The sequence below is a fragment of the Saccoglossus kowalevskii genome, chromosome 2, assembly GCF_978046115.1.
Source record: "Saccoglossus kowalevskii chromosome 2, keSacKowa6.1, whole genome shotgun sequence".
Taxonomy (NCBI): domain Eukaryota; kingdom Metazoa; phylum Hemichordata; class Enteropneusta; family Harrimaniidae; genus Saccoglossus; species Saccoglossus kowalevskii.
Window position 1 is genome coordinate 37,650,336 of NC_140642.1, and position 72,089 is coordinate 37,722,424.

Below are 72,089 nucleotides of genomic sequence, written 5' to 3' on the forward strand. Positions count from 1 at the left end.
TTGGAAAAGTCTTATACATTAGCAGATTATACCACTATGAAACCGTGAAATGATAAACAAACTGATTACAAAGTAGTGAAAAGTAGTTGTAAAGTTAGCAAAATTACATGAAAATGTGACCTATGTTGTTATATTATCGAAACCCATAGTTAAATGTTAGGAAAAGTGAATTAATATGTCGTAAATGGCCGTTTACTTACGTACTGACTTTCGAAGCATAGATAGGTCAGAGGTCAACTTACGAAAGACACACGTGAAACGAATGGCAATTCGAAACACTTCCAAGGCACAAATGGCCGCCAATTCGAATAAAATTCAAATGATCCCAGTAGTCGAGTGATCATGTGATGGACATGTCACAAAAGTTAAGATCAATAGGGCGTGCCTCGTATTTGCATGGGAGACTACTTGAGCTAACAAGCTTGTTAAATACATTTTTTTTGGTTACGAAACAAACATGGAAAAGACATGAAGTATTTTTTTGTATTTTTATTATTGAAATGTAACACCTTTATAGCAGAAAGTCGTGCTGGTTATTTTGATAATTTAAGTTTATAGAATGTTTAAAAATTTGCACGTATTTTCAATGCACAACTCCCTCTTGCGGTCGGCTATAGTGGATGTCAGCTATTAAAACTGCGTACAAAGCTGTAGAAAGAGAATGCAAAGTTGGTAGAATAGCGTGTATGTATGAACTAATTTGTTGTCATATCTAAAAGTTAAGATCAATAGGGCGTGCCTCGTAAATGCATGGGAGACTACTTGAGCTAACAAGCCTGCTAAATACATTTTTTTTTGGTTCCGAAACAAACATGGAAAAGTCATGAAGTATTTTTTTGTATTTTTATTATTGATATGTAACACCTGTATAGCAGAAAGTCGTGCTGGTTATTTTGATAATTTAAGTTTATAGAATGTTTAAAAATTTGCATGTATTTTCAATGCACAACTCCCTCTTGTGGTCTGCTATAGTGGATGTCAGCTATAAAAATTGCGTACAAAGCTGTACAAAGTGAATGCAAAGTTGGTAGAATGGCGAGCCTCGTAATTGCATGGGAGACTACTTGAGCTAACAAGCTGGTGAAATACAATTTGTTGGTTCCGAAACAAACATGGAAAAGACATAAAGTATTTTTTTGTATTTTTATTATTGAAATGTAACACCTTTTTAGCAGAAAGTCGTGCTGGTTATTTTGATAATTTAAGTTTATAGAATGTTTAAAAAATTGCACGTATTTTCAATGCACAACTTCCTCTTGCGGTCGGCTATGGTGCATGTCAGCTATTAAAATTGCGTACACAGCTGTACAAAGTGAGTGCAAAGTTGGTAGAGTAGCGTGTATGTTTGAACTAAGTTGTTGTCATATCTAACCGTAAAATTATAAAGTACGGAAAGTGAATAAAATGCAAGTGAACGTCTCGTATATTAGAATAGTGCCCTATGAACTTACCGTAGCATGTTCTAAAACATCCTAAAACGATAGGAAAAGCATTAGAAAAGTAGGTGGTTTTGCTAATACATTTTACCTAAGTCATTGAAATATCGACAACACGGTTAAAAATATAGAAAAAATGAGCAAAGGTGTTGGAAAAGTCTTATACATTAGCCGATTATACCACTATGAAACCGTGAAATGATAAACAAACTGATTACAAAGTAGTGAAAAGTAGTTGTAAAGTTAGCAAAATTACATGAAAATGTGACCTATGTTGTTATATTATCGAAACCCATAGTTAAATGTTAGGAAAAGTGAATTAATATGTCGTAAATGGCCGTTTACTTACGTACTGACTTTCGAAGCATAGATAGGTCAGAGGTCAACTTACGAAAGACACACGTGAAACGAATGGCAATTCGAAACACTTCCAAGGCACAAATGGCCGCCAATTCGAATAAAATTCAAATGATCCCAGTAGTCGAGTGATCATGTGATGGACATGTCACAAAAGTTAAGATCAATAGGGCGTGCCTCGTATTTGCATGGGAGACTACTTGAGCTAACAAGCTTGTTAAATACATTTTTTTTGGTTACGAAACAAACATGGAAAGACATGAAGTATTTTTTTGTATTTTTATTATTGAAATGTAACACCTTTATAGCAGAAAGTCGTGCTGGTTATTTTGATAATTTAAGTTTATAGAATGTTTAAAAATTTGCACGTATTTTCAATGCACAACTCCCTCTTGCGGTCGGCTATAGTGGATGTCAGCTATAAAAATTGCGTACAAAGCTGTAGAAAGAGAATGCAAAGTTGGTAGAATAGCGTGTATGTATGAACTAAGTTGTTGTCATATCTAAAAGTTAAGATCAATAGGGCGTGCCTCGTAAATGCATGGGAGACTACTTGAGCTAACAAGCCTGTTAAATACATTTTTTTTTGGTTCCGAAACAAACATGGAAAAGTCATGAAGTATTTTTTTGTATTTTTATTATTGATATGTAACACCTGTATAGCAGAAAGTCGTGCTGGTTATTTTGATAATTTAAGTTTATAGAATGTTTAAAAATTTGCACGTATTTTCAATGCACAACTCCCTCTTGTGGTCTGCTATAGTGGATGTCAGCTATAAAAATTGCGTACAAAGCTGTACAAAGTGAATGTAAAGTTGGTAGAATGGCGAGCCTCGTAATTGCATGGGAGACTACTTGAGCTAAAAAGCTGGTGAAATACAATTTGTTGGTTCCGAAACAAACATGGAAAAGACATAAAGTATTTTTTTGTATTTTTATTATTGAAATGTAACACCTTTTTAGCAGAAAGTCGTGCTGGTTATTTTGATAATTTAAGTTTATAGAATGTTTAAAAAATTGCACGTATTTTCAATGCACAACTTCCTCTTGCGGTCGGCTATGGTGCATGTCAGCTATTAAAATTGCGTACAAAGCTGTACAAAGTGAGTGCAAAGTTGGTAGAGTAGCGTGTATGTTTGAACTAAGTTGTTGTCATATCTAACCGTAAAATTATAAAGTACGGAAAGTGAATAAAATGCAAGTGAACGTCTCGTATAGTAGAATAGTGCCCTATGAACTTACCGTAGCATGTTCTAAAACATCCTAAAACGATAGGAAAAGCATTAGAAAAGTAGGTGGTCTTGCTAATACATTTTACCTAAGTCATTGTAATATCGACAACACGGTTAAAAATATAGAAAAAATGAGCAAAGGTGTTGGAAAAGTCTTATACTTTAGCAGATTATACCACTATGAAACCGTGAAATGATAAACAAACTGATTACAAAGTAGTGAAAAGTAGTTGTAAAGTTAGCAAAATTACATGAAAATGTGACCTATGTTGTTATATTATCGAAACCCATAGTTAAATGTTAGGAAAAGTGAATTAATATGTCGTAAATGGCCGTTTACTTACGTACTGACTTTCGAAGCATAGATAGGTCAGAGGTCAACTTACGAAAGACACACGTGAAACGAATGGCAATTCGAAACACTTCCAAGGCACAAATGGCCGCCAATTCGAATAAAATTCAAATGATCCCAGTAGTCGAGTGATCATGTGATGGACATGTCACAAAAGTTAAGATCAATAGGGCGTGCCTCGTATTTGCATGGGAGACTACTTGAGCTAACAAGCTTGTTAAATACATTTTTTTTGGTTACGAAACAAACATGGAAAAGACATGAAGTATTTTTTTGTATTTTTATTATTGAAATGTAACACCTTTATAGCAGAAAGTCGTGCTGGTTATTTTGATAATTTAAGTTTATAGAATGTTTAAAAATTTGCACGTATTTTCAATGCACAACTCCCTCTTGCGGTCGGCTATAGTGGATGTCAGCTATTAAAACTGCGTACAAAGCTGTAGAAAGAGAATGCAAAGTTGGTAGAATAGCGTGTATGTATGAACTAATTTGTTGTCATATCTAAAAGTTAAGATCAATAGGGCGTGCCTCGTAAATGCATGGGAGACTACTTGAGCTAACAAGCCTGTTAAATACATTTTTTTTTGGTTCCGAAACAAACATGGAAAAGTCATGAAGTATTTTTTTGTATTTTTATTATTGATATGTAACACCTGTATAGCAGAAAGTCGTGCTGGTTATTTTGATAATTTAAGTTTATAGAATGTTTAAAAATTTGCATGTATTTTCAATGCACAACTCCCTCTTGTGGTCTGCTATAGTGGATGTCAGCTATAAAAATTGCGTACAAAGCTGTACAAAGTGAATGCAAAGTTGGTAGAATGGCGAGCCTCGTAATTGCATGGGAGACTACTTGAGCTAACAAGCTGGTGAAATACAATTTGTTGGTTCCGAAACAAACATGGAAAAGACATAAAGTATTTTTTTGTATTTTTATTATTGAAATGTAACACCTTTTTAGCAGAAAGTCGTGCTGGTTATTTTGATAATTTAAGTTTATAGAATGTTTAAAAAATTGCACGTATTTTCAATGCACAACTTCCTCTTGCGGTCGGCTATGGTGCATGTCAGCTATTAAAATTGCGTACACAGCTGTACAAAGTGAGTGCAAAGTTGGTAGAGTAGCGTGTATGTTTGAACTAAGTTGTTGTCATATCTAACCGTAAAATTATAAAGTACGGAAAGTGAATAAAATGCAAGTGAACGTCTCGTATATTAGAATAGTGCCCTATGAACTTACCGTAGCATGTTCTAAAACATCCTAAAACGATAGGAAAAGCATTAGAAAAGTAGGTGGTTTTGCTAATATATTTTACCTAAGTCATTGAAATATCGACAACACGGTTAAAAATATAGAAAAAATGAGCAAAGGTGTTGGAAAAGTCTTATACATTAGCCGATTATACCACTATGAAACCGTGAAATGATAAACAAACTGATTACAAAGTAGTGAAAAGTAGTTGTAAAGTTAGCAAAATTACATGGAAATGTGACCTATGTTGTTATATTATCGACACCCATAGTTAAATGTTAGGAAAAGTGAATTAATATGTCGTAAATGGCCGTTTACTAACGTACTGACTTTCGAAGCATAAATAGGTCAGAGGTCAACTTACGAAAGACACACGTGAAACGAATGGCAATTCGAAACACTTCCAAAGATTAAATGGCCGCCAATTCGAATAAAATTCAAATGATCCCAGTAGTCGAGTGATCATGTGATGGACATGTCACAAAAGTTAAGATCAATAGGGCGTGCCTCGTAATTGCATGGGAGACTACTTGAGCTAACAAGCTTGTTAAATACATTTTATTTTGGTTCCGAAACAAACATGGAAAAGACATAAAGTATTTTTTGTATTTTTATTATTGAAATGTAACACCTTTAAGCAGAAAGTCGTGCTGGTTATTTTGATAATTTAAGTTTATAGAATGTTTACAAATTTGCACGTATTTTGAATGCACAACTCCCTCTTGCGGTCGGCTATAGTGGATGTCAGCTATTGAAATTGCGTACAAAGCTGTACAAAGTGAGTGCAAAGTTGGTAGAATAGCGTGTATGTTTGAACTAAGTTGTTGTCATATCTAACCGTAAAATTATAAAGTACGGAAAGTGAATAAAATGCAAGTGAACGTCTCGTATATTAGAATAGTGCCCCATGAACTTACAGTAGCATGTTCTAAAACATCCTAAAACGATAGGAAAAGCATTAGAAAAGTATGATATATTGAAGATAATATTTGGTAATCGCAAGTACTTGCTTCTATGCTATCGATAAAGAGCCATTGCTCGAAACGTCTAGCTATTTTTAATAGTTATTTAGGACTACGATTACCAAATATTATCTTCAATATATCATACTTATCAGTCCGAGCAGCGTTTATTTATTTATAAACTACTATTAGAAAAGTAGGTGGGTTTGCTAATACATTTTACCTAAGTCATTGTAATATCGACCCCACAGTTAAAAATATAGAAAAAATGAGCAAATGTGTTGGAAAAGCCTCTTATATTAGCACATTATACTACTATGAATCCGCGAAATGATAAACAAACTGATTACAAAGTAGTGGAAAGTGGTTGTAAAGTTAGCAAAATTACATGGAAACGTGACCTATGTTGTTATATTATTTAGACCCATAGTTAAATATTAGGAAAAGTGAATTAATATGTCGTAAATGGCCGTTTACTAACGTACTGACTTTCGAAGCATGGATAGGTCATAGGTCAACTTACGAGAGCCACACGTGATACGAATGACAATTCGAAACACTTCCACAGATTAAATGGCCGCCAATTCGAAAAAATTCAAATGATCCCAGTAGTCGACAGATCATGTGATGGGCCTGTTACAAAAGTTAAGATCTATCGGGCGTGGCTAGTAATTGCATGGGAGACTACTTGAGCTAACAAGCTGGTGAAATACATTTTTTTGGTTCCGAAACAAACATGGAAAAGACATAACGCATTTTTTTGTATTTTTATTATTGAAATATAACACCTTTATAGTAGAAAGTCGTGCTGGTTATTTTGACAATTTAAGTTTATAGAATGTTTAAAAATTTCCACGTATTTTTAATGCACAACTCCCTCTTGCGGTCGGCTATAGTGGATGTCGGCTATAAAAATTGCGTACAAAGCTGTACAAAGTGAGTGCAAAGTTGGTAGAATAGCGTGTATGTTTGAACTAAGTTGTTGTCATATCTAACCGTAAAATTATAAAGTACGGAAAGTGAATAAAATGCAAGTGAACGTCTCGTATATTAGAATAGTGCCCTATGAGCTTACCGTACCATGTTCTAAAACATCCTAAAACGATAGGAAAAGCATTAGAAAGGTAGGTGGTTTTGCTAATACATTTTACCTAAGTCATTGTAATATCGACCCCACAGTTAAAAATATAGAAAAAATGAGCAAATGTGTTGGAAAAGCCTCATATATTATTAGATTATACCACTATGAATCCGTGAAATGATAAACAAACTGATTACAAAGTAGTGGAAAGTAGTTGTAAAGTTAGCAAAATTACATTGAAATGTGACCTATGTTGTTATATTATCGACACCCATAGTTAAGTGTTAGGAAAAGTGAATTAATATGTCGTAAATGGCCGTTTACTGACGTACTGACTTTCGAAGCATAGATAGGTCAGAGGTCAACTTACGAGAGACACACGTGAAACGAATGACAATTCGAAACACTTCCAAAGATTAAATGGCCGCCAATTCGAAAAAAATCAAATGATCCCAGTAGTCGAGTGATCATGTGATTGGCCTGTCACAAAAGTTAAGACCTATCGGGCGTGGCTAGTAATTGTATGAGAGACTACTTGAGCTAACAAGCTTGTTAAATACATTTATTTTTGGTTCCGAAACAAACATGGAAAAGACATAAAGTATTTTTTGTATTTTTATTATTAAAATGTAACACCTTTATAGCAGAAAGTTGTGCTGGTTATTTTGATAATTTAAGTTTATAGAATGTTTACAAATTTGCACGTATTTTCAATGCACAACTCCCTCTTGCGGTCGGCTATAGTGGATGTCAGCTATTAAAATTGCGTACAAAGCTGTACAAAGTGAGTGCAAAGTTGGTAGAATAGCGTGTATGTTTGAACTAATTTGTTGTCATATCCAACCGTAAAATTATAAAGTACGGAAAGTGAATAAAATGCAAGTGAACGTCTCGTATATTAGAATAGTGCCTTATGAGCTTACCGTAGCATCTTCTAAAACATCCTAAAACGATAGGAAAAGCGTTAGAAAATTAGGTGGGTTTGCTAATACATTTTACCTAAGTCATTGTAATATCGAGAACACGGTTAAAAATATAATAAAATGGGCAAATGTGTTGGAAAGTCTCATACATTAGCAGATTATACCACTATGAAACCGTGAAATGATAAACAAACTGATTACAAAGTAGTGAAAAGTAGTTGTAAGGTTAGCAAAATTACATGGAAATGTTACCAATGTTGTTATATTATTGAGACCCATAGTTAAATATTAGGAAAAGTGAATTAATATGTCGTAAATGGTCGTTTACTAACGTACTGACTTTCGAAGCATGTATAGGTCATAGGTCAACTTACGAAAGACACACGTGATACGAATGACAATTCGAAACACTTTCAAACATTAAATGGCCGCCAATTCGAATAAAATTCAAATGATCTCAGTAGTCGAGTGATCATGTGATGGACCTGTCACTAAAGTTAAGATCAATAGGGCGTGCCTCGTAATTGCATGGGAGACTACTTGAGCTAACAAGCTTGTTAAATACAATTTTTTTTGGTTCCGAAACAAACATGGAAAAGACATAAAGTATTTTTTTGTATTGTTATTATTGAAATGTAACACCTTTATAGCAGAAAGTTGTGCTGGTTATTTTGATAATTTAAGTTTATAGAATGTTTAAAAATTTGAACGTATTTTCAATGCACAACTCCCTCTTGCGGTCGGCTATAGTGGATGTCAGCTATTAAAATTGCGAACAAAGCTGTACAAAGTGAGTGCAAAGTTGGTAGAATAGCGTGTATGTTTGAACTAAGTTGTTGTCATATCTAACCGTAACATTATAAAGTACGGAAAGTGAATAAAATGCAAGTGAACTTCTCGTATATTAGAATAGTGCCCTATGAGCTGACCGTAGCATGTTCTAAAACATCCAAAAACGAAAGGAAAAGCATTAGAAAAGTAGGTGGGTTTGCTAATACATTTTACCTAAGTCATTGTAATATCGACAACACGGTTAAAAATATAGTAGAATGGGCAAATGTGCTGGAAAAGTCTTATACATTAGCAAATTATTATACCACTATGAAACCGTGAAATGATAAACAAACTGATTACAAAGTAGTGGAAAGTAGTTGTAAATTTAGCAAAATTACATTGAAATGTGACCTATGTTGTTATATTATTGAGACCCATAGTTAAATATTAGGAAAAGTGAATTAATATGTCGTCAATGGCTGTTTACTAACGTACTGACTTTCGAAGCATGGACAGGTCACAGATCAACTTACGAAAGACACACGTGAAACGAATGACAATTCGAAACACTTTCAAACATTAAATGGCCGCCCATTCGAATAAAATTCAAATGATCCCAGTAGTCGCGTGATCATGTGATGGACCGGTCACAAAAGTTAAGATCAATAGGTCGTGCCTCGTAATTGCATGGGAGACCACTTGAGCTAACAAGCTTGTTAAATACATTTTTTTTGGCTCCGAAACAAACATGGAAAAGACATAAAGTAGTTTTTTGCATTTTTATTATTGAAATGTAACACCTTTAAGCAGAAAGTCGTGCTGGTTATTTTGATAATTTAAGTTTATAGAATGTTTAAAAATTTGCACGTATTTTCAATGCACAACTCCCTCTTGCGGTCGGCTATAGTGGATGTCAGATAATAAAATTGCGTACAAAGCTGTACAAAGTGAGTGCAAAGTTGGTAGAATAGCGTGTATGTTTGAACTAAGTTGTTGTCATATCTAACCGTAAAATTATAAAGTACGGAAAGTGAATAAAATGCAAGTGTACGTCTCGTATATTAGAATAGTGCCCTATGAGCTTACCGTAGCATGTTCTAAAACATCCTAAACGATAGGAAATGCATTAGAAAAGTAGGTGGGTTTGCTAATACATTTTACCTAAGTCATTGTAATATCGACAACACGGTTAAAAATATAGTAAAATGGGCAAATGTGTTGGAAAAGTCTTATACATTAGCAGATTATACCACTATGAAACCGTGAAAAGATAAACAAACTGATTACAAAGTAGTGAAAAGTAGTTGTAAAGTTAGCAAAATTACATGGAAATGTGACCTATTTTGTTATATTATTGAGACCCATAGTTAAATGTTAGGAAAAGTGAAGTAATATGTCGTAAATGGCCGTTTACTAACGTACTCGAATTTCGAAGCATGGATAGGTCACAGGTCAACTTACGAAAGACACACGTGAAACGAATGACAATTCGAAACACTTCCAAAGATTAAATGTCCGCCAATTCGAATACTATTCAAATGATCCCAGTAGTCGAGTGATCATGTGATGGGCCTGTTACAAAAGTTAAGATCTATCGGGCGTGGCTAGTAATTGCACGGGAGACTACTTGAGCTAACAAGCTGGTGAAATACATTTTTTTGGGTTCGGAAACAAACATGGAAAAGACATAAATCATTTTTTTGTATTTTTATTATTGAAATTTGATACCTTTATAGCAGAAAGTCGTGCTGGTTATTTTGATAATTTAAGTTTATAGAATGTTTAAAAATTTGCACGTAGTTTCAAGGCACAACTCCCTCTTGCGGTCGGCTACAGTGGATGTCAGCTATTAAAATTGCGTACAAAGATGTACAAAGTGAGTGCAAAGTTGGTAGAATAGCGTGTATGTTTAAACTAAGTTGTTGTCATATCTAACCGTAAAATTATAAAGTACGAAAAGTGAATAAAATGCAAGTGAACGTCTCGTATATTAGAATAGTGCCCTATGAGCTTACCGTAGCATGTTCTAAAACATCCTAAAACGATAGGAAATGCATTAGAAAAGTAGGTGGTTTTGCTAATACATTTTACCTAAGTCATTGTAATATCGACAACACGGTTAAAAATAGAGAAAAAATGAGCAAAGGTGTTGGAAACGTCTTATACATTAGCAGATTATACCACTATGAAACCGTGAAATGATAAACAAACTGATTACAAAGTAGTGAAAAGTAGTTGTAAAGTTAGCAAAATTACATGGAAATGTGACCTATGTTGTTATATTATCGACACCCATAGTTAAATGTTAGGAAAAGTGAATTAATATGTCGTAAATGGCCGTTTACTAACGTAGTGACTTTCGAAGCATGGATAGGTCATAGGTCAACTTACGAAAGACACACGTGAAACGAATGATAATTCGAAACACTTTCAAACATTAAATGGCCGCCAATTCGAATAGAGATCAAATGATCCCAGTAGTCGTGTGATCATGTGATGGACCTGTCACAAAAGTTAAGATCAATAGGGCGTGCCTCGTAATTGCATGGGAGACTACTTGAGCTAACAAGCTTGTTAAATACATTTTTTTTTGGTTCCGAAACAAACATGGAAAAGACATAAAGGATTTTTTTGTATTTTTATTATTGAAATGTAACACCTTTATAGCAGAAAGTCGTGCTGGTTATTTTGATAATTTAAGTTTATATAATGTTTTAAAATTTGCACGTATTTTCAATACACAACTCCCTCTTGCGGTCGGCTATAGTGGATGTCAGCTATTACAATTGCGTACAAAGCTGTACAAAATGAGTGCAAAGTTTGTAGAAAAGCGTGTATGTTTGAACTAAGTTGTTGTCATATCTAACCGCGAAATTATAAAGTACGAAAAGCGAATAAAATGCAAGCGAAAGTCTTGTATATTAGAATAGTGCCCTATGAGCTTACCGTAACATGTTCTAAAACATCCCCAAGAGATAGGAAAAGCATTAGAAAAGTAGGTGGGTTTGCTAATACATTTTACCTAAGTCATTGTAATATCGAACCCACAGTTAAAAATATAGAAAAAATGAGCAAATGTGTTGGAAAAGCCTCATTAATTAGCAGATTATACCACTATGAATCCGTGAAATGATAAACAAACTGCTTACAAAGTAGTGAAAAGTAGTTGTAAAGTTAGCAAAATTACATGGAAATGTGACATATGTTGTTATATTATTGAGACCCATAGTTAAATGTTAGGAAACGTGAATTAGTATGTCGTAAATGGCCGTTTACTAACGTACTGACTTTCGAAGCATGGATAGGTCATAGGTCAACTTACGAAAGACACACGTGAAACGAATGACAATTCGAAACACTTTCAAACATTAAATGGCCGCCAATTCGAATAGAGATCAAATGATCCCAGTAGTCGTGTGATCATGTGTTGGACCTGTCACAAAAGTTAAGATCAATAGGGCGTGCCTCGTAATTGCATGGGAGACCACTTGAGCTAACACGCTTGTTAAGTACATTTTTTTTGGTTCCGAAACAAACATGGAAAAGACATAAAGTATTTTTTTGTATTGTTATTATTGAAATGTAACACCTTTATAGCAGAAAGTCGTGCTGGTTATTTTGATAATTTAAGTTTATAGAATGTTTAAAAATTTGAACGTATTTTCAATGCACAACTCCCTCTTGCGGTCGGCTATAGTGGATGTCAGCTATTAAAATTGCGTACAAAGCTGTACAAAGTGAGTGCAAAATTGGTAGAATAGCGTGTATGTTTGAACTAAGTTGTTGTCATATCTAACTGTAAAATTATAAAGTACGTAAAGTGAATAAAATGCAAGTGAACGTCTCGTATATTAGAATAGTGCCCTATTAATTTACCGTAGCATGTTCTAAAACATCCTAAAACGATAGGAAAAGCATTGGAAAAGTAGGTGGGTTTGCTAATACATTTTACCCAAGTCATTGTAATATCGACCCCACAGTTAAACATATAGAAAAAATGAGCAAATGTGTTGGAAAAGCCTCATATATTAGCAGATTATACCACTATGAAACCATGAAATGATAAACAAACTGATTACAAAGTAGTGAAAAGTAGTTGTAAAGTTAGCAAAATTACATGGAAATGTGACCTATGTTGTTATATTATTGAAACCCATAGTTAAATGTTAGGAAAAGTGAATTAATATGTCGTAAATGGCCGTCTACTAACGAACTGACTTTCGAAGCATGTATATGTCATAGGTCAACTTACGAAAGACACACGTGAAACGAATGACAATTCGAAACACTTTCAAACATTAAATGGCCTCCAATTCGAATAAAATTCAAATGATCCCAGTAGTCGCGTGATCATGTGATGGACCTGTCACAAAAGTTAAGATCAATAGGGCGTGCCTCGTAATTGGATGGGAGACCACTTGAGCTAACAATCTTGTTAAATACATTTTTTTTTTGGTTCCGAAACAAACATGGAAAAGACATAAATTATTTTTTTGCATTTTTATTATTGAAATGTAACACCTTTAAGCAGAAAGTCGTGCTGGTTATTTTGATAATTTAAGTTTATAGAATATTTAAAAAATTGCACGTATTTTCAATGCACAACTCCCTCTTGCGGTCGGCTATAGTGGATGTCAGCTATTAAAATTGCGTACAAAGCTGTACAAAGTGATTGCAAAGTTGGTAGAATAGCGTGTATGTTTGAACTATGTTGTTGTCATATCTAACCGTAAAATTATAAAGTACGGAAAGTGAATAAAATGCAAGTGAACGTCTCGTATATTAGAATAGTGCCCTATGAGCTTACCGCAGCATGTTCTAAAACATCCTAAAACGATAGGAAAAGCATTAGAAAAGTAGGTGGGTTTGCTAATACATTTTACCTAAGTCATTGTAATATCGACAACACGGTTAAAAATATAGTAAAATGGGCAAATGTGTTGGAAAAGTCTTATACATTAGCAGATTATACCACTATGAAACCGTGAAATGATAAACAAACTGATTACAAAGTAGTGAAAAGTAGTTGTAAAGTTAGCAAAATTACATGGAAATGTGATCTATGTTGTTATATTATTGAGACCCACAGTTAAATGTTAGGAAAAGTGAAGTAATATGTCGTAAATGGCTGTTTACTAACGTACTGATTTTCGAAGCATGGATAGGTCATAGGTCAACTTACGAAAGACACACGTGATACGAATTACAACTCGAAACACTTTCAAACATTAAATGGCAGCCAATTCGAATAAAATTTAAATGATCCCAGTAGTCGAGTGATCATGTGATGGACCTGTCACAAAAGTTAAGATCAATATGGCGTGCCTCGTAATTGCATGGGAGACTACTTGAGCTAACAAGCTTGTTAAATACATTTTTTTTTGGGTTCCGTAACAAACATGGAAAAGACATAAAGTATTTTTTTGTATTTTTATTTTTGAAATGTAACACCTTTATAGCAGAAAGTCGTGCTGGTTATTTTGATAAATTAAGTTTATAGAATGTTTAAAAATTTGCACGTATTTTCAATGCACAACTCCCTCTTGCTGTCGGCTATAGTGGATGTCAGCTATTAAAATTGCGTACAAAGCTGTACAAAGTGAGTGCAAAATTGGTAGAATAGCGTGTATGTTTGAACTAAGTTGTTGTCATATCTAACCGTAAACTTATGAAGTATGGAAAGTGAATAAAATGCAAGTGAACGTCTCGTATATTACAATAGCGCCATATGAGCTTACCGTAGCATGTTCTAAAACATCCTAAAACGATAGGAAAAGCATTAGAAAATTAGGTGGGTTTGCTAATACATTTTACCTAAGTAATTGTAATATCGACCCCACAGTTAAAAATATAGTAAAATGGGTAAATGTGTTGAAAAAGTCTTATACATTAGCAGATTATACCACTATGAAACCGTGAAATGATAAACAAACTGATTACAAAGTAGTGAAAAGTAGTTGTAAAGTTAGCAAAATTACATGGAAATGTGACCTATGTTGTTATATTATTGAGACCCATAGTTAAATGTTAGGAAAAGTGAATTAATATGTCGAAAATGGCCGTCTACTAACGAACAGACTTTCGAAGCATGGATAGGTTATAGGTCAACTTACGAAAGACACACGTGATACGAATGACAATTCGAAACACTTTCAAACATTAAATGGCCGCAATTCGAATAAAATTCAAATGAGCCCAGTAGTCGAGTAATCATGTGATGGACCTGTCACAAAAGTTAAGATCAATAGGGCGTGCATCGTAATTGCATGGGAGACCACTTGAGCTAACAAGCATGTTAAGTGCATTTTTTTTTGGTTCCGAAACAAACATGGAAAAGACATAGAGTACTTTTTTGTATTTTATTTTTGAAATGCAACACCTTTATAGCAGAAAGTCGTGCTGGTTATTTTGATAATTTAAGTTTATAGAATGTTTATAAATTTGCACGTATTTTCAATGCACAATTCCCTCTTGCGGTCGGCTATAGTGGATGTCAGCTATTAAAATTGCGTACAAAGCTGTACAAAGTGAGTGCAAAGTTGGTAAAATAGCGTGTATGTTTGAACTAAGTTGTTGTCATATCTAACCGTAAAATTATAAAGTACGGAAAGTGAATAAAATGCAAGTGAACGTCTCGTATATTAGAATAGTGCCCTATGAGCTTACCGTAGCATGTTCTAAAACACCTAAAACGATAGGAAAAGCGTTAGAAAAGTAGGTGGGTTTGCTAATACATTTTACGTAAGTCATTGTAATATCGACCCCACAGTTAAAAATATAGAAAAAATGAGCCAATGTGCTGGAAAAGCCTAATATATTAGCAGATTATACCACTATGAATCCGTGAAATGACAAACAAACTGATTACAAAGTAGTGAAAAGTGGTTGCAAAGTTAGCAAAATTACATGGAAATGTGACCTATGTTGTTATATTATCGACACCCATAGTTAAATGTTAGGAAAAGTAAATTAATATGTCGTAAATGGCCGTTTACTAACGTACTGACTTTTGAAGCATGGATAGGTCATAGGTCAACTTACGAAAGACACACGTGAACCGAATGACAATTCGAAACACTTTCAAATATTAAATGACCGCCAATTCAAATAGAAATCAAATGATCCCAGTAGTCGTGTGATCATGTGATGGACCTGTCACAAAAGTTAAGATCAATAGGTCGTGCCTCGTAATTGCATGGGAGACTACTTGAGCTAACAAGCTTGTTAAATATATTTATTTTTGGTTCCGAAACAAACATGGAAAAGACATAAAGTATATTTTCGTATTTTTGTTATTGAAATGTAACACCTTTAAGCAGAAAGTCGACGTGCTGGTTATTTTGATAATTTAAGTTTATAGAATGTTTAAAAATGTGCACGTATTTTCAATGCACAACTCCCTCTTGCGGTCGGCTATAGTGGATGTCAGCTATTAAAATTGCGTACAAAGCTGGACAAAGTGAGTGCAAAGTTGGTAGAATAGCGTGTATGTTTGAACTAAGTTGTTGTCATGTCTAATCGTAAAATTATAAAGTACGGAAAGTGAATATAATGCAAGTGAACGTCTAGTATATTAGAATAGTGCCCTATGAGCTTACCGTAGCATGTTCTAAAACATCCTAAAACGATAGGAAAAGCATTAGAAAAGTAGGTGGGTTTGCTAATACATTTTACCTAAGTCATTGTAATATCGACAAAACGGTTAAAATATAGTAAAATGGGCAAATGTGTTGGAAAAGTCTTATACATTAGCAGATTATACCACTATGAAACCGTGAAATGATAAACAAATTGATTACAAAGTAGTGAAAAGTAGTTGTAAAGTTAGCAAAATTACATGGAAATGTGACCAATGTTGTTATATTATTGAGACCCATAGTTAAATGTTAGGAAAAGTGAATTAATATGTCGTAAATGGCCGTTTACTAACGTACTGACTTTCGAAGCATGGATAGGTCATAGGTCAACTTACGAAAGACACACGTGAAACGAATGACAATTCGAAACACTTTCAAACATTAAATGGCCGCCAATTCGAATAAAATTCAAATGATCTCAGTAGTCGTGTGATCATGTGTTTAACCTGTCACAAAAGTTAAGATCAATAGGGCGTTCCTCGTAATTGCATGGGAGACTACTTGAGCTAACAAGCTTGTTAATTACATTTATTTTTGGTTCCGAAACAAACATGGAAAAGACATAAAGTATTTTTTTGTATTTTTGTTATTGAAATGTAACACCTTTAAGCAGAAAGTCGACGTGCTGGTTATTTTGATAATTTAAGTTTATAGAATGTTTAAAAATTTGCACGTATTTTCAATGCACAACTCCCTCTTGCGTTCGGCTATAGTGGATGTCAGCTATTAAAATTGCGTACAAAGCTGTACAAAGTGAGTGCAAAGTTGGTAGAATAGCGTGTATGTTTGAACTAAGTTGTTGTCATGTCTAACCGTAAAATTATAAAGTACGGAAAGTGAATATAATGCAAGTGAACGTCTCGTATTTTAGAATAGTGCCCTATGAGCTTACCGTAGCATGTTCTAAAACATCCTAAAACGATAGGAAAAGCATTAGAAAAGTAGGTGGGTTTGCTAATACATTTTACCTAAGTCATTGTAATATCGACAACACGGTTAAAAATATAGTAAAATGGGCAAATGTGTTGGAAAAGTCTTATACATTAGCAGATTATACCACTATGAAACCGTGAAATGATAAACAAACTGATTACAAAGTAGTGAAAAGTAGTTGTAAAGTTAGCAAAATTACATGTAAATGTGACGAATGTTGTTACATTATTGAGACCCATAGTTAAATGTTAGGAAAAGTGAATTAATATGTCGTAAATGGCCGTTTACTAACGTACTGACTTTCGAAGCATGGATAGGTCATAGGTCAACTTACGAAAGACACACGTGAAACGAATGACAATTCGAAACACTTTCAAACATTAAATGGCCGCCAATTCGAATAAAATTCAAATGATCCCAGTAGTCGAGTGATCATGTGATGGACCTGTCACAAAAGTTAAGATCAATAGGGCGTTCCTCGTAATTGCATGGGAGACTACTTGAGCTAACAAGCTTGTTAATTACATTTTTGTTTGGTTCCGAAACAAACATGGAAAAGACATAAAGTATTTTTTCGTATTTTTATTTTTGAAATGTAACACCTTTTTAGCAGAAAGTCGTGCTGGTTATTTTAGTAATTTAAGTTTATAGAATGTTTAAAAATTTGCAAGTATTTTCAATGCGCAACTCCCTCTTGCGGTCGGCTATAGTGGATGCCAGCTATAAAAAATGCGTACAAAGCTGTACAAAGTGAGTGCAAAGTTGGTAGAATAGCGTGTATGTTTGAACTAAGTTGTTGTCATATCTAATCGTAAAATTATAAAGTACGGAAAGTGAACAAAATGCAAGTGAACGTTTCGTATATTAGAATAGTGCCCTATGAGCTTACCATAGCATGTTCTAAAACATCCTAAAACGATAAGAAAAGCGTTAGAAAAGTAGGTGGGTTTGCTAATACATTTTACGTAAGTCATTGTAATATCGACCCCACAGTTAAAAATATAGAAAAAATGAGCAAATGTGCTGGAAAAGCCTCATATATTAGCAGATTATACCATTACGAATCCGTGAAATAACAAACAAACTGATTACAAAGTAGTGAAAAGTGGTTGCAAAGTTAGCAAAATTACATGGAAATGTGACCTATGTTGTTATATTATCGACACCCATAGTTAAATGTTAGGAAAAGTGAATTAATATGTCGTAAATGGCCGTTTACTAACGTACTGACTTTTGAAGCATGGATAGGTCATAGGTCAACTTACGAAAGACACACGTGAAACGAATGACAATTCGAAACACTTTCAAATATTAAATGACCGCCAATTCAAATAGAAATCAAATGATCCCAGTAGTCGTGTGATCATGTGATGGACCTGTCACAAAAGTTAAGATCAATAGGTCGTGCCTCGTAATTGCATGGGAGACTACTTGATCTAACAATCTTGTTAAATACCTTATTTTTGGTTCCGAAACAAACATGGAAAAGACATAAAGTATTTTTTTGTATTATTATTATTGAAATGTAACACCTTTAAGCAGAAAGTCGTGCTGGTTATTTTGATAATTTAAGTTTATAGAATGTTTAAAAATTTGCACGTAATTTCAATGCACAACTCCCTCTTGCGGTCGGCTATAGTGGGTGTCAGCTATTAAATGTGCGTACAAAGCTGTACAAAGTGAGTGCAAAGTTTGTAGAATAGCGTGTATGTTTTAACTAAGTTGTTATCATATCTAACCGTAAAATTATAAAGTACGGAAAGTGAATAAAATGCAAGTGAACGTCTCGTATATTAGAATAGTGCCCTATGAGCTTACCGTAGCATGTTCTAAAACATCCTAAAACGATAGGAAAAGCATTAGAAAAGTAGGTGGGTTTGCTCATACATTTTACCTATGTCATTGTAATATCGACAACACAGTTAAAAATATAGAAAAATGAGCAAAGGTGTTGGAAAAGTCTTATACATTAGCAGATTATACCACTATGAAACCGTGAAATGATAAACAAACTGCTTACAAAGTAGTGAAAAGTAGTTGTAAAGTTAGCAAAATTACATGGAAATGTGACCTATGTTGTTATATTATTGATACCCATAGTTAAATGTTAGGAAAAGTGAATTAATATATCGTAAATGGCCGTTTACTAACGTACTGACTTTCGAAGCATGGATAGGTCATAGGTCAACTTACGAAAGACACACGTGATACGAATGACAATTCGAAACACTTTCAAACATTAAATGGCCGCCAATTCGAATAAAATTCAAATGATCCCAGTAGTCGAGTGATCATGTGATGGACATGTCACAAAAGTTAAGATCAATAGGGCGTGCCTCGTAATTGCATGGGAGACTACTTGAGCTAACAAGGTTGTTAAATACATTTTTTGGGGGTTCCGAAACAAACATGGAAAAGACATAAAGTATTTGTTTGTATTTTTATTATTGAAATGTAACACCTTTATAGCAGAAAGTCGTGCTGGTTATTTTGATAATTTAAGTTTACAGAATGTTTAAAAATTTGCACGTATTTTCAATGCACAACTCCCTTTTGCGGTCGGCTATCGTGGATGTCAGCTATTAAAATTGCGTACAAAGCTGTACAAAGTGAGTGCAAAGTTGGTAGAATAGCGTGTATGTTTGAACTAAGTTGTTGTCATATCTAACCGTAAAATTATAAAGTACGGACAGTGAATAAAATGCAAGTGAACGTCTCGTATATTAGAATAGTGCCCTATGAGCTTACCGTAGCATGTTCTAAAACATCCTAAAACGATAGGAAAAGCGTTAGAAAATTAGGTGGGTTTGCTAATACATTTTACCTAAGTCATTGTAATATCGACCCCACAGTTAAAAATATAGAAAAAATGAGCAAATGTGTTGGAAAAGTCTCATATATTACCAGATTATACCACAATGAATCCGTGAAATGATAAACAAACTGATTACAAAGTAGTGAAAAGTGGTTGCAAAGTTAGCAAAATTACATGGAAATGTGACCTATGTTGTTATATTATCGACACCCATAGTTAAATGTTAGGAACAGTGAATTAATATATCGTAAATGGCCGTTTACTAACGTACTGACTTTCGAAGCATGGATAGGTCATAGGTCAACTTACGAAAGACACACGTGATACGAATGACAATTCGAAACACTTTCAAACATTAAATGGCCGCCAATTCGAATAAAATTCAAATGATCCCAGTAGTCGAGTGATAATGTGATGGACCTGTCACAAAAGTTAAGATCAATAGGGCGTGCCTCGTAATTGCATGTGAGACTACTTGAGCTAACAAGCTTGTTAAATACATTTTTTTTGGTTCCGAAACAAACATGGAATACATAATGTATTTTTTGTATTTTTATTATTGAAATGCAACACATTTAAGCAGAAAGTCGTGCTGGTTATTTTGATAATTTAAGTTTATAGAATGTTTAAAAATTTGCACGTATTTTCAATGCACAACTCCCTCTTGTGGTCGGCTATAGTGGATGTCAGCTATTAAAATTGCGTACAAAGCTGTACAAAGTGAGTGCAAAGTTGGTAGAATAGCGTGTATGTTTGAACTAAGTTGTTGTCATATCTAACCGTAAAATTATAAAGTACGGAATGTGAATAAAATGCAAGTGAACGTCTCGTATATTAGAATAGTGCCCTATGAGCTTACCGTAGCATGTTCTAAAACATCCTAAAACGATAGGAAAGGCATTAGAAAAGTAGGTGGGTTTGCTAATACATTTTACCTATGTTATTGTAATATCGACAACACGGTTAAACATATAGTAAAATGGGCAAATGTGTTGGAAAAGTCTTATACATTAGCAGATTATACCACTATGAAACCGTGAAATGATAAACAAACTGATTACAAAGTAGTGAAAAGTAGTTGTAAAGTTAGCAAAATTACATGGAAATGTGACCTATGTTGTTATATTATCGACACCCATAGTTAAATGTTAGGAAAAGTGAATTATTATGTCGTAAATGGCCGTTTACTAACGTTCTAACTTTCGAAGCATAGATAGGTCAGAGGTCAACTTACGAAAGACACACGTGAAACGAATGACAATTCGAAACACTTCCAAAGATTAAATGGCCGCCAATTGGAATAAAATTCAAATGATCCCAGTAGTCGAGTGATCATGTGATGGACATGTCACAAAAGTTAAGATCAATAGGGCGTGCCTCGTAATTGCATGGGAGACTACTTGAGCTATCAAGCTTGTTAAATACATTTTTTTTGGTTCCGAAACAAACATGGAAAAGACATAAAGTATTTTTTTGTATTTTTATTATCGTAATGTAACACCTTTATAGCAGAAAGTCGTGCTGGTTATTTTGATAATTTAAGTTTATAGAATGTTTAAAAATTTGCACGTATTTTCAATGCACAACTCCCTCTTGCGGTCGGCTATAGTGGATGTCAGCTATAAAAATTGCGTACAAAGCTGTACAAAGTGAGTGCAAAGTTGGTAGAAAAGCGTGTATGTTTGAACTAAGTTGTTGTCATATCTAACCGTAAAATTATAAAGTACGGAAAGTGAATAAAATGCAAGTGAACGTCTCGTATATTGGAATAGTGCCCTATGAGCTTACCGTAGCATGTTCTAAAACATCCTAAAACGATAGGAAAAGCATTAGAAAAGTAGGTGGGTTTGCTAATACATTTTACCTAAGTCACTGTAATATCGACCCCACAGTTAAAAATATAGAAAAAATGAGCAAATGTGTTGGAAAAGCCTCATATATTAGCAGATTATACCACTATGAATCCGTGAAATGATAAACAAACTGATTACAAAGTAGTGAAAAGTGGTTGTAAAGTTAGCAAAATTACGTGGAAATGTTACCTATTTTGTTATATTATTGAGACCCATAGTTAAATATTAGGAAAAGTGAATTAATATGTCGTAAATGGCCGTTTACTAACGTACTGACTTTCGAAGCATGGATAGGTCATAGGTCAACTTACGAAAGACACACGTGAAACGAATGACAATTCGAAACACTTTCAAACACTAAATGGCCGCCAATTCGATTATAATTCAAATGATCCAGTAGTCACGTGATCATGTGATGGACCTGTCACAACAGTTAAGATCAATAGGGCGTGCCTCGTAATTGCATGTGAGACCACTTGAGCTAACAAGCTTGTTAAATACATTTTTTTTGGTTCCGAAACAAACATGGAAAAGACATAAATTATTTTTTTGCATTTTTATTATTGAAATGTAACACCTTTAAGCAGAAAGTCGTGCTGGTTATTTTGATAATTTAAGTTTATAGAATGTTTAAAAAATTGCACGTATTTTCAATGCACAACTCTCTCTTGCGGTCGGCTATAGTGGATGTCAGCTATTAAAATTGCGTACAAAGCTGTACAAAGTGAGTGCAAAGTTGGTAGAATAGCGTCTATGTTTGAACTATGTTGTTGTCATATCTAACCGTAAAATTATAAAGTACGGAAAGTGAATAAAATGCAAGTGAACGTCTCGAATATTAGAGTAGCGCCATATTAGCTTACCGTAGCATGTTCTAAAACATCCTAAAACGATAGGAAAAGCATTAGAAAATTAGGTGGGTTTGCTAATACATTTTACCTAAGTCATTGTAATATCGACCCCACAGTTAAAAATATAGTAAAATGGGCAAATGTGTTGAAAAAGTCTTATACATTAGCAGATTATATCACTATGAAACCGTGAAATGATAAACAAACTGATTACAAAGTAGTGAAAAGTGGTTGTAAAGTTAGCAAAATTACATGGAAATGTGACCTATGTTGTTATATTATCGACACCCATAGTTAAATGTTAGGAAAAGTGAATTAATATGTCGTAAATGGCCGTTTACTAACGTTCTAACTTTCGAAGCATAGATAGGTCAGAGGTCAACTTACGAAAGACACACGTGAAACGAATGACAATTCGAAACACTTCCTAAGATTAAATGGCCGCCAATTCAAATAAAATTCAAATGATCCCAGTAGTCGAGTGATCATGTGATGGACATGTCACAAAAGTTAAGATCAATAGGGCATGCCTCGTAATTGCATGGGAGACCACTTGAACTAACAAGCTCGTTAAATACATTTTTTTTTTGGTTCCGAAACAAACATGGAAAAGACATAAAGTATTTTTTTGTATTTTTATTAATGAAATGTAACACCTCTATAGCAGAAATTCGTGCTGGTTATTTTGATAATTTAAGTTTATAGAATGTTTATAAATTTGCACGTATTTTCAATGCACAACTCCCTCTTGCGGTCGGCTATAGTGGATGTCAGCTATTAAAATTGCGTACAAAGCTGTACAAAGTGTGTGCAAAGTTGGTAGAATAGCGTGTATGTTTGAACTAAGTTGTTGTCATGTCTAACCGTAAAATTACAAAGTACGGAAAGTGAATATAATGCAAGTGAACGTCTCGTATATTAGAATAGTGCCCTATGAGCTTACCGTAGCATGTTCTAAACATCCTAAAACGATAGGAAAAGCATTAGAAAAGTAGGTGGGTTTGTTAATACATTTTACCTAAGTCATTGTAATATCGACAACACGGTTAAAAATATAGTAAAATGGGCAAATGTGTTGGAAAAGTCTTATACATTAGCAGATTATACCACTATGAAACCGTGAAATGAGAAACAAACTGATTACAAAGTAGTGAAAAGTAGTTGTAAAGTTATCAAAATTACATGGAAATGTGACCTATGTTGTTATATTATTGAGACCCATAGTTAAATGTTAGGAAAAGTGAATTAATATGTCGTAAATGGCAGTTTACTGACGTACTGACATTCGAAGCATGGATATGTCATAGGTCAACTTACGAAAGACGCACGTGAAATGAATGACAATTCGAAACACTTTCAAACATTAAATGGCCGCCAATTCGAATAAAATTCAAATGATCCCAGTAGTCGAGTGATCATGTGATGGACCTGTCACAAATGTTAAGATCAATAGGGCGTGCCTCGTAATTGCATGGGAGACTACTTGAGCTATCAAGCTTGTTAATTTCATTTTTGTTTGGTTCCGAAACAAACATGGAAAAGACATAAAGTATTTTCTTGTATTTTTATTTTTGAAATGTAACACCTTTTTAGCAGAAAGTCGTGCTGGTTATTGTGATAATTTAAGTTTATAGAATGTTTAAAAATTTGCACGTATTTTCAATGCACAACTCCCTCTTGTGGTCAGCTATAGTGGATGTCAGCTATTAAAATTGCGTACAAAGCTGTACAAAGTGAGTGCAAAGTTGGTAGAATAGCGTGTATGTTTGAACTAAGCTGTTGTCATATCTAACCGTAAAATTATAAAGTACGGAATGTTCTGGTGTCAAACTGCGTCTATTATACTCATACTAGTGTCAACCATGCTCAAATAATCATCTCTCCAGTTCGTCGGTTTAGGTCAGATTTATTTAAAACACGGTGAATTCTATATCATAAAAGCAATACAGACGCTGTGAAAGTAACTGTGAAACTATTTGTAACCATGAGGTAACGATCTCACTTCATGAATGACTTTAGAAATATCACACATTTCCAGTAACACAATGTAACAAACAGGTCTTAAATAAACTTTCAAAAGATTGTAAACTTACATCGTTGGGTCTCTAAAGCAGTATTTCGGTTGAAATGTTCGGTAGACGCTGCGTAGAAATGTGCTCGTAGCTTTTCATCATGGCTGCCTATTATAAACAAGCGTTTTAGCGCGATTCGAACATGACCTGTGATGGCAAACTCTACATGCGTAGGTGGTGCTATTAGCGGCCTTTCTGTTTTGACGAATCACGAAATAAAGATAACAATTGAAATTCTAAATAAACTTGTGTACAGCACACTCCCCGTCTAAAATGCACGGTAGAGCGTGATTTTACTAACTAACATATTTACTAACTACTAACAAGTCTTAAATGTCCATCTTGTTGTTTCTCTGAATTAAAACAAGTTCACTAATCGGCCTTTGGTAAACACGTCTGGTGTTATCACGACAGACCATCACATCGGCTTTCCTCACTAGATTGTCGTCACTGGGGTACACCTTGATTATGCGAGCTAGTGGCCAGTCATTTCGACAGTGCTCTTTGTCACGTAGCAGAATAATGTCACCTTCCTTGATGTTTGGGGTTGTTTCATTCCATTTGCGCCTTGTTTGACGGATCTGTAGAAATTCTTTCCACCATCGAATTCAAAACTGATCGGCTAGATATTGTGTACGTCGCCACTGCTTTCTACTGTAGAGGTCTTGTTGTACAAAATATCCTGGGGGTGGGGGCAGCGAGTGTGGTTTCATGATCAGGATCATATCTGGACTAAGTGCTTGTGGATCATTGGCGTCAGACGGTAAGGTGGTTATAGGCATTGCATTGACCACAGCACATACTTCCGCCATGAGGGTCGTGAGAGTGTCATGTGTGAACTGTGGTCTTCCAAGCTGTACGTGCATGGATTATAGAATACGTCTCACTGTGCCGATCTGCCGCTCCCAGATGCCTCCAAAATGTGAAGCATGGGGTGGGTTCAGAAACCATTCACATTTGTGGTATGTAAGGAACTTCTGTATCTGCTTCTGGTTAAGTTCCTTGATGGCGGCTTTGAGCTCATTCTTTGCACCTATGAAATTCGTGCCTTGATCACAACGCAGCCTCTTAACAGGACCACGGATGGCCATGAAACGACGAAGAGCGTTTATGAATGCAGAAGTGTCCATTGAATCAATTATTTCTATGTGTATTGCTGTCGTGTATAGACAGACAAAGTTAACTGCCCATCGTTTAACTCCTGATGCTCCGCCTCTGGTCCTCCTAGATACTATGTTCCACGGACCAAAGACGTCCATACCGACGTTAGTGAAAGGTGGGGTGTTAGCCATTCTGTCTGCAGGTAGGTCTGCCATTACTTCAGTCAATGGTTTTGCTCGTAATCTTCTACATGTTGTGCATTTATGTAATATGCTGCGTACTAGGTTGTGCAAACCAAGTATCCAGTAGCCTTTGGCTCTTACTGCAGCCAGTGTGAGATGTCGGCCTTGGTGTTGTGTTTCTTGGTGCACATGTTCTACGATGAGTTGTGAGATGTGATTGTTCTTCGGCAGTACTATTGGATGGCAACTGGATAGTTCGAGATCTGCTCTGCGAATTCTTCCACCAAAACGGAGTAGTTGATCATCTATAAATGTATTCAGTCGATAGAGAGGGCTATCTTTTCTCAACTCATTACCACCAGTGTCTGTTGGCGATAATTTTTTGAGTTCCTTGGGAGAAACGTCTTTTTGTACTGTGCAAAATATATGATTCTCTGCACGTTCCAGGATCTTGGGTGTAAGTCCTTCATTGGTAACTTCTTTACATTTAGTCTTGTAGGTCTCTATCTTTAGTATGAGGTTTGCTACAGCTCGTCTGAGGGAGGTCCATGATGAGAACCTTAGAAACCTTTTAGAGCCTAGGTGGCCAGACGGGTTATCTGGGCTTGGTTTGCGTTTTTTGATGTCTGTTGCAAACACGCAAGATTTGTTGCGCACTTCAGGATCTTCATCACTGATGTCATAAGTCTGTTGACCGTTGTTTGTTTCAGGTATGTGATCTGGCTGCCAGAGAAGTTGTGGGCCTTTGAGCCACATGGTGTTACTAAGTTGATGGGCTGGAACTGAGCGTGTCGCTAGGTCAGCCGGGTTCTGGCTTGTGGGTATATGACACCACTGGTCTGGTGAGGACAAGTTGTGGATTTTCTAGATGCGGTTAGCCACATATACATGGAATCGCTTAGCTTCATTATTCAGGTATCCCAGGACTATTGTACTGTCTGTGTAGTAGACTGTACAGTCTGTGGGACTTCTGATTTCTGCTTTGATCTTGCTTTCTAACTGAGTGGCCAGTACAGCTGCACACAGTTCTAGACGAGGTATCGATACTGCGTTGGTTGGGTTCACTTTTGCCTTTCCTAGGAGGAATGCTATGTTTACCTCATCTTTATCATTTATCTGTCTCAAGTATGCAACTGCTCCAATAGCTACATCACTGGCATCACAAAAGATGTGATATTCCCTTCTCTTTACTGGTCCAAATGCAGGAGGGGTGTAACAGCGAGGTATATGAACATTCTCAAGGTGAACCAGACTGTCTCGGCAGCATTTCCACCGTGGTAGGTATTCTTCTGGTAGTGGGTCATCCCATCCTACATGCGTGTCTTCCTTTACTTTCGAAGTTTCTGCTATTAGACCACGTAAAATCCGCTTACCCTCTATTGTGACTGGAGCCAAGATGCCTAAGGGATCGTAAATGGAGTTCACAATAGCTAGAACTCCCCGCCGTGAAAATGGCTTCTCTTGTAAGTTTAATTTATACGTGAAAGTGTCTGAGTGTAGGGACCACTGGATACCTAAGGATCTCTGTGTGGGTAGTGTGTCTTGGTTAAGATCCAGGCATTGCATATATTTGGCGTGTATATCACTGGGTACAGAGTTCATGACTTCTTTGTTGTTAGAGACAATTTTGTGGAAGTTTATATTCCTAGTAGACAACATCTCTCGTGTTCTCCTGATGAGACTGACAGCTGCTTCTGCATCTGGCTGGGAGGTAAGTCCGTCATCTACATAGAAGTCTGAATATACAAATTCTCGAACATCTTCTCCACATGTTGTATAATTCTCTTCTGCTATCATTCTTAGACCGTATGTTGCGATGGCTTGTGACGAAACATTCCCAAACAGATGAACATTCATCCGGTACTGAATCACAGGTTTCTCTGGGTTATTTTCTTGGAACCAAAAGAAGTGTAGATAGTTACTGTGTTCCTCATTCACATGGAAACTATGAAACATCTGTTCTATATCACCCATAACTGCTATAGAGTGACATCTAAACCTCAGCAAGACACCAATGAGACTGTTCATCTGGTCTGGCCCTTGAAGCAATGCATCGTTCAGGGAAGTTCCATTACACCTTGCACTGGAGTCAAACACTACTCTGATCTGTGCTTTCCTTGGGTGGTAAACCCCAAAGTGAGGTAAATACCAAGCGTTGTCAGAAGCTAATTCTGAATCAGGAACAGGACTGGCGTGTTGACGTTCTATTACCTTCTCCATGAATTGTAGGTATTGTTCCATCATCTCTGGTTTTCGTTCTAGCTGCTTCAAAAAATTTTTGAAGCGACTCATTGTTGTCTGGTAGTTGTTTGGTAGTCGGCTTGGGTCGTATCTAAATGGTAGGGGTAGTTCTAAATTTCCCTTCCTGTTGATGTGGGTACCATTTTGCATGATGTGCAAGAAGCGCTTGTCTTCTATAGAGTGGGCTTTCTTCTCATCATCTGGTGTTTCTCGAAATACATCTTCTCCACTGGTTGTGTCAGGTGCTATATTTTCACTGATACGAATGTGATTGTCACATTTAAGTGGGTTCTGTATAGTTGTCCAGCCTACTGGGTTATGGTTGTTGAGACTTATTTTTGTGCGACGAACAGATGCTCTAACTGTACCTCTAACTGTTTCAAAGCACAGGTCGCCAGATACTGTCCACCCTAGGTCGGTACGTTGAGCCCAAGGTGCACTGACTGGTCCATTCCTGGTTTCTCTAATTTTTAGGGGCTCCGGGCAGTTTCTCCCTATCAGGAGATGTATCCCAATGTCATCCTGTATCTCTGGGATTTTGTCTGCTATTGGTCTGAGATGAGTAAATGATCTGCATATTTCAGGTGTTGGTATTTCGTTCTTGTCGCAGGGTATACTGTTGTTCTCTAGTACAACTGGGAGGGTGAATTTCTTCTTACCATCAGTAGCCTCGATGATAATGTGATTTCCTCGCCTACCTCTTCTATTTTCCCCTTGGCTGCTGCATGTGGTGAGTTCGTATTCCAGTTCTGGACCTTGTATTTTTAGTGCATCGAACAGGTATGTGTCTCCCATGCAGGCATTGGACTGGTCATCCAAGACAACATACGTTTCTATGATGTTCACTGGATTGTGTTGCATGTAGACTTTTGCAGGGACTATCTTACCACATCAGCGTGCACCTGGACACTTGTTGAGCTTAGTACACTTTGATGTGACCTCCTGACTTGTTTCATTCTTTGGTGTTTCTGTTTTCTGTTCTTTTGGTCTGGTTGTCACACCAGGTGTGGTGTGTAGACATGAGACATGTTTAGTACTGTTGCAGACTGAGCACTTCACATCAGTGTCGCAGTCTCTGGCCAGGTGTTTGCGTGTGCATTTGAAGCACAGCCCTTTATTCTTACAAAGTTCTATTCTGTCTGCTATTGGAAGCTTTGTAAATGCCTTACATTCTGTCAGGTCATGCTTAGATGTCTCATGGTAATCACACTGCTTCTCGGTGTCCAGCATTTTCGTAGCACGGACTCTAGCACTGCTTTTGGCTTGTTGGTTCGATCTAGCCTTGTCAGATGTAGCGATTGAGTTAGCAAACCTCGATATATCTGGGTCATTCTGTGTCCTAGCTGTATTTCTAAGAAATTCTGCAAAAAACAGAATGGTGGGAATTTCCCATTGCTTTGCTTGTAACAGGATACCTTCTCTCTCCATTTGTTCAGGATGAATGCTGGTAGTTTTTCAACTATGGGATTCAGAACATGTGGTGTGTTCAATGTGCTGAGATCAGCAAGTTCTTCCATGTGTGCCAGTGTGTCGGTACACAGATCAGCCAACTCTAGGAGCTTCTGGTTGTCATCTGGACGGAATTGGGGAAATGAAATCAGCTTCTTTATGATAACAGCTGTGATCACTGCTGGGCTTCCAAACCTGTTTTATAATTCTTTCCATGCCTCCTGGTAGGCAGTTTCGACATTCTTTACGAACTGCAGTCTAAATCTGTCAACTAAGATCTTAGGTTCTCCTTTGGTGTATTTACTGAGAAAAGGCAATTTATCAGTTGTTGGCACACACACTGTCTGGACCATAGATTCAAAGGTTCTGCGCCATGGCAGAAACATGATAGGATCACCACCATATACTTCAGGTTCTTGAACTGGTAGGCGTTGACGAGCCAATATTTTGATGTATTCACTGTGAAGATGTGAGGATTCTGCATTTTCGCCTGCTGGTCTGACTTGCTGTTGTAATGTGTTATTCTGTACCATAATTGCATCCCCTGGCTGTTTTGTAGTTTGGAGTGGGGAAATTGTATCATACCCAGTAAGTGTAGTTGGTGGTGGAGGTCTTGGTTGTTCTGGGAAATAGGGTGAAGCTTGTGGTTTGAGGTTATGTTCGTTACGCGTACGAAAACGTAAGGCGTGATCATTAGACGTTTCCTGAGGTAATGTGAACATCTGTTGTGTTGCAATTTCTTCCACTACTTTCTGAACTGCTTCTGCACTTGCCTGTGTGACTGCTGCCTTTTTCTTTGCTTCTAGTATTTTCAAATTGGCTTTGAAACTGGCTTCCATTGCTGCTTGCTCTGCTTGCTGTTTGGCTATGGTTATTTCATACTCAGCCTCTTCTGCTGCTGCCGCTGCATCGGCAATTGCTTGTGCGTGGGCAGTGCTTAACCTTGACGATGCCCTTGACGTGACTGAACCCGATACTGAGAGTGCGTGTTGTGGTTCAGGTTTAATTCTTGGAGTTCTCTGCCTTGCCAGTAAGTCTGTTATTTCCATTTCAACAAGTTGTTTATTTCTACGGAAACGTGATTCTGTATAAGCTGTGTCATTGCGCGTTTCTTCTGAATGGTCTTGGTCATAAAGATTCATCACATCTACGTATGTACATTCATACTGGTGGGTAAAGGTACCTAGTTCATTCGTAATTAACGTGGGCTCACTTCGTGTGGTTGGAATACTCAACATGAGCTTATTTATTCGGTTCCAGATTGCTAACATGCTTTTTTCTGCATCACTGATGGCATTTGCTAGTGCTTTAGCTTTCTTTGGCGTTGAGGGCGCACCTCATCTTCGTGTTCACTGACAGATTCATCTTTCTGCTCATTTTTGTTATGTTGTTCATCATACTGTTCAGAATACACTGGAGTTTTATTGTCACCATATTGTGTCATATCTATTCCATCAAGTTGGATTTTACTATTTTCTGCCATTTCTATTCATAGGAGTTCATTAACAATGTTCTATGGTTAATAACGGTATACACAAGTGACATCTGAGTTTACCACTAACCTGCCTGATAATGTATGTATGGTATTACATACAGATTGTTTCTGTTCACACTGGTGTACTTATACAGTACAAATGTTCAGCCTAGCGTAGCATGTAGAGGTCACGCTAAACATCAGTATCCGTTGTGTTTACTGCCGCTGTATACTGAAGACATCAATAGATTTACTGCAGTATGGATTCCGATAATTCACTGTTCTGGGGTCAAACTGCGTCTATTATACCCATACTAGTGTCAACCATGCTCAAATACTCATCCCTCCAGTGCGTCGGTTTAGGTCAGATTTATTTAAAACACAGTGAATTCTATAACATAAAAGCAATACAGACGCTGTGAAAGTAACTATTTGTAACCATGAGGTAACGATCTCACTTCATGAATGACTTTAGAAATATCACACATTTCCAGTAACACAATGTAACAAATAGGTCTTAAATAAACGTTCAAAAGATTGTAGACTTACATCGTTGGGTCTCTAAAGCACTATTTCGGTTGAAATGTTCGGTAGACACTGCGTAGAAATGTGCTCGTAACTTTTCATCATGGCTGCCTATTATAAACAAGCGTTTTAGCGCGATTCGAACATGACCTGTGATGGCAAACTCTACATGCGTAGGTGGTGCTATTATCGGCCTTTCTGTTTTGACGAATCACGAAATAAAGATAACAATTGAAATTCTAAATAAACTTGTGTACAGCACACTCCCCGTCCAAAATGCTCGGTAGAGCGTGATTTTACTAACTAACATATTTACTAACTACTAACAAGTCTTAAATGTCCATCTTGTTGTTTCTCTGAATTAAAACAAGTTCACTAATCGGCCTTTGGTAAACACGTCTGGTGTTATCACGACAGACCATCACATCGGCTTTCCTCACTAGATTGTCGTCACTGGGGTACACCTTGATTATGCGAGCTAGTGGCCAGTCATTTCGACAGTACTCTTTGTCACGTAGCAGAATAATGTAACCTTCCTTGATGTTTGGGGTTGTTTCACTCCATTTGCGCCTTGTTTGACGGATCTGTAGAAATTCTTTCCGCCATCGAATCCAAAACTGATCGGCTAGATATTGTGTACGTCGCCACTGCTTTCTGCTGTAGAGGTCTTGTTGTACAAAATATCTTTGGGTGTGGGGGCAGCGAGTGTGGTTTCATGGTCAGAATCATATCTGGACTAAGTGCTTGTGGATCATTGGCGTCAGACGGTATGGTGGTTAAAGGCTTTGCATTGACCACAGCACATACTTCCGCCATGAGGGTCGTGAGAGTGTCATGTGTGAACTGTGGTCTTCCAAGCTGTACGTGCATGGATTCTAGAATACGTCTCACTGTGCCGATCTGCCGCTCCCAGATGCCTCCAAAATGTGAAGCATGGGGTGGGTTCAGAATCCATTCACATTTGTGGTATGTAAGGAACTTCTGTATCTGCTTCTGGTTAAGTTCCTTGATGGCGGCATTGAGCTCATTCTTTGCACACGGAAAGTGAATAAAATGCAAGTGAACGTCTCGTATATTAGAATAGTGACCTATGAGCTTACCGTAGCATGTTCTAAAACATCCTAAAACGATAGGAAAAGCATTAGAAAAGTAGGTGGGTTTGCTAATACATTTTACCTAAGTCATTGTAATATCGACCCCACAGTTAAAAATATAGAAAAAATGAGCAAATGTGTTGGAAAAGCCTCATTAATTAGCAGATTATACCACTATGAAACCGTGAAATGATAAACAAACTGCTTACAAAGTAGTGAAAAGTAGTTGTAAAGTTAGCAAAATTACATGGAAATGTGACCTATGTTGTTATATTATTGAGCGCATAGTTAAATGTTAGGAAACGTGTATTAATATGTCGTAAATGGCCGTTTATTAACGTAGTGCCTTTCGAAGCATGGAAAGGTCATAGGTCAACTTACGAAAGACACACGTGAAACGAATGACAATTCGAAACACTTTCAAACATTAAATGGCCGCCAATTCGAATAGAGATCAAATGATCCCAGTAGTCGTGTGATCATGTGATGGAACTGTCACAAAAGTTAAGATCAATAGGGCGTGTCTCGTAATTGCATGGGAGACTACTTGAGCTAACAAGCTTGTTAAATACATTTTTTTTGGTTCCGAAACAAACATGGAAAAGACATAAAGTATTTTTTTGTATTTTTATTATTGAAATGTAACATCTTTATAGCAGAAAGTCGTGCTGGTTATTTTGATAATTTAAGTTTATAGAATGTTTAAAAATTTGCACGTATTTTCAATGCGCAACTCCCTCTTGCGGTCGGCTATAGTGGATGTCAGCTATTAAAATTGCGTACAAAGCTGTACAAAGTTAGTGCAAAGTTTGTAGAATAGCGTGTATGTTTGAACTAAGTTGTTGTCATATTTAACCGCGAAATTATAAAGTACGAAAAGCGAATAAAATGCAAGTGAAAGTCTTGTATAATAGAATAGTGCCCTATGAGCCTACCGTAACATGTTCTAAAACATCCTCAAGAGATAGGAAAAGCATTAGAAAAGTAGGTGGTTTTGCTAATACATTTTACCTAAGTCATTGTAATATCGACAACACGGTTAAAAATAGAGAAAAAATGAGCAAAGGTGTTGGAAAAGTCTTATACATTAGCAGATTATACCACTATGAAACCGTGAAATGATAAACAAACTGAATACAAAGTAGAGAAAAGTAGTTGTAAAGTTAGCAAAATTACATGGAAATGTGACCTATGTTGTTATATTATCGACACCCATAGTTAAATGTAAGGAAAAGTGAATTAATATGTCGTAAATGGCCGTTTACTAACATACTGACTTTCGAAGGATAGATAGGTCAGAGGTCAACTTACGAAAGACTCACGTGAAACGAATGACATTTCGAAACACTTCCAAAGATTAAATGTCCGCCAATTCGAATAAAATTCAAATGATCCCAGTAGTCAAGTGATCATGTGATGGGCCTGTCACAAAATTTAAGATCTATCGGGCGTGGCTAGTAATTGCACGGGAGACTACTTGAGCTAACAAGCTGGTGAAATACATTTTTTTTTGGTTCTGAAACAAACATGGAAAAGACATAAATCATTTTTTTGTATTTTTATTATTGAAATTTAACACCTTTATAGTAGAAAGTCGTGCTGGTTATTTTCATAATTTAAGTTTATATAATAGTAACAGTAACACAATGTAACAAACAGGTCTTAAATAAACATTCAAAAGATTGTAGACTTACATCGTTGGGTCTCTAAAGCAGTATTTCGGTTGAAATGTTCGGTAGACGTTGTGTAGAAATGTGCTCGTAGCTTTTCATCATGGCTGCCTATTATAAACAAGCGTTTTAGCGCGATTCGAACATGACCTGTGATGGCGCACTCTACATGCGTAGGTGGTGCTATTAGTGGCCTTTCTGTTTTGACGAATCACGAAAGAAAGATAACAATTGAAATTCTAAATAAACTTGTGTACAGCACACTCCCCGTCTAAAATGCACGGTAGAGCGTGATTTTATTAACTAACATATTTACTAACTACTAACAAGTCTTAAATGTCCATTTTGTTGTTTCTCTGAATTAAAACAAGTTCACTAATCGGCCTTTGGTAAACACGTCTGGTGTTATCACGACAGACCACCACATCGGCTTTCCTCACTAGATTGTCGTCACTGGGGTACACCTTGATTATGCGAGCTAGTGGCCAGTCATTTCGACAGTGCTCTTTGTCACGTAGCAGAATAATGTCACCTTCCTTGATGTTTGGGGTTGTTTCATTCCATTTGCGCCTTGTTTGACGGATCTGTAGAAATTCTTTCCGCCATCGAATCCAAAACTGATCGGCTAGATATTGTGTACGTCGCCACTGCTTTCTACTGTAGAGGTCTTGTTGTACAAAATATCTTTGGGTGTGGGGGCAGCGAGTGTGGTTTCATGGTCAGGATCATATCTGGACTAAGTGCTTGTGAATCATTGGCATCAGACGGTATGGTGGTTATAGGCTTTGCATTGACCACATCACATACTTCCACCATGAGGGTCGTGAGAGTGTCATGTGTGAACTGTGGTCTTCCAAGCTGTACGTGCATGGATTCTAGAATACGTCTCACTGTGCCGATCTGCCGCTCCCAGATGCCTCCAAAATGGGTTCAGAATCCATTCACATTTGTGGTATGTAAGGAACTTCTGTATCTGCTTCTGGTTAAGTTCCTTGATGGCGGCATTGAGCTCATTCTTTGCACCTATGAAATTCGTGCCTTGATCGCAATGCAGCCTCTTAACAGGACCACGGATGGCCATGAAACGACGAAGAGCGTTTATGAATGCAGAAATGTCCATTGAATCAATTATATCTATGTGTATTGCTGTCGTGTATAGACAGACAAAGTTAACTGCCCATCGTTTAACTCCTGATGCTCCGCCTCTGGTCCTCCTAGATACTATGTTCCACGGACCAAAGACGTCCATACCGACGTTAGAGAAAGGTGGGGTGTTAGCCATTCTGTCTGCAGGTAGGTCTGCCATTACTTGAGTCAATGGTTTTGCTCGTAATCTTCTACATGTTGTGCATTTATGTAATATGCTGCGTACTAGGTTGTGCAAACCAAGTATCCAGTAGCCTTTGGCTCTTACTGCAGCCAGTGTGAGATGTCGGCCTTGGTGTTGTGTTTCTTGGTGCACATGTTCTACGATGAGTTGTGAGATGTGATTGTTCTTCGGCAGTACTATTGGATGGCAACTGGATAGTTCGAGATCTGCTCTGCGAATTCTTCCACCAACACGGAGTAGTTGATCTTCATCCATAAATGTATTCAGTCGATAGAGAGGGCTATCTTTTCTCAACTCATTACCACCAGTGTCTGTTGGCGATAATTTTTTGAGTTCCTTGGGAAAAACGTCTTTTTGTACTGTGCAAAGTATATGATTCTCTGCACGTTCCAGGATCTTGGGTGTAAGTCCTTCATTGGTAACTTCTTTACATTTAGTCTTGTAGGTCTGTATCTTTAGTATGAGGTTTGCTACAGCTCGTCAGAGGGAGGTCCATGATGAGAACCTTAGAAACCTTTTAGAGCCTAGGTGGCCAGACGGGTTATCTGGGCTTGGTTTGCGTTTTTTGATTTCTGTTGCAAACACGCAAGATTTTTTGCGCACTTCAGGATCTTCATCACTGATGTCATAAGTCTGTTGACCGTTGTTTGTTTCAGGTGTGTGATCTGGCTGCCAGAGAAATTGTGGGCCTTTGAGCCACATGGTGTTACTAAGTTGATGGGCTGGGACTGAGCGTGTCGCTAGGTCAGCCGGGTTCTGGCTTGTGGGTATATGACACCACTGGTCTGGTGAGGACAAGTTGTGGATTTTCTGGATGCGGTTCGCCACATATACATGGAATCGCTTAGCTTCATTATTCAGGTATTCCAGGACTATTGTACTGTCTGTGTAGTAGACTGTACAGTCTGTGGGACTTCTGATTTCTGCTTTGATCTTGCTTTCTAACTGAGTGGCTAGTACAGCTGCACACAGTTCTAGACGAGGTATCAATACTGCGTTGGTTGGGTTCACTTTTGCCTTTCCTAGGAGGAATGCAATGTTTACCTCATCTTTATCATTTATCTGTCTCAAGTATGCAACTGTTCCAATAGCTACATCACTGGCATCACAAAAGATGTGATATTCCCTTCTCTTTACTGGTCCAAATGCAGGAGGGGTGAAACAGTGAGGTATATGAACATTCTCAAGGTGAACCAGACTGTCTCGCCAGCATTTCCACCGTGGTAGGTATTCTTCTGGTAGTGGGTCATCCCATCCTACATGCGTGTCTTCCTTTACTTTAGAAGTTTCTGCTATTAGACCACGTAAAATCCGCTTACCCTCTATTGTGACTGGAGCCAAGATGCCTAAGGGATCGTAAATGGAGTTCACGATAGCTAGAACTCCCCGCCGTGAAAATGGCTTCTCTTGTAAGTTTACTTTATACGTGAAAGTGTCTGAGTGTAGGGAGCACTGGATACCTAAGGATCTCTGTGTGGGTAGTGTGTCTTGGATAAGATCCAGGCATTGCATATCTTTGGCGTGTATATCACTGGGTACAGAGTTCATGACTTCTTTGTTGTTAGAGACAATTTTGTGGAAGTTTATATTCCTAGTAGACAACATCTCTCGTGTTCTCCTGATGAGACTGACAGCTGCTTCTGCATCTGGCTGGGAGGTAAGTCCGTCATCTACATAGAAGTCTGAATATACAAATTCTCGAACATCTTCTCCATATGTTGTATAATTCTCTTCTGCTATCATTCTTAGACCGTATGTTGCTATGGCTGGTGACGAAACATTCCAAACAGATGAACATTCATCCGGTACTGAATCACAGGTTTCTCTGGGTTGTTTTCTTGGAACCAAAAGAAGCGTAGATAGTTACTGTGTTCCTCATTCACAAGGAAACTATGAAACATCTGTTCTATATCACCCATAACTGCTATAGGGTAACATCTAAACCTCAGCAAGACACCAACGAGACTGTTCATCTGGTCTGGCCCTTGAAGCAATGCATCGTTCAGGGAAGTTCCATTACACCTTGCACTGGAGTCAAACAATACTCTGATCTGTGCTTTCCTTGGGTGGTATACCCCAAAGTGAGGTAAATACCAAGCGTTGTCAGAAGCTAATTCTGAATCAGGAACAGGACTGGCGTGTTGACGTTCTATTACCTTCTCCATGAATTGTAGGTATTGTTCCATCATCTCTTGTTTTCGTTCTAACTGCTTCAAAAGATTTTTGAAGCGACTCATTGTTGTCTGGTAGTTGTTTGGTAGTCGGCTTGGGTCGTATCTAAATGGTAGGGGTAGTTCTAAATTTCCCTTCCTGTTGATGTGGGTACCATTTTGCATGATGTGCAAGAAGCGCTTGTCTTCTATAGAGTGGGCTTTCTTCTCATCATCTGGTGTTTCTCGAAATACATCTTCTCCACTGGCTGTGTCAGGTGCTATATTTTCACTGATACGAATGTGATTGTCACATTTAAGTGGGTTCTGTATAGTTGTCCAGCCTACTGGGTTATGGTTGTTGAGACTTATTTTTGTGCGACGAACAGATGCTCTAACTGTACCTCTAACTGTTTCAAAGCACAGGTCGCCAGATACTGTCCACCCTAGGTCGGTACGTTGAGCCCAAGGTGCACTGACTGGTCCATTCCTGGATTCTCTAATTTTTAGGGGCTCCGGGCAGTTTCTCCCTATCAGGAGATGTATCCCAATGTCATCCTGTATCTTTGGGATTTTGTCTGCTATTGGTCTGAGATGAGTAAATGATCTGCATATTTCAGGTGTTGGTATTTCGTTCTTGTCGCAGGGTATACTGTTGTTCTCTAGTACAACTGGGAGGGTGAATTTCTTCTTACCATCAGTAGCCTCGATGATAATGTGATTTCCTCGCCTACCTCTTCTATTTTCCCCTTGGCTGCTGCATGTGGTGAGTTCGTATTCCAGTTCTGGACCTTGTATTTTTAGTGCATCGAACAGGTATGTGTCTCCCATGCAGGCATTGGACTGGTCATCCAAGACAACATACGTTTCTATGATGTTCACTGGATTGTGTTGCATGTAGACTTTTGCAGGGACTATCTTACCACATCAGCGTGCACCTGGACACTTGTTGAGCTTAGTACACTTTGATGTGGCCTCCTGACTTGTTTCATTCTTTGGTGTTTCTGTTTTCTGTTCTTTTGGTCTTGTTGGCACACCAGGTGTGGTGTGTAGACATGAGACATGTTTAGTACTGTTGCAGACTGAGCACTTCACATCAGTGTCGCAGTCTCTGGCCAGGTGTTTGCGTGTGCATTTGAAGCACAGCCCTTTATTCTTACAAAGTTCTATTCTGTCTGCTATTGGAAGCTTTGTAAATGCCTTACATTCTGTCAGGTCATGCTTAGATGTCTCATGGTAATCACACTGCTTCTCGGTGTCCAGCATTTTCGTAGCGCGGACTCTAGCACTGCTTTTGGCTTGTTGGTTCGATCTAGCCTTGTCAGATGTAGCGATTGAGTTAGCAAACCTCGGTATATCTGGGTCATTCTGTGTCCTAGCTGTATTTCTAAGAAATTCTGTAAAAAAACAGAATGGTGGGAATTTCCCATTGCTTTGCTTGTAACAGGATACCTTCTCTCTCCATTTGTTCAGGATGAATGCTGGTAGTTTTTCAACTATGGGATTCAGAACATGTGGTGTGTTCAATGTGCTGAGATCAGCAAGTTCTTCCATGTGTGCCAGTGTGTCGGTACACAGATCAGCCAACTCTAGGAGCTTCTGGTTGTCATCTGGACGGAATTGGGGAAATTAAATCAGCTTCTTTATGATAACAGCTGTGATCACTGCTGGGCTTCCAAACCTGTTTTCTAATTCTTTCCATGCCTCCTGGTAGGCAGTTTCGACATTCTTTACGAACTGCAGTCTAAATCTGTCAACTAAGAACTTAGGTTCTCCTTTGGTGTATTTACTGAGAAAAGGCAATTTCTCAGTTGTTGGCACACACACTGTCTGGACCATAGATTCAAAGGTTCTGCGCCATGGCAGAAACATGATAGGATCACCACCATATACTTCAGGTTCTTGAACTGGTAGGCGTTGACGAGCCAATATTTTGATGTATTCACTGGGAAGATGTGAGGATTCTGCATTTTCGCCTGCTGGTCTGAATTGCTGTTGTAATGTGTTATTCTGTACCATACTTGCATCCCCTGGCTGTTTTGTAGTTTGGAGTGGGGAAATTGTATCATACCCAGTAAGTGTAGTTGGTGGTGGAGGTCTTGGTTGTTCTAGGAAATAGGGTGAAGCTTGTGGTTTGAGGTTATGTTCGTTACGCGTACGAAAACGTAAGGCGTGATCATTAGACGTTTCCTGAGGTAATGTGAACATCTGTTGTGTTGCACCTTCTTCCACTACTTTCTGAAATGCTTCTGCACTTGCCTGTGTGACTGTTGCCTTTTTCTTTGCTTCTAGTATTTTCAAATTGGCTTTGAAACTGGCTTCCATTGCTGCTTGCTCTGCTTGCTGTTTGGCTATGGTTATTTCATACTCAGCCTCTTCTGCTGCTGCCGCTGCATCGGCAATTGCTTGTGCGTGGGCGGTGCTTAACCTTGACGATGCCCTTGACATGACTGAACCCGATACTGAGAGTGCGTGTTGTGGTTCAGGTTTAATTCTTGGAGTTCTCTGCCTTGCCAGTAATTCTGTTATTTCCATTTCAACAAGTTGTTTATTTCTACGGAAACGTGATTCTGTATAAGCTGCGTCATTGCGCGTTTCTTCTGAATGGTCTTGGTCATAAAGATTCATCACATCTACGTATGTACATTCATACTGGTGGGTAAAGGTACCTAGTTCATTCGTAATTAACGTGGGCTCACTTCGTGTGGTTGGAATACTCAACATGAGCTTATTTATTCGGTTCCAGATTGCTAACATGCTTTCTTCTGCGTCACTGATGGCATTTGCTAGTGCTTTAGCTTTCTTTGGCGTTGAGGGCGCACCTCATCTCCGTGTTCACTGACAGATTCATCTTTCTGCTCATTTTTGTTATGTTGTTCATCATACTGTTCAGAATACACTGGAGTTTTATTGTCACCATATTCTGTCATATCTACTCCATCAAGTTGGATTTTACTATTTTCTGCCATTTCTATTCATAGGAGTTCATTAACAATGTTCTATGGGTTAATAACGGTATACACAAGTGACATCTGAGTTTACCCCTAACCTGCCTGATAATGTATGTATGGTATTACATACAGATTGTTTCTGTTCACACTGGTGTACTTATACAGTACAAATGTTCAGCCTAGCGTAGCATGTAGAGGTCACGATAAACATCAGTATCCGTTGTGTTTACTGCCGCTGTATACTGAAGACATCAATAGATTTACTGCAGTATGGATTCCGATAATTCACTGTTCTGGGGTCAAACTGCGTCTATTATACCCATACTAGTGTCAACCATGCTCAAATAATCATCCCTCCAGTGCGTCGGTTTAGGTCAGATTTATTTAAAACACTGTGAATTCTATAACATAAATGCAATACAGACGCTGTGAAAGTAACTGTGAAACTATTTGTAACCATGAGGTAACGATCTCACTTCATGAATGACTTTAGAAATATCACACATTTCCAGTAACACAATGTAACAAACAGGTCTTAAATAAACGTTCAAAAGATTGTAGACTTACATCGTTGGGTCTCTAAAGCAGTATTTCGGTTGAAATGTTCGGTAGACACTGCGTAGAAATGTGCTCGTAACTTATCATCATGGCTGCCTATTATAAACAAGCGTTTTAGCGCGATTCGAACATGACCTGTGATGGCGCACTCTACATGCGTAGGTGGTGCTATTAGCGGCCTTTCTGTTTTGACGAATCACGAAATAAAGATAACAATTGAAATTCTAAATAAACTTGTGTACAGCACACTCCCCGTCCAAAATGCTCGGTAGAGCGTGATTTTACTAACTAACATATTTACTAACTACTAACAAGTCTTAAATGTCCATCTTGTTGTTTCTCTGAATTAAAACAAGTTCACTAATCGGCCTTTGGTAAACACGTCTGGTGTTATCACGACAGACTATCACATCGGCTTTCCTCACTAGATTGTCGTCACTGGGGTACACCTTGATTATGCGAGCTAGTGGCCAGTCATTTCGACAGTGCTCTTTGTCACGTAGCAGAATAATGTCACCTTCCTTGATGTTTGGGGTTGTTTCATTCCATTTGCGCCTTGTTTGACGGATCTGTAGAAATTCTTTCCGCCATCGAATCCAAAACTGATCGGCTAGATATTGTGTACGTCGCCACTGCTTTCTACTGTAGAGGTCTTGTTGTACAAAATATCTTGGGGGTGGGGGCAGCGAGTGTGGTTTCATGGTCAGGATCATATCTGGACTAAGTGCTTGTGGATCATTGGCGTCAGACGGTATGGTGGTTATAGGCTTTGCATTGACCACAGCACATACTTCCGCCATGAGGGTCGTGAGAGTGTCATGTGTGAACTGTGGTCTTCCAAGCTGTACGTGCATGGATTCTAGGATACGGCTCACTGTGCCGATCTGCCGCTCCCAGATGCCTCCAAAATGTGAAGCATGGGGCGGGTTCAGAATCCATTCACATTTGTGGTATGTAAGGAACTTCTGTATCTGCTTCTGGTTAAGTTCCTTGATGGCGGCATTGAGCTCATTCTTTGCACACGGAAAGTGAATAAAATGCAAGTGAACGTTTCGTATATTAGAATAGTGACCTATGAGCTTACCGTAGCACGTTCTAAAACATCCTAAAACGATAGGAAAAGCATTAGAAAAGTAGGTGGGTTTGCTAATACATTTTACCTAAGTCATTGTAATATCGACCCCACAGTTAAAAAATATAGAAAAAATGAGCAAATGTGTTGGAAAAGCCTCATTAATTAGCAGATTATACTACTATGAATCCGTGAAATGATAAACAAACTGCTTACAAAGTAGTGAAAAGTAGTTGTAAAGTTAGCAAAATTACATGGAAATGTGACCTATGTTGTTATATTATTGAGCGCATAGTTAAATGTTAGGAAACGTGTATTAATATGTCGTAAATGGCCGTTTACTAACGTAGTGACTTTCGATGCATGGAAAGGTCATAGGTCAACTTACGAAAGACACACGTGAAACGAATGACAATTCGAAACACTTTCAAACATTAAATGGCCGCCAATTCGAATAGAGATCAAATGATCCCAGTAGTCGTGTGATCATGTGATGGAACTGTCACAAAAGTTAAGATCAATAGGGCGTGTCTCGTAATTGCATGGGAGACTACTTGAGCTAACAAGCTTGTTAAATACATTTTTTTTGGTTCCGAAACAAACATGGAAAAGACATAAAGTATTTTTTTGTATTTTTATTATTGAAATGTAACACCTTTATAGCAGAAAGTCGTGCTGGTTATTTTGATAATTTAAGTTTATAGAATGTTTAAAAATTTGCACGTATTTTCAATGCGCAACTCCCTCTTGAGGTCGGCTATAGTGGATGTCAGCTCTTAAAATTGCGTACAAAGCTGTACAAAGTGAGTGCAAAGTTGGTAGAATAGCGTGTATGTTTGAACTAAGTTGTTGTCATATTTAACCGCGAAATTGTAAAGTACGAAAAGCGAATAAAATGCAAGTGAAAGTCTTGTATATTAGAATAGTTCCCTATGAGCTTACCGTAACATGTTCTAAAACATCCTCAAGAGATAGGAAAAGCATTAGAAAAGTAGGTGGTTTTGCTAATACATTTTACCTATGTCATTGTAATATCGACAACACGGTTAAAAATAGAGAAAAAATGAGCAAAGGTGTTGGAAAAGTCTGATACATTAGCAGATTATACCACTATGAAACCGTGAAATGATAAACAAACTGAATACAAAGTAGAGAAAAGTAGTTGTAAAGTTAGCAAAATAACATGGAAATGTGACCTATGTTGTTATATTATCGACACCCATAGTTAAATGTTAGGAAAAGTGAATTAATATGTCGTAAATGGCCGTTTACTGACGTACTGACTTTCGAAGGATAGATAGGTCAGAGGTCAACTTTCGAAAGACTCACGTGAAACGAATGACAATTCGAAACACTTCCAAAGATTAAATGTCCGCCAATTCGAATAAAATTCAAATGATCCCAGTAGTCAAGTGATCATGTGATGGACCTGTCACAAAAGTTAAGATCAATAGGGCGTGTCTCGTAATTGCATGGGAGACTACTTGAGCTAACAAGCTTGATAAATACATTTTTTTGGTTCCGAAACAAACATGGAAAAGACATAACTCATTTTTTTGTATTTTTGTTATTGAAATTTAACACCTTTATAGCAGAAAGTCGGGCTGGTTATTTTGATAATTTAAGTTTATAGAATGTTTAAAAATTTGCACGTATTTTCAATGCACAACTCCGTGAAACGATAAACAAACTGATTACAAAGTAGTGAAAAGTGGCTGTAAAGTTAGCAAAATTACATGGAAATGTGACCTATGTTGTTATATTATCGACACCCATAGTTAAATGTTAAGAAAAGTGAATTAATATGTCGTAAATGGCCGTTTACTAACGTAGTGACTTTCGAAGCATTGATAGGTCATAGGTCAACTTACGAAAGACACACGTGAAACGAATGACAATTCGAAACACTTTCAAACATTAAATGGCCGCCAATTCGAATAGAGCTCAAATGATCCCAGTAGTCGTGTGATCATGTGATAGACCTGTCACAAAGTTAAGATCAATAGGGCGTGTCTCGTAATTGCATGGGAGACTACTTAAGCTAACAAGCTTGTTAAATACATTTTTTTTGGTTCCGAAACAAACATGGAAAAGACATAAAGTATTTTTTTGTATTCTTATTATTGAAATGTAACACCTTTATTGCAGAAAGTCGTGCTGGTTATTTTGATAATTTAAGTTTATAGAATGTTTAAACATTTGCACGCAATTTCAATGCACAACTCCCTCTTGCGGTCGGCTTTAGTGTATGTCAGCTATTAAAATTGCGTACAAAGCTGTACAAACTGAGTGCAAAATTGGTAGAATAGCGTGTGTATTTGAACTAAGTTGTTGTCATATCTAACCGTAAAATTATAAAGTATGGAAAGTGAATAAAATGCAAGTGAACGTCTCGTATATTAGAATAGTGCCCTATGAGCTTACCGTAGCATGTTCTAAAGCATCCTAAAACGATAGGAAAAGCATTGGAAAAGTAGGTGAGTTTGCTAATACATTTTACCTAAGTCATTGTAATATCGACAACACGGTTAAAAATATAGTAAAATGGGCAAATGTGTTGGAAAAGTCTTATACATTAGCAGATTATACCACTATGAATCCGTGAAATGATAAACAAACTGATTACAAAGTAGTGGAAAGTAGTTGTAAAGTTAGGAAAATTACATTGAAATGTGACCTATGTTGTTATATTATCGACACCCATATTTAAATGTTAGGAAAAGTGAATTAATATGTCGTAAATGGCCGTTTACTAACGAACTGACTTTCGAAACATAGATAGGTCAGAGGTCAACTTACGAGAGACACACGTGAAACGAATGACAATTCGAAACACTTCCAAAGATTAAATGGCCGCTAATTCGAAAAAATTAAAATGATCCCAGTAGTCGAATGATCATGTGATTGGCCTGTCACACAAGTTAAGATCATTAGTGCGTGCCTCGCAATTGCATGGGAGACCAATTGAGCTAACAAGCTTGTTAAATACATTTTTTTTGGTTCCGAAACAAACATGGAAAAGACGTAAAGTATTTTTTTGTATTGTTATTAATGAAATGTAACACCTTTATAGCAGAAAGTCGTGCTGGTTATTTTGATAATTTAAGTTTTTAGAATGTTTAAAAAATTGCACGTATTTTCAATGCACAACTCCCTCTTGCGGTCGGCTATAGTGGATGTCAGCTATTAAAATTGCGTACAAAGCTGTACAAAGTGAGTGAAAAGTTGGTAGAATAGCGTTTATGTTTGAACTAAGTTGTTGTCATATCTAACCGTAAAATTATGAAGTATGGAAAGTGAATAAAATGCAAGTGAACGTCTCGTATATTAGAATAGCGCCCTATGAGCTTACCGTAGCATGTTCTAAAACATCCTAAAACGATAGGAAAAGCATTAGAAAATTAGGTGGGTTTGCTAATACATTTTACCTAAGTCATTGTAATATCGACCTCACAGTTAAAAATATAGAAAAAATGAGCAAATGTGTTGGAAAAGCCTCATATATTAGCAGATTATACCACTTTGAATCCGTGAAATGATAAACAAACTGATTACAAAGTAGTGAAAAGTGGCTGTAAAGTTAGCAAAATTACATGGAAATGTGACCTATGTTGTTATATTATCGACACCCATAGTTAAATGTTAGGAAAAGTAAATTAATATGTCGTAAATGGCCGTTTACTAACGTACTGACTTTCGAAGCATGGATAGGTCATAGGTCAACTTACGAAAGACACACGTGATACGAATGATAATTCGAAACACTTTCAAACATTAAATGGCCGCCAATTCGAATAAAATTCAAATGATCCCAGTAGTCGAGTGATCATGTGATGGACCTGTCACAAAAGTTAAGATCAATAGGGCGTGCCGTAATTGCATGGGAGACTACTTGAGCTAACAAGCTTGTTAAATACATTTTTTTTTGGTTCCGAAACAAACATGGAAAAGACATAAAGTATTTTTTTGTATTTTTATTATTGAAATGTAACACCTTTATAGCAGAAAGTTGTGCTGGTTATTTTGATAATTTAAGTTTATAGAATGTTTAAAAATTTGCACGTATTTTCAATGCACAACTCCCTCTTGCGGTCGGCTATAGTGGATGTCAGCTATTAAAATTGCGTACAAAGCTGTACAAAGTGAGTGCAAAGTTGGTAGAATAGCGTGTATGTTTGAACTAAGTTGTTGTCATATCTAACCGTAAAATTATAAAGTACGGAAATTGAATAAAATGCAAGTGAACGTCTCGTATATTAGAGTAGCGCCATATTAGCTTACCGTAGCATGTTCTAAAACATCCTAAAACGATAGGAAAAGCATTAGAAAAGTAGGTGGGTTTGCTAATACATTTTACCCAAGTCATTGTAATATCGACAACACGGTTAAAAATATAGTAAAATGGGAAAATGTGTTGGAAAAGTCTTATACATTAGCAGATTATACCACTATGAATCCGTGAAATGATAAACAAACTGATTACAAAGTAGTGGAAAGTAGTTGTAAAGTTAGCAAAATTACATTGAAATGTGACCTATGTTGTTATATTATCGACACCCATATTTAAATGTTAGGAAAAGTGAATTAATATGTCGTAAATGGCCGTTTACTAACGAACTGACTTTCGAAACATAGATAGGTCAGAGGTCAACTTACGAGAGACACACGTGAAACGAATGACAATTCGAAACACTTCCAAAGATTAAATGGCCGTTAATTCGAAAAAATTCAAATGATCCCAGTAGTCGAATTATCATGTGGTTGGCCTGTCACAAAAGTTAAGATCATTAGGGCGTGCCTCGCAATTGCATGGGAGACCAATTGAGCTAACAAGCTTGTTAAATACATTTTTTGGGTCCGAAACAAACATGGAAAAGACATAAAAGTATTTTTTTGTATTTTTATTATTGAAATGTAACACCTTTATAGCAGAAAGTCGTGCTGGTTAATTTGATAATTTAAGTTTATAGAATGTTTAAAAATTTGCACGTATTTTCAATGCACAACTCCCTCTTGCGGTCGGCTATAGTGGATGTCAGCTATTAAAATTGCGTACAAAGCTGTACAAAGTGAGTGCAAAGTTGTTAGAATAGCGTGGATATTTGAACTAAGCTGTTGTCATGTCTAACCATAAAATTATAAAGTACGGAAAGTGAATAAAATGCAAGTGAACGTCTCGTATATTTGAATAGCGCCCTATTAGCTTACAGTAGCATGTTCTAACACATCCTAAAACGATAGGAAAAGCGTTAGAAAATTAAGTGGGTTTGCTAATACATTTTACCTAAGTCATTGTAATATCGACCCCACAGTTAAAAATATAGAAAAAATGAGCAAATGTGTTGGAAAAGCCTCATATATTAGCAGATTATACCACTATGAAACCGTGAAATGATAAACAAACTGCATACAAAGTAGTGAAAAGTAGTTGTAAAGTTAGCAAGTTAAGATCAATAGGGCGTGCCTCGTAATTGCATGGGAGACTACTTGAGATAACAAGCTTGTTAAATACATTTTTTTGGGTTCCGAAACAAACATGGAATACATAAAGTATTTTTTTGTATTTTTATTATTGAAATGTAACACCTTTATAGCAGAAAGTCGTGCTGGTTATTTTGTTAATTTAAGTTTATAGAATGTTTAAAAATTTGCACGTATTTTCAATGCACAACTCCCTCTTGCGGTCGGCTTTAGTGGATGTCAGCTATTAAAATTGCGTACAAAGCTGTACAAAGTGAGTGCAAAGTTGGTAGAATAGCGTGTATGTTTGAACTAAGTTGTTGTCATATCTAACTGTAAAATTATAAAGTACGGAAAGTAAATAAAATGCAAGTGAACGTCTCGTATATTAGAATAGTGCCCTATGAGCTTACCGTAGCATGTTCTAAAGCATCCTAAAATGATAGGAAAAGCATTGGAAAAGTAGGTGGGTCTGCTAATACATTTTACCTAAGTCATTGTAATATCGACAACACAGTTAAAAATATAGTAAAATGGTCAAATGTTGTGAAAAAGTCATATACATTAGCAGATTATACCACTATGAAACCGTGAAATGATAAACAAACTGATTACAAAGTAGTGAAAAGTAGTTGTAAAGTTAGCAAAATTACATGGAAATGTGACCAATGTTGTTATATTATTGAGACCCATAGTTAAATATTAGGAAAAGTGAATTAATATGTCGTAAATGGTCGTTTACTAACGTACTGACTTTCGAAGCATGTATAGGTCATAGGTCAACTTACGAAAGACACACGTGATACGAATGACAATTCGAAACACTTTCAAACATTAAATGGCCGCCAATTCGAATAAAATTCAAATGATCTCAGTAGTCGAGTGATCATGTGATGGACCTGTCACTAAAGTTAAGATCAATAGGGCGTGCCTCGTAATTGCATGGGAGACTACTTGAGCTAACAAGCTTGTTAAATACAATTTTTTTTGGTTCCGAAACAAACATGGAAAAGACATAAAGTATTTTTTTGTATTGTTATTATTGAAATGTAACACCTTTATAGCAGATAATTTAAGTTTATAGAATGTTTAAAAATTTGAACGTATTTTCAATGCACAACTCCCTCTTGCGGTCGGCTATAGTGGATGTCAGCTATTAAAATTGCGAACAAAGCTGTACAAAGTGAGTGCAAAGTTGGTAGAATAGCGTGTATGTTTGAACTAAGTTGTTGTCATATCTAACCGTAACATTATAAAGTACGGAAAGTGAATAAAATGCAAGTGAACTTCTCGTATATTAGAATAGTGCCCTGTGAGCTGACCGTAGCATGTTCTAAAACATCCAAAAACGAAAGGAAAAGCATTAGAAAAGTAGGTGGGTTTGCTAATACATTTTACCTAAGTCATTGTAATATCGACAACACGGTTAAAAATATAGTAGAATGGGCAAATGTGTTGGAAAAGTCTTATACATTAGCAAATTATTATACCACTATGAAACCGTGAAATGATAAACAAACTGATTACAAAGTAGTGGAAAGTAGTTGTAAATTTAGCAAAATTACATTGAAATGTGACCTATGTTGTTATATTATTGAGACCCATAGTTAAATATTAGGAAAAGTGAATTAATATGTCGTCAATGGCTGTTTACTAACGTACTGACTTTCGAAGCATGGACAGGTCACAGATCAACTTACGAAAGACACACGTGAAACGAATGACAATTCGAAACACTTTCAAACATTAAATGGCCGCCCATTCGAATAAAATTCAAATGATCCCAGTAGTCGAGTGATCATGTGATGGACCTGTCACAAAAGTTAAGATCAATAGGGCGTGCCTCGTAATTGCATGGGAGACTACTTGAGCTAACAAGCTTGTTAAATACATTTTTTATTGGTTCCGAAACAAACATGGAAAAGACATAAAGTATTTTTTTGTATTTTTATTATTGAAATGTAACACCTTTATAGCAGAAAGTCGTGCTGGTTAATTTGATAATTTAAGTTTATAGAATGTTTAAAAAATTGCACGTAGTTTCAATGCACAACTCCCTCTTGCGGTCGGCTATAGTGGATGTCAGCTAGTAAAATTGCGTACAAAGCTGTACAAAGTGAGTGCAAAGTTGGTAGAATAGCGTTTATGTTTGAAGTAAGTTGTTGTCATATCTAACTGTAAAATTATAAAGTACGGAAAGTGAATAAAATGCAAGTGAACGTCTCGTATATTAGAATAGTGCCCTATGAGCTTACCGTAGCATGTTCTAAAGCATCCTAAAACGATAGGAAAAGCATTGGAAAAGTAGGTGGGTTTGCAATTACATTTTACCTAAGTCATTGTAATATCGACAACACGGTTAAAAATATAGTAAAATGGGCAAATGTGTTGGAAAAGTCTTATACATTAGCAGATTATACCACTATGAAACCGTGAAATGATAAACAAACTGCATACAAAGTAGTGAAAAGTAGTTGTAAAGTTAGCAAAATTACATGGAAATGTGACCTATGTTGTTATATTATTGATACCCATAGTTAAATGTTAGGAAACGTGAATTAATATGTCGTAAATGGCCGTTTACTAACGTACTGACTTTCGAAGCATGGATAGGTCATAGGTCAACTTACGAAAGACACACGTGATACGAATGACAATTCGAAACACTTTCAAACATTAAATGGCCGCCAATTCGAATAAAATTCAAATGATCCCTGTAGTCGAGTGATCATGTGATGGACCTGTCACAAAAGTTAAGATCAATAGGGCGTGCCTCGTAATTGCATGGGAGACTACTTGAGCTAACAAGCTTGTTAAATACATTTTTTTTGGTTCCGAAACAAACATGGAATACATAAAGTATTTTTTTGTATTTTTATTATTGAAATGTAACACCTTTATAGCAGAAAGTCGTGCTGGTTATTTTGTTAATTTAAGTTTATAGAATGTTTAAAAATTTGCACGTATTTTCAATGCACAACTCCCTCTTGCGGTCGGCTTTAGTGGATGCCAGCTATTAAAATTGCGTAAAAACCTGTACAAAGTGAGTGCAAAGTTGGTAGAATAGCGTGTATGTTTGAACTAAGTTGTTGTCATATCTAACTGTAAAATTATAAAGTACGGAAAGTAAATAAAATGCAAGTGAACGTCTCGTATATTAGAATAGTGCCCTATGAGCTTACCGTAGCATGTTCTAAAGCATCCTAAAACGATAGGAAAAGCATTGGAAAAGTAGGTGGGTTTGCTAATACATTTTACCTAAGTCATTGTAATATCGACAACACGGTTAAAAATATAGTAAAATGGGCAAATGTGTTGGAAAAGTCTTATACATTAGCAGATTATACCACTATGAAACCGTGAAATGATAAACAAACTGCATACAAAGTAGTGAAAAGTAGTTGTAAAGTTAGCAAGTTAAGATCAATAGGGCGTGCATGGGAGACTACTTGAGCTAACAAGCTTGTTAAATACTTTTTTTTGGGTTCCGAAACAAACATGGAATACATAAAGTATTTTTTTGTATTTTTATTATTGAAATGTAACACCTTTATAGCAGAAAGTCGTGCTGGTTATTTTGTTAATTTAAGTTTATAGAATGTTTAAAAATTTGCACGTATTTTCAATGCACAACTCCCTCTTGCGGTCGGCTTTAGTGGATGTCAGCTATTAAAATTGCGTACAAAGCTGTACAAAGTGAGTGCAAAGTTGGTAGAATAGCGTGTATGTTTGAACTAAGTTGTTGTCATATCTAACTGTAAAATTATAAAGTACGGAAAGTAAATAAAATGCAAGTGAACGTCTCGTATATTAGAATAGTGCCCTATGAGCTTACCGTAGCATGTTCTAAAGCATCCTAAAACGATAGGAAAAGCATTGAAAAAGTAGGTGGGTTTGCTAATACATTTTACCTAAGTCATTGTAATATCGACAACACGGTTACAAATATAGTAAAATGGGCAAATGTGTTGGAAAAGTCTTATACATTAGCAGATTATACCACTATGAAACCGTGAAATGATAAACAAACTGCATACAAAGTAGTGAAAAGTAGTTGTAAAGTTAGCAAAATTACATGGAAATGTGACCTATGTTGTTATATTATTGATACCCATAGTTAAATGTTAGGAAACGTGAATTAATATGTCGTAAATGGCCGTTTACTAACGTACTGACTTTCGAAGCATGGATAGGTCATAGGTCAACTTACGAAAGACACACGTGATACGAATGACAATTCGAAACACTTTCAAAAGTTAAGATCAATAGGGCGTGCCTCGTAATTGCATGGGAGACTACTTGAGCTAACAAGCTTGTTAAATACATTTTTTATTGGTTCCGAAACAAACATGGAAAAGACATAAAGTATTTTTTTGTATTTTTATTATTGAAATGTAACACCTTTATAGCAGAAAGTCGTGCTGGTTAATTTGATAATTTAAGTTTATGGAATGTTTAAAAAATTGCACGTAGTTTCAATGCACAACTCCCTCTTGCGGTCGGCTATAGTGGATGTCAGCTAGTAAAATTGCGTACAAAGCTGTACAAAGTGAGTGCAAAGTTGGTAGAATAGCGTTTATGTTTGAAGTAAGTTGTTGTCATATCTAACTGTAAAATTATAAAGTACGGAAAGTGAATAAAATGCAAGTGAACGTCTCGTATATTAGAATAGTGCCCTATGAGCTTACCGTAGCATGTTCTAAAGCATCCTAAAACGATAGGAAAAGCATTGGAAAAGTAGGTGGGTTTGCAATTACATTTTACCTAAGTCATTGTAATATCGACAACACGGTTAAAAATATAGTAAAATGGGCAAATGTGTTGGAAAAGTCTTATACATTAGCAGATTATACCACTATGAAACCGTGAAATGATAAACAAACTGCATACAAAGTAGTGAAAAGTAGTTGTAAAGTTAGCAAAATTACATGGAAATGTGACCTATGTTGTTATATTATTGATACCCATAGTTAAATGTTAGGAAACGTGAATTAATATGTCGTAAATGGCCGTTTACTAACGTACTGACTTTCGAAGCATGGATAGGTCATAGGTCAACTTACGAAAGACACACGTGATACGAATGACAATTCGAAACACTTTCAAAAGTTAAGATCAATAGGGCGTGCCTCGTAATTGCATGGGAGACTACTTGAGCTAACAAGCTTGTTAAATACATTTTTTATTGGTTCCGAAACAAACATGGAAAAGACATAAAGTATTTTTTTGTATTTTTATTATTGAAATGTAACACCTTTATAGCAGAAAGTCGTGCTGGTTAATTTGATAATTTAAGTTTATAGAATGTTTAAAAAATTGCACGTAGTTTCAATGCACAACTCCCTCTTGCGGTCGGCTATAGTGGATGTCAGCTAGTAAAATTGCGTACAAAGCTGTACAAAGTGAGTGCAAAGTTGGTAGAATAGCGTTTATGTTTGAAGTAAGTTGTTGTCATATCTAACTGTAAAATTATAAAGTACGGAAAGTGAATAAAATGCAAGTGAACGTCTCGTATATTAGAATAGTGCCCTATGAGCTTACCGTAGCATGTTCTAAAGCATCCTAAAACGATAGGAAAAGCATTGGAAAAGTAGGTGGGTTTGCAATTACATTTTACCTAAGTCATTGTAATATCGACAACACGGTTAAAAATATAGTAAAATGGGCAAATGTGTTGGAAAAGTCTTATACATTAGCAGATTATACCACTATGAAACCGTGAAATGATAAACAAACTGCATACAAAGTAGTGAAAAGTAGTTGTAAAGTTAGCAAAATTACATGGAAATGTGACCTATGTTGTTATATTATTGATACCCATAGTTAAATGTTAGGAAACGTGAATTAATATGTCGTAAATGGCCGTTTACTAACGTACTGATTTTCGAAGCATGGATAGGTCATAGGTCAACTTACGAAAGACACACGTGATACGAATGACAATTCGAAACACTTTCAAACATTAAATGGCCGCCAATTCGAAACAAATTCAAATGATCCCAGTAGTCGAGTGATCATGTGATGGACCTGTCACAAATGTTAAGATCAATAGGTCGTGCCTCGTAATTGCATGGGAGACTACTTGAGCTAACAAGCTTGTTAAATACATTTTTTATTGGTTCCGAAACAAACATGGAAAAGACATAAAGTATTTTTTTGTATTGTTATTATTGAAATGTAACACCTTTATAGCAGAAAGTCGTGCTGGTTAATTTGATAATTTAAGTTTATAGAATGTTTAAAAATTTGCACGTAGTTTCAATGCACAACTCCCTCTTGCGGTCGGCTATAGTGGATGTCAGCTAGTAAAATTGCGTACAAAGCTGTACAAAGTGAGTGCAAAGTTGGTAGAATAGCGTTTATGTTTGAAGTAAGTTGTTGTCATATCTAACTGTAAAATTATAAAGTACGGAAAGTGAATAAAATGCAAGTGAACGTCTCGTATATTAGAATAGTGCCCTATGAGCTTACCGTAGCATGTTCTAAAGCATCCTAAAACGATAGGAAAAGCATTGGAAAAGTAGGTGGGTTTGCTAATACATTTTACCTAAGTCATTGTAATATCGACAACACGGTTAAAAATATAGTAAAATGGGCAAATGTGTTGGAAAAGTCTTATACATTAGCAGATTATACCACTATGAAACCGTGAAATGATAAACAAACTGCATACAAAGTAGTGAAAAGTAGTTGTAAAGTTAGCAAGTTAAGATCAATAGGGCGTGCCTCGTAATTGCATGGGAGACTACTTGAGCTAACAAGCTTGTTAAATACATTTTTTTTGGTTCCGAAACAAACATGGAATACATAAAGTATTTTTTTGTATTTTTATTATTGAAATGTAACACCTTTATAGCAGAAAATCGTGCTGGTTATTTTGTTAATTTAAGTTTATAGAATGTTTAAAAATTTGCATGTATTTTCAATGCACAACTCCCTCTTGCGGTCGGCTTTAGTGGATGTCAGCTATTAAAATTGCGTAAAAACCTGTACAAAGTGAGTGCAAAGTAGGTAGAATAGCGTGTATGTTTGAACTAAGTTGTTGTCATATCTAACTGTAAAATTATAAAGTACGGAAAGTAAATAAAATGCAAGTGAACGTCTCGTATATTAGAATAGTGCCCTATGAGCTTACCGTAGCATGTTCTAAAGCATCCTAAAACGATAGGAAAAGCATTGGAAAAGTAGGTGGGTTTGCTAATACATTTTACCTAAGTCATTGTAATATCGACAACACGGTTAAAAATATAGTAAAATGGGCAAATGTGTTGGAAAAGTCTTATACATTAGCAGATTATACCACTATGAAACCGTGAAATGATAAACAAACTGCATACAAAGTAGTGAAAAGTAGTTGTCAGGTTAGCAAAATTACATGGAAATGTGACCTATGTTGTTATATTATTTATACCCATAGTTAAATGTTAGGAAACGTGAATTAATATGTCGTAAATGGCCGTTTACTAACGTACTGACTTTCGAAGCATGGATAGGTCATATGTCAACTTACGAAAGACACACGTGATACGAATGACAATTCGAAACACTTTCAAACATTAAATGGCCGCCAATTCGAAAAAAATTCAAATGATCCCAGTAGTCGAGTGATCATGTGATGGACCTGTCACAAAATTTAAGATCAATAGGGCGTGCCTCGTAATTGCATGGGAGACTACTTGAGCTAACAAGCTTGTTAAATACATTTTTTATTGGTTCCGAAACAAACATGGAAAAGACATAAAGTATTTTTTTGTATTTTTATTATTGAAATGTAACACCTTTATAGCAGAAAGTCGTGCTGGTTAATTTGATAATTTAAGTTTATATAATGTTTAAAAATTTGCACGTAGTTTCAATGCACAACTCCCTCTTGCGGTCGGCTATAGTGGATGTCAGCGAGTAAAATTGCGTACAAAGCTGTACAAAGTGAGTGCAAAGTTGGTAGAATAGCGTCTATGTTTGAAGTAAGTTGTTGTCATATCTAACTGTAAAAGTATAAAGTACGGAAAGTGAATAAAATGCAAGTGAACGTCTCGTATATTAGAATAGTGCCCTATGAGCTTACCGTAGCATGTTCTAAAGCATCCTAAAACGATAGGAAAAGCATTGGAAAAGTAGATGGGTTTGCTAATACATTTTACCTAAGTCTATGTAATATCGACAACACGGTTAAAAATATAGTAAAATTGGCAAATGTGTTGGAAAAGTCTTATACATTAGCAGATTATACCACTATGAAACCGTGAAATGATAAACAAACTGCTTACAAAGTAGTGAAAAGTAGTTGTAAAGTTAGCAAAATTTCATGGAAATGTGACTTATGTTGTTATATTATTGATACCCATAGTTAAATGTTAGGAAACGTGAATTAATATGTCGTAAATGGCCGTTTACTAACGTACTGACTTTGGAAGCATGGATAGGTCATAGGTCAACTTACGAAAGACACACGTGATACGAATGACAATTCGAAACACTTTCAAGCATTAAATGGCCGCCAATTCGAAAAAAATTCAAATGATCCCAGTAGTCGAGTGATCATGTGATGGACCTATCACAAAATTTAAGATCAATAGGGCGTGCCTCGTAATTGCATGGGAGACTACTTGAGCTAACAAGCTTGTTAAATACATTTTTTTGGTTCCGAAACAAACATGGAAAAGACATAAAGTATTTTTTTGTATTTTTATTATTGAAATGTAACACCTTTATAGCAGAAAGTCGTGCTGGTTAATTTGATAATTTAAGTTTTTAGAATGTTTAAAAAATTGCACGTATTTTCAATGCACAACTCCCTCTTGCGGTCGGCTATAGTGGATGTCAGCTATTAAAATTGCGTACAAAGCTGTACAAAGCGAGTGCAAAGTTGTTAGAATAGCGTGGATATTTGAACTAAGTTGTTGTCATGTCTAACCATAAAATTATAAAGTACGGAAAGTGAATAAAATGCAAGTGAACGTCTCGTATATTTGAATAGCGCCCTATGAGCTTACAGTAGCATGTTCTAACACATCCTAAAACGATAGGAAAAGCGTTAGAAAATTAAGTGGGTTTGCTAATACATTTTACCTAAGTCATTGTAATATCGACCCCACAGTTAAAAATATAGAACAAATGAGCAAATGTGTTGGAAAAGCCTCATATATTAGCAGATTATACCACTATGAATCCGTGAAATGATAAACAAACTGATTACAAAGTAGTGAAAGGTGGTTGCAAAGTTAGTAAAATTACATGGAAATGTGACCTATGTTGTTATATTATCGACACCCATAGTTAAATGATAGGAAAAGTGAATTAATATGTCGTAAATGGCCGTTTACTAACGTACTGACTTTCGAAACATGGATAAGTCATAGGTCAACTTACGAAAGACACACGTGATACGAATGACAATTCGAAACACTTTCAAACATTAAATGGCCGCCAATTCGAATAAAATTCAAATGATCCCTGTAGTCGAGTGATCATGTGATGGACCTGTCACAAAAGTTAAGATCAATAGGGCGTGCCTCGTAATTGCATGGGAGACTACTTGAGCTAACAAGCTTGTTAAATACATTTTTTTTGGTTCCGAAACAAACATGGAATACATAAAGTATTTTTTTGTATTTTTATTATTGAAATGTAACACCTTTATAGCAGAAAATCGTGCTGGTTATTTTGTTAATTTAAGTTTATAGAATGTTTAAAAATTTGCACGTATTTTCAATGCACAACTCCCTCTTGCGGTCGGCTTTAGTGGATGTCAGCTATTAAAATTGCGTAAAAACCTGTACAAAGTGAGTGCAAAGTAGGTAGAATAGCGTGTATGTTTGAACTAAGTTGTTGTCATATCTAACTGTAAAATTATAAAGTACGGAAAGTAAATAAAATGCAAGTGAACGTCTCGTATATTAGAATAGTGCCCTATGAGCTTACCGTAGCATGTTCTAAAGCATCCTAAAACGATAGGAAAAGCATTGGAAAAGTAGGTGGGTTTGCTAATACATTTTACCTAAGTCATTGTAATATCGACAATACGGTTAAAAATATAGTAAAATGGGCAAATGTGTTGGAAAAGTCTTATACATTAGCAGATTATACCACTATGAAACCGTAAAATGATAAACAAACTGCATACAAAGTAGTGAAAAGTAGTTGTCAGGTTAGCAAAATTACATGGAAATGTGACCTATGTTGTTATATTATTGATACCCATAGTTAAATGTTAGGAAACGTGAATTAATATGTCGTAAATGGCCGTTTACTAACGTACTGACTTTCGAAGCATGGATAGGTCATATGTCAACTTACGAAAGACACACGTGATACGAATGACAATTCGAAACACTTTCAAACATTAAATGGCCGCCAATTCGAAAAAAATTCAAATGATCCCAGTAGTCGAGTGATCATGTGATGGACCTGTCACAAAATTTAAGATCAATAGGGCGTGCCTCGTAATTGCATGGGAGACTACTTGAGCTAACAAGCTTGTTAAATACATTTTTTATTGGTTCCGAAACAAACATGGAAAAGACATAAAGTATTTTTTGTATTTTTATTATTGAAATGTAACACCTTTATAGCAGAAAGTCGTGCTGGTTAATTTGATAATTTAAGTTTATATAATGTTTAAAAATTTGCACGTAGTTTCAATGCACAACTCCCTCTTGCGGTCGGCTATAGTGGATGTCAGCGAGTAAAATTGCGTACAAAGCTGTACAAAGTGAGTGCAAAGTTGGTAGAATAGCGTTTATGTTTGAAGTAAGTTGTTGTCATATCTAACTGTAAAAGTATAAAGTACGGAAAGTGAATAAAATGCAAGTGAACGTCTCGTATATTAGAATAGTGCCCTATGAGCTTACTGTAGCATGTTCTAAAGCATCCTAAAACGATAGGAAAAGCATTGGAAAAGTAGGTGGGTTTGCTAATACATTTTACCTAAGTCATTGTAATATCGACAACACGGTTAAAAATATAGTAAAATTGGCAAATGTGTTGGAAAAGTCTTATACATTAGCAGATTATACCACTATGAAACCGTGAAATGATAAACAAACTGCTTACAAAGTAGTGAAAAGTAGTTGTCAAGTTAGCAAAATTTCATGGAAATGTGACTTATGTTGTTATATTATTGATACCCATAGTTAAATGTTAGGAAACGTGAATTAATATGTCGTAAATGGCCGTTTACTAACGTACTGACTTTCGAAGCATGGATAGGTCATAGGTCAACTTACGAAAGACACACGTGATACGAATGACAATTCGAAACACTTTCAAACATTAAATGGCCGCCAATTCGAATAAAATTCAAATGATCCCTGTAGTCGAGTGATCATGTGATGGACCTGTCACAAAAGTTAAGATCAATAGGGCGTGCCTCGTAATTGCATGGGAGATTACTTGAGCTAACAAGCTTGTTAAATACATTTTTTTTGGTTCCGAAACAAACATGGAATACATAAAGTATTTTTTTGTATTTTTATTATTGAAATGTAACACCTTTATAGCAGAAAATCGTGCTGGTTATTTTGTTAATTTAAGTTTATAGAATGTTTAAAAATTTGCACGTATTTTCAATGCACAACTCCCTCTTGCGGTCGGCTTTAGTGGATGTCAGCTATTAAAATTGCGTAAAAATCTGTACAAAGTGAGTGCAAAGTAGGTAGAATAGCGTGTATGTTTGAACTAAGTTGTTGTCATATCTAACTGTAAAATTATAAAGTACGGAAAGTAAATAAAATGCAAGTGAACGTCTCGTATATTAGAATAGTGCCCTATGAGCTTACCGTAGCATGTTCTAAAGCATCCTAAAACGATAGGAAAAGCATTGGAAAAGTAGATGGGTTTGCTAATACATTTTACCTAAGTCATTGTAATATCGACAACACGGTTAAAAATATAGTAAAATTGGCAAATGTGTTGGAAAAGTCTTATACATTAGCAGATTATACCACTATGAAACCGTGAAATGATAAACTAACTGCTTACAAAGTAGTGAAAAGTAGTTGTAAAGTTAGCAAAATTTCATGGAAATGTGACTTATGTTGTTATATTATTGATACCCATAGTTAAATGTTAGGAAACGTGAATTAATATGTCGTAAATGGCCGTTTACTAACGTACTGACTTTCGAAGCATGGATAGGTCATAGGTCAACTTACGAAAGACACACGTGATACGAATGACAATTCGAAACACTTTCAAACATTAAATGGCCGCCAATTCGAATAAAATTCAAATGATCCCTGTAGTCGAGTGATCATGTGATGGACCTGTCACAAAAGTTAAGATCAATAGGGCGTGCCTCGTAATTGCATGGGAGATTACTTGAGCTAACAAGCTTGTTAAATACATTTTTTTTGGTTCCGAAACAAACATGGAATACATAAAGTATTTTTTTGTATTTTTATTATTGAAATGTAACACCTTTATAGCAGAAAATCGTGCTGGTTATTTTGTTAATTTAAGTTTATAGAATGTTTAAAAATTTGCACGTATTTTCAATGCACAACTCCCTCTTGCGGTCGGCTTTAGTGGATGTCAGCTATTAAAATTGCGTAAAAATCTGTACAAAGTGAGTGCAAAGTAGGTAGAATAGCGTGTATGTTTGAACTAAGTTGTTGTCATATCTAACTGTAAAATTATAAAGTACGGAAAGTAAATAAAATGCAAGTGAACGTCTCGTATATTAGAATAGTGCCCTATGAGCTTACCGTAGCATGTTCTAAAGCATCCTAAAACGATAGGAAAAGCATTGGAAAAGTAGATGGGTTTGCTAATACATTTTACCTAAGTCATTGTAATATCGACAACACGGTTAAAAATATAGTAAAATTGGCAAATGTGTTGGAAAAGTCTTATACATTAGCAGATTATACCACTATGAAACCGTGAAATGATAAACTAACTGCTTACAAAGTAGTGAAAAGTAGTTGTAAAGTTAGCAAAATTTCATGGAAATGTGACTTATGTTGTTATATTATTGATACCCATAGTTAAATGTTAGGAAACGTGAATTAATATGTCGTAAATGGCCGTTTACTAACGTACTGACTTTCGAAGCATGGATAGGTCATAGGTCAACTTACGAAAGACCCACGTGATACGAATGACAATTCGAAACACTTTCAAACATTAAATGGCCGCCAATTCGAAAAAAAATCAAATGATCCCAGTAGTCGAGTGATCATGTGATGGACCTGTCACAAAATTTAAGATCAATAGGGCGTGCCTCGTAATTGCATGGGAGACTACTTGAGCTAACAAGCTTGTTAAATACATTTTTTTGGTTCCGAAACAAACATGGAAAAGACATAAAGTATTTTTTTGTATTTTTATTATTGAAATGTAACACCTTTATAGCAGAAAGTCGTGCTGGTTAATTTGATAATTTAAGTTTTTAGAATGTTTAAAAAATTGCACGTATTTTCAATGCACAACTCCCTCTTGCGGTCGGCTATAGTGGATGTCAGCTATTTAAATTGCGTACAAAGCTGTACAAAGCGAGTGCAAAGTTGTTAGAATAGCGTGGATATTTGAACTAAGTTGTTGTCATGTCTAACCATAAAATTATAAAGTACGGAAAGTGAATAAAATGCAAGTGAACGTCTCGTATATTTGAATAACGCCCTATGAGCTTACAGTAGCATGTTCTAACACATCCTAAAACGATAGGAAAAGCGTTAGAAAATTAAGTGGGTTTGCTAATACATTTTACCTAAGTCATTGTAATATCGACCCCACAGTTAACAATATAGAAAAAATGAGCAAATGTGTTGGAAAAGCCTCATATATTAGCAGATTATACCACTATGAATCCGTGAAATGATAAACAAACTGATTACAAAGTAGTGAAAAGTGGTTGCAAAGTTAGTAAAATTACATGGAAATGTGACCTATGTTGTTATATTATCGACACCCATAGTTAAATGATAGGAAAAGTGAATTAATATGTCGTAAATGGCCGTTTACTAACGTACTGACTTTCGAAACATGGATAAGTCATAGGTCAACTTACGAAAGACACACGTGATACGAATGACAATTCGAAACACTTTCAAACATTAAATGGCCGCCAATTCGAATAAAATTCAAATGATCCCTGTAGTCGAGTGATCATGTGATGGACCTGTCACAAAAGTTAAGATCAATAGGGCGTGCCTCGTAATTGCATGGGAGACTACTTGAGCTAACAAGCTTGTTAAATACATTTTTTTTGGTTCCGAAACAAACATGGAATACATAAAGTATTTTTTTGTATTTTTATTATTGAAATGTAACACCTTTATAGCAGAAAATCGTGCTGGTTATTTTGTTAATTTAAGTTTATAGAATGTTTAAAAATTTGCACGTATTTTCAATGCACAACTCCCTCTTGCGGTCGGCTTTAGTGGATGTCAGCTATTAAAATTGCGTAAAAACCTGTACAAAGTGAGTGCAAAGTAGGTAGAATAGCGTGTATGTTTGAACTAAGTTGTTGTCATATCTAACTGTAAAATTATAAAGTACGGAAAGTAAATAAAATGCAAGTGAACGTCTCGTATATTAGAATAGTTCCCTATGAGCTTACCGTAGCATGTTCTAAAGCATCCTAAAACGATAGGAAAAGCATTGGAAAAGTAGGTGGGTTTGCTAATACATTTTACCTAAGTCATTGTAATATCGACAACACGGTTAAAAATATAGTAAAATGGGCAAATGTGTTGGAAAAGTCTTATACATTAGCAGATTATACCACTATGAAACCGTGAAATGATAAACAAACTGCATACAAAGTAGTGAAAAGTAGTTGTCAGGTTAGCAAAATTACATGGAAATGTGACCTATGTTGTTATATTATTGATACCCATAGTTAAATGTTAGGAAACGTGAATTAATATGTCGTAAATGGCCGTTTACTAACGTACTGACTTTCGAAGCATGGATAGGTCTTAGGGCAACTTACGAAAGACACACGTGATACGAATGACAATTCGAAACACTTTCAAACATTAAATGGCCGCCAATTCGAAAAAAATTCAAATGATCCCAGTAGTCGAGTGATCATGTGATGGACCAGTCACAAAAGTTAAGATCAATAGGGCGTGCCTCGTAATTGCATGGGAGACTACCTGAGCTAACAAGCTTGTTAAATACATTTTTTATTGGTTCCGAAACAAACATGGAAAAGACATAAAGTATTTTTTTTGTATTTTTATTGTTGAAATGTAACACCTTTATAGCAGAAAGTCGTGCTGGTTAATTTGATAATTTAAGTTTATATAATGTTTAAAAATTTGCACGTAGTTTCAATGCACAACTCCCTCTTGCGGTCGGCTATAGTGGATGTCAGCGAGTAAAATTGCGTACAAAGCTGTACAAAGTGAGTGCAAAGTTGGTAGAATAGCGTTTATGTTTGAAGTAAGTTGTTGTCATATCTAACTGTAAAAGTATAAAGTACGGAAAGTGAATAAAATGCAAGTGAACGTCTCGTATATTAGAATAGTGCCCTATGAGCTTACCGTAGCATGTTCTAAAGCATCCTAAAACGATATGAAAAGCATTGGAAAAGTAGATGGGTTTGCTAATACATTTTACCTAAGTCATTGTAATATCGACAACACGGTTAAAAATATAGTAAAATTGGCAAATGTGTTGGAAAAGTCTTATACATTAGCAGATTATACCACTATGAAACCGTGAAATGATAAACTAACTGCTTACAAAGTAGTGAAAAGTAGTTGTAAAGTTAGCAAAATTTCATGGAAATGTGACTTATGTTGTTATATTATTGATACCCATAGTTAAATGTTAGGAAACGTGAATTAATATGTCGTAAATGGCCGTTTACTAACGTACTGACTTTCGAAGCATGGATAGGTCATAGGTCAACTTACGAAAGACCCACGTGATACGAATGACAATTCGAAACACTTTCAAACATTAAATGGCCGCCAATTCGAAAAAAAATCAAATGATCCCAGTAGTCGAGTGATCATGTGATGGACCTGTCACAAAATTTAAGATCAATAGGGCGTGCCTCGTAATTGCATGGGAGACTACTTGAGCTAACAAGCTTGTTAAATACATTTTTTTGGTTCCGAAACAAACATGGAAAAGACATAAAGTATTTTTTTGTATTTTTATTATTGAAATGTAACACCTTTATAGCAGAAAGTCGTGCTGGTTAATTTGATAATTTAAGTTTTTAGAATGTTTAAAAAATTGCACGTATTTTCAATGCACAACTCCCTCTTGCGGTCGGCTATAGTGGATGTCAGCTATTTAAATTGCGTACAAAGCTGTACAAAGCGAGTGCAAAGTTGTTAGAATAGCGTGGATATTTGAACTAAGTTGTTGTCATGTCTAACCATAAAATTATAAAGTACGGAAAGTGAATAAAATGCAAGTGAACGTCTCGTATATTTGAATAGCGCCCTATGAGCTTACAGTAGCATGTTCTAACACATCCTAAAACGATAGGAAAAGCGTTAGAAAATTAAGTGGGTTTGCTAATACATTTTACCTAAGTCATTGTAATATCGACCGCACAGTTAACAATATAGAAAAAATGAGCAAATGTGTTGGAAAAGCCTCATATATTAGCAGATTATACCACTATGAATCCGTGAAATGATAAACAAACTGATTACAAAGTAGTGAAAAGTGGTTGCAAAGTTAGTAAAATTACATGGAAATGTGACCTATGTTGTTATATTATCGACACCCATAGTTAAATGATAGGAAAAGTGAATTAATATGTCGTAAATGGCCGTTTACTAACGTACTGACTTTCGAAACATGGATAAGTCATAGGTCAACTTACGAAAGACACACGTGATACGAATGACAATTCGAAACACTTTCAAACATTAAATGGCCGCCAATTCGAATAAAATTCAAATGATCCCTGTAGTCGAGTGATCATGTGATGGACCTGTCACAAAAGTTAAGATCAATAGGGCGTGCCTCGTAATTGCATGGGAGACTACTTGAGCTAACAAGCTTGTTAAATACATTTTTTTTGGTTCCGAAACAAACATGGAATACATAAAGTATTTTTTTGTATTTTTATTATTGAAATGTAACACCTTTATAGCAGAAAATCGTGCTGGTTATTTTGTTAATTTAAGTTTATAGAATGTTTAAAAATTTGCACGTATTTTCAATGCACAACTCCCTCTTGCGGTCGGCTTTAGTGGATGTCAGCTATTAAAATTGCGTAAAAACCTGTACAAAGTGAGTGCAAAGTAGGTAGAATAGCGTGTATGTTTGAACTAAGTTGTTGTCATATCTAACTGTAAAATTATAAAGTACGGAAAGTAAATAAAATGCAAGTGAACGTCTCGTATATTAGAATAGTGCCCTATGAGCTTACCGTAGCATGTTCTAAAGCATCCTAAAACGATAGGAAAAGCATTGGAAAAGTAGGTGGGTTTGCTAATACATTTTACCTAAGTCATTGTAATATCGACAACACGGTTAAAAATATAGTAAAATGGGCAAATGTGTTGGAAAAGTCTTATACATTAGCAGATTATACCACTATGAAACCGTGAAATGATAAACAAACTGCATACAAAGTAGTGAAAAGTAGTTGTCAGGTTAGCAAAATTACATGGAAATGTGACCTATGTTGTTATATTATTGATACCCATAGTTAAATGTTAGGAAACGTGAATTAATATGTCGTAAATGGCCGTTTACTAACGTACTGACTTTCGAAGCATGGATAGGTCTTAGGGCAACTTACGAAAGACACACGTGATACGAATGACAATTCGAAACACTTTCAAACATTAAATGGCCGCCAATTCGAAAAAAATTCAAATGATCCCAGTAGTCGAGTGATCATGTGATGGACCTGTCACAAAAGTTAAGATCAATAGGGCGTGCCTCGTAATTGCATGGGAGACTACCTGAGCTAACAAGCTTGTTAAATACATTTTTTATTGGTTCCGAAACAAACATGGAAAAGACATAAAGTATTTTTTTTGTATTTTTATTGTTGAAATGTAACACCTTTATAGCAGAAAGTCGTGCTGGTTAATTTGATAATTTAAGTTTATATAATGTTTAAAAATTTGCACGTAGTTTCAATGCACAACTCCCTCTTGCGGTCGGCTATAGTGGATGTCAGCGAGTAAAATTGCGTACAAAGCTGTACAAAGTGAGTGCAAAGTTGGTAGAATAGCGTTTATGTTTGAAGTAAGTTGTTGTCATATCTAACTGTAAAAGTATAAAGTACGGAAAGTGAATAAAATGCAAGTGAACGTCTCGTATATTAGAATAGTGCCCTATGAGCTTACCGTAGCATGTTCTAAAGCATCCTAAAACGATATGAAAAGCATTGGAAAAGTAGATGGGTTTGCTAATACATTTTACCTAAGTCATTGTAATATCGACAACACGGTTAAAAATATAGTAAAATTGGCAAATGTGTTGGAAAAGTCTTATACATTAGCAGATTATAACACTATGAAACCGTGAAATGATAAACAAACTGCTTACAAAGTAGTGAAAAGTAGTTGTAAAGTTAGCAAAATTTCATGGAAATGTGACCTATGTTGTTATATTATTGATACCCATAGTTAAATGTTAGGAAACGTGAATTAATATGTCGTAAATGGCCGTTTACTAACGTACTGACTTTCGAAGCATGGATAGGTCATATGTCAACTTACGAAACACACACGTGATACGAATGACAATTCGAAACACTTTCAAACATTAAATGGCCGCCAATTCGAATAAAATTCAAATGATCTCAGTAGTCGAGTGATCATGTGATGGACCTGTCACTAAAGTTAAGATCAATAGGGCGTGCCTCGTAATTGCATGGGAGACTACCTGAGCTAACAAGCTTGTTAAATACATTTTTTATTGGTTCCGAAACAAACATGGAAAAGACATAAAGTATTTTTTTGTATTTTTATTATTGAAATGTAACACCTTTATAGCAGAAAGTCGTGCTGGTTAATTTGATAATTTAAGTTTATATAATGTTTAAAAATTTGCACGTAGTTTCAATGCACAACTCCCTCTTGCGGTCGGCTATAGTGGATGTCAGCGAGTAAAATTGCGTACAAAGCTGTACAAAGTGAGTGCAAAGTTGGTAGAATAGCGTTTATGTTTGAAGTAAGTTGTTGTCATATCTAACTGTAAAAGTATAAAGTACGGAAAGTGAATAAAATGCAAGTGAACGTCTCGTATATTAGAATAGTGCCCTATGAGCTTACCGTAGCATGTTCTAAAGCATCCTAAAACGATAGGAAAAGCATTGGAAAAGTAGATGGGTTTGCTAATACATTTTACCTAAATCATTGTAATATCGACAACACAGTTAAAAATATAGTAAAATGGGCAAATGTGTTGGAAAAGTCTTATACATTAGCAGATTATACCACTATGAAACCGTGAAATGATAAACAAACTGCATACAAAGTAGTGAAAAGTAGTTGTCAGGTTAGCAAAATTACATGGAAATGTGACCTATGTTGTTATATTATTGATACCCATAGTTAAATGTTAGGAAACGTGAATTAATATGTCGTAAATGGCCGTTTACTAACGTACTGACTTTCGAAGCATGGATAGGTCTTAGGTCAACTTACGAAAGACACACGTGATACGAATGACAATTCGAAACACTTTCAAACATTAAATGGCCGCCAATTCGAAAAAAATTCAAATGATCCCAGTAGTCGAGTGATCATGTGATGGACCTGTCACAAAAGTTAAGATCAATAGGGCGTGCCTCGTAATTGCATGAGAGACTACCTGAGCTAACAAGCTTGTTAAATACATTTTTTATTGGTTCCGAAACAAACATGGAAAAGACATAAAGTATTTTTTTTTGTATTTTTATTATTGAAATGTAACACCTTTATAGCAGAAAGTCGTGCTGGTTAATTTGATAATTTAAGTTTATATAATGTTTAAAAATGTGCACGTAGTTTCAATGTACAACTCCCTCTTGCGGTCGGCTATAGTGGATGTCAGCGAGTAAAATTGCGTACAAAGCTGTACAAAGTGAGTGCAAAGTTGGTAGAATAGCGTTTATGTTTGAAGTAAGTTGTTGTCATATCTAACTGTAAAAGTATAAAGTACGGAAAGTGAATAAAATGCAAGTGAACGTCTCGTATATTAGAATAGTGCCCTATGAGCTTACCGTAGCATGTTCTAAAGCATCCTAAAACGATATGAAAAGCATTGGAAAAGTAGATGGGTTTGCTAATACATTTTACCTAAGTCATTGTAATATCGACAACACGGTTAAAAATATAGTAAAATGGGCAAATGTGTTGGAAAAGTCTTATACATTAGCAGATTATACCACTATGAAACCGTGAAATGATAAACAAACTGCATACAAAGTAGTGAAAAGTAGTTGTCAGGTTAGCAAAATTACATGGAAATGTGACCTATGTTGTTATATTATTGATACCCATAGTTAAATGTTAGGAAACGTGAATTAATATGTCGTAAATGGCCGTTTACTAACGTACTGACTTTCGAAGCATGGATAGGTCTTAGGTCAACTTACGAAAGACACACGTGATACGAATGACAATTCGAAACACTTTCAAACATTAAATGGCCGCCAATTCGAAAAAAATTCAAATGATCCCAGTAGTCGAGTGATCATGTGATGGACCTGTCACAAAAGTTAAGATCAATAGGGCGTGCCTCGTAATTGCATGGGAGACTACCTGAGCTAACAAGCTTGTTAAATACATTTTTTATTGGTTCCGAAACAAACATGGAAAAGACATAAAGTATTTTTTTGTATTTTTATTATTGAAATGTAACACCTTTATAGCAGAAAGTCGTGCTGGTTAATTTGATAATTTAAGTTTATATAATGTTTAAAAATGTGCACGTAGTTTCAATGCACAACTCCCTCTTGCGGTCGGCTATAGTGGATGTCAGCGAGTAAAATTGCGTACAAAGCTGTACAAAGTGAGTGCAAAGTTGGTAGAATAGCGTTTATGTTTGAAGTAAGTTGTTGTCATATCTAACTGTAAAAGTATAAAGTACGGAAAGTGAATAAAATGCAAGTGAACGTCTCGTATATTAGAATAGTGCCCTATGAGCTTACCGTAGCATGTTCTAAAGCATCCTAAAACGATATGAAAAGCATTGGAAAAGTAGATGGGTTTGCTAATACATTTTACCTAAGTCATTGTAATATCGACAACACGGTTAAAAATATAGTAAAATGGGCAAATGTGTTGGAAAAGTCTTATACATTAGCAGATTATACCACTATGAAACCGTGAAATGATAAACAAACTGCATACAAAGTAGTGAAAAGTAGTTGTCAGGTTAGCAAAATTACATGGAAATGTGACCTATGTTGTTATATTATTGATACCCATAGTTAAATGTTAGGAAACGTGAATTAATATGTCGTAAATGGCCGTTTACTAACGTACTGACTTTCGAAGCATGGATAGGTCTTAGGTCAACTTACGAAAGACACACGTGATACGAATGACAATTCGAAACACTTTCAAACATTAAATGGCCGCCAATTCGAAAAAAATTCAAATGATCCCAGTAGTCGAGTGATCATGTGATGGACCTGTCACAAAAGTTAAGATCAATAGGGCGTGCCTCGTAATTGCATGGGAGACTACCTGAGCTAACAAGCTTGTTAAATACATTTTTTATTGGTTCCGAAACAAACATGGAAAAGACATAAAGTATTTTTTTGTATTTTTATTATTGAAATGTAACACCTTTATAGAAGAAAGTCGTGCTGGTTAATTTGATAATTTAAGTTTATATAATGTTTAAAAATTTGCACGTAGTTTCAATGCACAACTCCCTCTTGCGGTCGGCTATAGTGGATGTCAGCGAGTAAAATTGCGTACAAAGCTGTACAAAGTGAGTGCAAAGTTGGTAGAATAGCGTTTATGTTTGAAGTAAGTTGTTGTCATATCTAACTGTAAAAGTATATAGTACGGAAAGTGAATAAAATGCAAGTGAACGTCTCGTATATTAGAATAGTGCCCTATGAGCTTACCGTAGCATGTTCTAAAGCATCCTAAAACGATATGAAAAGCATTGGAAAAGTAGATGGGTTTGCTAATACATTTTACCTAAGTCATTGTAATATCGACAACACGGTTAAAAATATAGTAAAATTGGCAAATGTGTTGGAAAAGTCTTATACATTAGCAGATTATACCACTATGAAACCGTGAAATGATAAACAAACTGCTTACAAAGTAGTGAAAAGTAGTTGTAAAGTTAGCAAAATTTCATGGAAATGTGACCTATGTTGTTATATTATTGATACCCATAGTTAAATGTTAGGAAACGTGAATTAATATGTCGTAAATGGCCGTTTACTAACGTACTGACTTTCGAAGCATGGATAGGTCTTAGGTCAACTTACGAAAGACACACGTGATACGAATGACAATTCGAAACACTTTCAAACATTAAATGGCCGCCAATTCGAAAAAAATTCAAATGATCCCAGTAGTCGAGTGATCATGTGATGGACCTGTCACAAAAGTTAAGATCAATAGGGCGTGCCTCGTAATTGCATGGGAGACTACCTGAGCTAACAAGCTTGTTAAATACATTTTTTTTGGTTCCGAAACAAACATGGAAAAGACATAAAGTATTTTTTTGTATTTTTATTATTGAAATGTAACACCTTTATAGCAGAAAGTCGTGCTGGTTAATTTGATAATTTAAGTTTATATAATGTTTAAAAATTTGCACGTAGTTTCAATGCACAACTCCCTCTTGCGGTCGGCTATAGTGGATGTCAGCGAGTAAAATTGCGTACAAAGCTGTACAAAGTGAGTGCAAAGTTGGTAGAATAGCGTTTATGTTTGAAGTAAGTTGTTGTCATATCTAACTGTAAAAGTATAAAGTACGGAAAGTGAATAAAATGCAAGTGAACGTCTCGTATATTAGAATAGTGCCCTATGAGCTTACCGTAGCATGTTCTAAAGCATCCTAAAACGATATGAAAAGCATTGGAAAAGTAGATGGGTTTGCTAATACATTTTACCTAAGTCATTGTAATATCGACAACACGGTTAAAAATATAGTAAAATTGGCAAATGTGTTGGAAAAGTCTTATACATTAGCAGATTATACCACTATGAAACCGTGAAATGATAAACAAACTGCTTACAAAGTAGTGAAAAGTAGTTGTAAAGTTAGCAAAATTTCATGGAAATGTGACCTATGTTGTTATATTATTGATACCCATAGTTAAATGTTAGGAAACGTGAATTAATATGTCGTAAATGGCCGTTTACTAACGTACTGACTTTCGAAGCATGGATAGGTCATATGTCAACTTACGAAAGACACACGTGATATAATGACAATTCGAAACACTTTCAAACATTAAATGGCCGCCAATTCGAAAAAAATTCAAATGATCCCAGTAGTCGAGTGATCATGTGATGGACCTGTCACAAAATTTAAGATCAATAGGGCGTGCCTCGTAATTGCATGGGAGACTACTTGAGCTAACAAGCTTGTTAAATACATTTTTTATTGGTTCCGAAACAAACATGGAAAAGACATAAAGTATTTTTTTGTATTTTTATTATTGAAATGTAACACCTTTATAGCAGAAAGTCGTGCTGGTTAATTTGATAATTTAAGTTTATATAATGTTTAAAAATTTGCACGTAGTTTCAATGCACAACTCCCTCTTGCGGTCGGCTATAGTGGATGTCAGCGAGTAAAATTGCGTACAAAGCTGTACAAAGTGAGTGCAAAGTTGGTAGAATAGCGTTTATGTTTGAAGCAAGTTGTTGTCATATCTAACTGTAAAAGTATAAAGTACGGAAAGTGAATAAAATGCAAGTGAACGTCACGTATATTAGAATAGTGCCCTATGAGCTTACCGTAGCATGTTCTAAAGCATCCTAAAACGATAGGAAAAGCATTGGAAAAGTAGATGGGTTTGCTAATACATTTTACCTAAATCATCGTAATATCGACAACACAGTTAAAAATATAGTAAAATGGGCAAATGTGTTGGAAAAGTCTTATACATTACCAGATTATACCACTATGAAACCGTGAAATGATAAACAAACTGCATACAAAGTAGTGAAAAGTAGTTGTCAGGTTAGCAAAATTACATAGAAATGTGACCTATGTTGTTATATTATTGATACCCATAGTTAAATGTTAGGAAACGTGAATTAATATGTCGTAAATGGCCGTTTACTAACGTACTGACTTTCGAAGCATGGATAGGTCATATGTCAACTTACGAAAGACACACGTGATACGAATGACAATTCGAAACACTTTCAAACATTAAATGGCCGCCAATTCGA

General features: G+C 36.0%; 4 protein-coding genes, 1 long non-coding RNA gene and 2 pseudogenes across 5 annotated transcripts; all 7 read right to left on the minus strand.

Annotated features, from left to right (window-relative positions):
- Positions 1–24,351: 24,351 nt before the first annotated feature.
- On the minus strand, positions 24,352–24,666 carry LOC146748989 (uncharacterized). Its single transcript, XR_014931453.1, has 2 exons — positions 24,555–24,666; positions 24,352–24,388 (listed from the first exon to the last, which is right to left on the minus strand). It is a non-coding gene; the product is annotated as an uncharacterized LOC146748989 (long non-coding RNA).
- A 489-nt stretch (positions 24,667–25,155) lies between these two features.
- On the minus strand, positions 25,156–25,663 carry LOC146748990 (uncharacterized; annotated as a pseudogene).
- Positions 25,664–26,680: 1,017 nt separating this feature from the next.
- LOC146748991 (uncharacterized) lies at positions 26,681–28,918 on the minus strand. Its single transcript, XM_085505815.1, has one exon. The coding sequence runs from the start codon at positions 28,916–28,918 to the stop codon at positions 26,681–26,683; it is 2,238 nt and encodes a 745-aa protein (XP_085361941.1).
- A 5,976-nt stretch (positions 28,919–34,894) lies between these two features.
- Positions 34,895–35,389, minus strand: LOC146748992 (uncharacterized; annotated as a pseudogene).
- Positions 35,390–36,079: 690 nt separating this feature from the next.
- On the minus strand, positions 36,080–37,342 carry LOC146748993 (uncharacterized). Its single transcript, XM_085505816.1, has one exon. The coding sequence runs from the start codon at positions 37,340–37,342 to the stop codon at positions 36,080–36,082; it is 1,263 nt and encodes a 420-aa protein (XP_085361942.1).
- A 17-nt stretch (positions 37,343–37,359) lies between these two features.
- LOC146748994 (uncharacterized) lies at positions 37,360–38,646 on the minus strand. Its single transcript, XM_085505817.1, has one exon. The coding sequence runs from the start codon at positions 38,644–38,646 to the stop codon at positions 37,360–37,362; it is 1,287 nt and encodes a 428-aa protein (XP_085361943.1).
- A 2,929-nt stretch (positions 38,647–41,575) lies between these two features.
- On the minus strand, positions 41,576–42,058 carry LOC146748995 (uncharacterized). Its single transcript, XM_085505818.1, has one exon. The coding sequence runs from the start codon at positions 42,056–42,058 to the stop codon at positions 41,576–41,578; it is 483 nt and encodes a 160-aa protein (XP_085361944.1).
- Between the last annotated feature and the right edge of the window lie 30,031 nt (positions 42,059–72,089).

Bases quoted from the DNA above. Each gene is read 5' to 3' on its own strand.
- LOC146748995 (XM_085505818.1), bottom strand. From the start codon at position 42,058: ATGGCGGAAGTATGTGCTGTGGTCAATGCAAAGCCTATAACCACCATA.
- LOC146748993 (XM_085505816.1), bottom strand. From the start codon at position 37,342: ATGATAGCAGAAGAGAATTATACAACATATGGAGAAGATGTTCGAGAA.
- LOC146748991 (XM_085505815.1), bottom strand. From the start codon at position 28,918: ATGCAACACAATCCAGTGAACATCATAGAAACGTATGTTGTCTTGGAT.
- LOC146748994 (XM_085505817.1), bottom strand. From the start codon at position 38,646: ATGCAACACAATCCAGTGAACATCATAGAAACGTATGTTGTCTTGGAT.